Genomic DNA, 72,089 nt, shown 5'->3' with positions numbered 1-72,089 from the left:
AAAGTAAGCCAGGGGTCGAAGAGATAGTACAGTGGATAAGGTCCTTGCCTTTCATGTTCCCAACTGGGTTCAAGTCCCAGCATCACATATAGTCCCCTGAAAATTGCCAGGAGTAATTTCTGAGTGGAGAACCAGGAATAAAGCCTGAGCATCACCAGGTGTGACTCAAAACCAAAACCAAACAGAAACAAGCAAAATAAATTACATGTATCGTGATTATGTATGTCTTTCAAATATATTTTGCTGTAAAGAATTTATGACAAGCAATAGAAAATAAATTATGTAGGGCCTACTATTGGGGCAGGTGTGGGTGGTGGTGGGAAAATTCGAAATAACGGTGGTAGAGAGGTGTAACGGTGGCGGGATTGGTGTTGGAATACCAATCACGATCACGATCACGACCATCCTGTTATTCGTCGATTGCCTCGAGCAGGCCCCAGTAACGTCTCCTTCATCCTAGCCCTGAGATTTTTTAGAAGGTGCAATATTCAAGGCTCTTTCAGGGTTAGGAGAATGAGACCCATCATTGTCATCATTGTTACTGGCATTTGGCATATTGGGTACGCCACGGGGAGTTTGCCAGACTCTGCCGTGTGGGCAGGTTACATTCGGTAGCCTGCCAGTTTGTCCAAAGTAGGAATTATTGTGAGCAATTTTGTAAAATTTTAAATAAAAAATATAATAAAATAAAAAATAAATTAGGCAGGAAAAGAAAAATTGCCCAGTACTGAAGTTGCCCCAGGCATGAACGTCACATCCTTTTGAAATGCAAATTCTGAGCTCTGTGGGGATGGAGACACCAAAAATGGGGAAGTGGAGGGGGCAGGCCTAAGGGAGCCACTGCCAGAGAATATAAAGGTCCGATAAGAACAGGAAAGACCATCGAGAGCAAAGCTTTCCCGGGAGGACACCGGGATGGACGTACAGATTGAAAACTCCAGGCCGAGATCATTTGGAGAAAGTGTGTATAAGCTTCTCTCAAATAACATGCGTTTCTCTCTTCATCTCCTCTCACACTTCAGGGGTTCGCCTGACATTTGGCTGGCATTTGGTCTCCTGCGTCATGCCAGCCTGTCGCTGTCCTACTACATCGTAACAGGAATGCAAAATGAAGCAGCCACCTCGGAAAAAAATGTTTGCCCATTTTGTCTGCCCATCTCTGCATGCCATGACTTAGAAACCCTCTTGGTATTTACTCAAAAGAAATTACCCATAAATTCCCACAAAAGTCTGTAACACAAACGTAACTGAATGGTCTGGGGCCGGGGCTGCAGAAAGAAAGAAACACAAGAGGAGAATTAGGCTGACATGGGTTTTTTTTTTGAAACACCCTCAAGAGAGGCTAATGAAGAATGCATGCCTGTGTTTTAGGGTGGATTTATGTTGAAGGACGGGAGGCCTGGCTGGAGCGATGATAGCAAAGCGGGTAGGGCGCTTACCTTGCATGCAGCCAACCCGGGTTTGATTCCTCCGTCGCTCTCGGAGAGCCTGGCAAGCTACCAAGAGTATCCTGCCCGCACAGCTGAGCCTGGCAAGCTCCCTGTGGTGTATTCAATATTCCAAAAACAGTAATAACAAGTCTCACAATGGAGATGTTACTGGTGCCCGCTTGAGTAAATCGATGAGCAATGGGAGGACAGTGCTACAGGTGGCCTGAGGTGAAAGTTGGTGAGCACCAGGTCAGGCAGGTAGCCTTGTGTTTTGGGTTCCAGGGATTCTGGAGATGGGAAATCCCCGGGGGCAGGGTGATGGCTTCAGGAGCTGAACTTGCTGGTTGGTCTGAAAGACAGAGATGTCTTTCTCTGGGCTGACCCAACAGTAACCAACAGTTTAATGTGTAATTGCGACCAACTTCAATATCCATCAACATAAATAAGGGTAAATCAGGAAGCCTAAATATCCATCAACATATCAAAGAGTAATCACAAGTCATATAATTGGCAAATCTAATGCAATATTGATGTAGGCAGGTAGATAGGGAAAGGCCCTGGACAATGAAACAGGTCAGCAAAACTTCTGGGAGGAAAATTCCAAGGCCCATCCACTTTGTGGATGCGGATAAGACCCTGAGCAGTGGACTCTGAAGAGTTTGGACCTCCTCCCCATGAAGAACATTCCTCAAATTCACTCGGACCTCTCCCTCAATCTGATTAAATTTAGCGATTCGGCCCAAAGAAGACCATCACCATTCCCAACCTCCCTGGTAACCTTAGCAATGGACTTTTACCTGTGAAGAAGCCCCACATGGGGGCAGGTTGGAGAAATCCTATAAAAGCCACCTTGAACAAAGGAAGGGCACACACATACTGCCTGAGCCCATGTGCTTTTTGCGCCCACATGGCCGAGCACATGGTGCCTGAGCATATGTGTCACCTGCATCTCCCCTCTTGAGATGTGTACTTTCATTCTTTCGTGTCTAATGCTAAGATGTATGTAGGGGCTCTCTCCGCCTTTGGAGACGCTTATGTTCTCTCTTGAGTGCATTACTCTCTCTCTCTCTCTCTCTCTCTCTCTCTCTCTCTCTCTCTCTCTCTCTCTCTTCCCCTCCACACCTTCTAAAACCATCCAAATAAAATCTATTTATTTCACTGCTGGGCTGGAGCAATGATAGCACAGTGGTAGGACGTTTGCCTTGCACGCAGCCAGCCCTGCTGAGCTGGGTTCGATTCTTCCGCCCCTCTCAGAGAGCCCAGCAAGCTACCGAGAGTATCTCACCCACACGGCAAAGCCTGGCAAGCTATCCATGACGTATTCAATATGCCAAACACAGTAACAACAAGTCTCGAAATGGAGACGTTACTGGGCCCACTCGAGCAAATCGATGAACAACGGGAGGACATTGTTTTTGTTTGTATTTCACTGCTTGTCTACTCCTGAAATTCTTTTCTGCAAAACAAGACAAGAACCCAGTAACCCAGGGTCCCAGGTGGCAGAAGTGGATGGGGAGAAAGTGATCGTCTTTGTCTTCCCCGCTTCACATAAGTCAACCATGGGGCCCACCAACATCAATATTACTGAGCAATATAGGGAATGAACCATTTGTGGAACCATCTAGACTTCATGCTGAGAGAAAGCACCCAATTGAGTGGTACATAGCCTATGGCTCTACTTACAGAAGATGCAAGCTAACCTAAGTGAAGAAAAACCAATCGGTGGTTCTCTGAAGCAAGGGTTTCAGGGAAGGACAAGCTGTAAGGGTATACAAGAAACCTTTTCCACAAAAAGCAGTATTAAGTGTCTTGATTGTAGAAGTTATTTCGCAAATGAATCAAGCTATCCAATGCATCATATTGTATACTTGCAATCAGTGTTTGCATATATGTGCTCTAAACTATTTCTCATTAATTTTATAACAAGAAGACATTTCTAATATAGGCTGCTGTCCTATGGTGATCTTTTTCCTTAAAAATAAAACAGGAGGAAAAAATAAGATAGAAAGCTATCTGCATGATCACCTCCATGATCAATTGCTTTATTAGCGTGCCTTCCCAGCTAGCAAAGTTTCTTTCTCCATTCTTTTTGCTTCACCAGCCCCCTTGAAGGCGCATAAGACAGGAGTTTGAAAGCTTTAACCCCTTCATCTGTGAATAGAGCTTCTGTTGCTATGGCCAGAATTTGTTGCTCAGGACACCACACTGTTCATTAGTGTGAGGTGAACCTATTAAATCCTGCATGTTTACATCCACAACTATGTGTTGTACCTTTATATCTAGATGCCACTGGCTCCATCTCTGGGCTCAGCACAGGTAAATTATTATGCCTTGGGAGATTCCCCCCCAAACCACCCAGAACTGCAGGTCTGGTCGAGGCAGGAAAACATGTCAACCTGGAATGCTGCCAGCACTTCGTATTCACAAACTTAAGAGACTCCAGGTGAGTTAGAGATACCCGGTCCAAACCCTGGCTTTCATTCTTCCTGGTCCTTCTTTTTCTCGTCCAGCTTCCATTTGAAATACTCCAGCTGTGAGGAGCTCAAGGTCACCTTCGTTGTCCTCTTGAAGGTTATTCAAATCTCTGGCGCCGAGCCAGAGCAACAGTACAGTGGGTGGGACACTAGCCTTGCACCCGGCCAACCGGAGCTGGGACCCCAGCATCCCTATGGTCCTTCAAGCATCACCAGGAATTATCCCGAAACGCAGAGCCAGGTGTAACCCCTGAGCATCAACGGGTGTGGCCCCCAAAACAATGTTTAAAAGCCAATCAAATCTCTCTTCTTCGCCCCCAGCCCCAGCCCTTCCTTGGAGTGTCAGGACATCCCACCCCTCAGGGTCCATCCCACCTGCAATTCCAGAATATTGCCACAAGAGGGAGCGCCACGCTCGGCTCGGATTTGCTTCTGCTGGCTCTGTCCTGCTGTTTTGGAGTTTTGTTTGTTTGTTTGTTTTGTTTTTGTCTTTTGGGATCAAACCCGGTGTTGTGCAGGATTTATTTTTCCTTTTTGGGTCACACCCTGCGATGCACAGGGGTTACTCCTGGCTCTGCACTCAGGAATTATGTAACCCTGGCGGTGCTCAGGGGACCATATAGGATGCTGGGAATCGAACCCGGGTCGGTCACGTGCAAGGCAAACGCCCTACCCACTGTGTTATCGCTCCAGATTTAACTCCTGGCTCTGCACCCAGGAATTAACTCCTGGCGGTTCTTGGGGGATCATATGGGATGCCCAGGATTGAACCCACTGTCCTATCGCCCCAGGCTCGTCCTGCTGTCTCTTCACCCCGTCTCCCACCTCCCAGGACACAATACCGCCCAGATACATGTACTCATTTTTTGTCACTTGGCGTCCAGCCAGGCAGAAAGCAAGAAGATGCCTAGGAGCGGAATTGCCGGCACTTGGGGTAACCCCGCGTTTTACATTTTCAGGAACTGACAACCTGCCCGGTTCCTGTTCCCAGGGCAGCCCCAGAGCGTTCCTGTTCCCTGCGCCCTTCTCAGACCCTGGTGGGCAGGTTGGGCTTTAGAACTGGCCTGTCCGAGGGGTGAAACGTCTATTTCATATTTGTTTGAAGAAAATGTCTAGTAGACATCTCTTTGTTTCAGAAACGTCTGAGTCCTTTATCCTCCTTTGTTCATTTTTAGTTGGGTGATTTGAGTTTTATATATATAATCTATATAATATATATATATATATGGCTGGAGCAATACATAGCGGGTAGGGCGTTTGCCTTGCACACAGCCAACCAGGGTTCGATTCCTCAGTCCCTCTGGGAGAGCCAGGCAAGCTACAGAGAATATCCTGCCCGAATGGCAGAGCCTGGCAAGCTCCCAGTGGCGTATTCGATATGCCAAAACCAGTAACAAGTCTCACAATGGAGACGTTACTGGTGCCTGCTCGAGCAAATCGATGAACAATGGGAGGACAGTGCTATGTGTGTGTGTGTGTGTGTGTGTGTGTGTGTATCACAATCACAACCATCCTGTTGTTCGTCGATTGCCTCGAGCAGGCCCCACTAACGTCTCCTTCGTCCTAGCCCTGAGATTTTTAAAAAAAGTGCCATATTCAAGACTCTTTCAAGGTTAGGAGAATGAGACCCATCATTGTTACTGGTATTTGGCATATTGGGTAGGCCACGGGGAGTTTGCCAGACTCTGCCCTGTGGGCAGGTTACATTCGGTAGCCTGCCAGTTTGTCCAAAGTAGGAATATATATATATATATATATATATATATATATATATATAATGGGATTGGGCCATAATCCTGGTAGTGCTCTGGGTTTACTTCTGGTTCTGGCTCTGTGAGTGGGGTTGCGGGGAAATTGGGAACAGATCAAGAGGCACAAACTTTTAATTATAAAATAATTATAATTATTATCTGAGGTGGTCGATAACACAGTAATTTAATTGCATAGTTGAAAGTGGCTGAGATCTTGAAAATCCTCACTGTAGCACTGTCCTCCCATTGTTCATCGATTTACTCAAGCAGGCACCAGTAACGTCTCCATTGTGAGACTTGTTGTTACTGTTTTTGGCATATTAAATACCATGGGGAGTTTGCCAGGTTCTGCCACGTGAGCAGGATACTCTCAGTAGCTTGCTGGGCTCTCCGAGAGGGATAGAGGAATCAAAGTCGACTCGGCCGAGTGCAAGACAAATGCCCTACCCACTGTGATAATCTCTCCAGTCCAGTGAAGATGAGGGGGACTAATTCAAAAAAAACAACAAAAAAAACCCTTTCCGTTACTCTGAGAGTTGAGGTATTAGGAGCCAAGGGGATGGCTGAAAGAGCCAGAGCCCCAGGTCTGATCAAGGAACTACATGATCCCTCAGACTCCACAGGGAGTGACCCAAGGACCAAGCTTGGAATAGCTGTACTCATTAAAAGTAAAAAGTCTCATTACAAGAAAAAAAGAAACGTAGCTGTGTGGTGATTTTTATGGTGATAATATTATGATACACAAGGTTACAGATTTACTGCATGTATGAAATTAATATAATGTGTATGCCAAGTATGGTAATACGAGCATCTTCTCCAATATCAGTCAGAAACCATTCTTCCATGAAAGTTTCTGTGGCAACATCACACAGCTGAAGCATTGTTCTTCGTTTAACCAAAATTAATAGTATCTTTGTTGCACTTTTTTTTTATTTTGAGAAATGAGAAATGCAAACGTATACTTATGGATAAACACATATTCAGACCTTGGTTACATTCACTCTACCTCCACGTTCTAACCGCAAACAGAGAAACTTGGGTTGAAAACACTTGATCTCTTGATCACTTGACTTCCCGTTAATCATTGATTTGCTCGAGCTGGTGCCAGTAAAGTCTCCATTTGTCCCTGTCGCATGTTAGTGTAGCCCAATGGCATCTCTTCATTCTAGGAACATGAAGAGCCTCAAACCGATCGTTCATGATCTTGATGAAGAAGTCTGACCATCCGGTAGGTGGGTGGCCACGCGGTCTTTTGACATCCCGTGGAATCCAGTCGGTAACTGCTCTAGTCCAGAGGTCGTCTCTAAATCTCATTACATGACCAGCCCATCTGATTTTTGATGCCTTGGCAAATGAAATAGCGTCCCTGATTCTTGATCATCGACAGATGTCAGAACTCCGGATTCTTTCTTTCATTTGAGTGAAACGTGATACTCCAAGGATAGCTCTTTCAATTCCTCTTTGGGAGAACTGAATAAGATTCTCATCCTGTTTCCATAGGACCCAGGTCTCTGAGGCGTACGTTAATGCAGGAAGAACAGTGGAATCAAAGAGATGTGCCTGGAGCCGGAGGTTCTTCATCCTCTTAGCTATTTCTTCAACGCTCTTGAAGGCGTTCCAAGCCGCTCTCTTCTTCCTGCGCAGCTCGGGTGCCAGGTCATTTGTCATGTTGACTTCTCGATCTAGGTACACATAATTGTTGCATTCGGAGAAGTTCGTTCCTTTGAGAGTGAATGGAGCGTCAGGAATGAGGCTGTTTCTCATAAATATTGTCTTCATAAGATTAAGCTGTAGTCCGACCTTTCCACACTCATGGTCGAAGTTGGCCAGCATTTGTGCCGCTTGGCTAATGTTTGGTGTTATTAAAACAATGTCATCAGCAAAGCGGAGGTGGTGTAGTTGCCGATCATCTATCTTCACTCCCATTCCTTCCCATTCCAGTCGTCGCATGATGTTCTCAAGGGTGGCACTGAAGAGTATCGGTGAAATGGTATCACCCTGCCGCACCCCTCACTTGACATCAACGATCACTTCTTTGTAGAATGGTGAGATCCTGGTAATGAATCCTTAATAGAGCTCACGGAGGATCCTGATGTATTGAGTTTGAATGCACTGGTTGGCTAGGACTTCAATGACCTTCCGTCTCAACAGAATCAAAGGCCTTCTTTAAATTAATGAACGTTAGACAGAGCACCATCTTGAACTCCTGAGAAACCTCAATGAGCTTGGTTATCATGTGGATATGGTCGATGGTGCTGAATTCTTTGCGGAATCCGGCTTGCTCTCATGGTTGTCCTTCATCTAGTGTTTTTCCAATCCTATTCAGGATGACTCAAGTGAACAACTTTAGATGACAGACAATAGGCAGATCAGGTGATAATATCGTGGATGTCTCCCTTCTTGAACAGTAGTACAGTCCTGCTGGTTTTCCATTGGGACAGAACCTTGCATTCAGACAGGTAGTGTGCGAAGAGCCAAGCCAGCGTATTGATGAGTACTGATGGCAGGTTCTTCAGGTGCTCAGGTCTGACCTTGTCTGAGCCGGGTGTTGTTCGTTTCTTTACCGACAACTTGGCATGTTGGATTTCGGGAGGGAGAACATTGGGAACGACATATCCATCCTGTGGAATTTGGTATGTCGGCAGGTGGACATGGTTATCAAAGAGATCTGAGTAGAAGTCATGGATAATCTTCTCCATTGCCTTTCTGGAAGATGTGATAGATCCATCAGGACATCGGAAGGCAGTAATCTTGGTCTTGTAGTTGGCGAAGGACAGGTAGGCATTACGAATACTTTTCCCAGCTTCTGCCGCATCTACCAGCACTTCTGCTCTTCTCTCTTTGAGGTCTTCCTTTATCACATCTCTGCACTGCTTTGCAAGCTTGAACATTCCCTTGCGGTTGCCAGAGGTGTGCGCCAAACCATGTTGGTGAATAAGCTTAAGAGTTTCGAAGACAAGTGTTCTTTTGTGGCAAACTCTCTCTTGGCGTTCCTCGCACAATCATGGAGGTGCTGAACGAGTCGATCATATTCCCTGTCAATGTTGTCAACAGTGGCATCTTCCCATGTTGCAGCAAAAGTGCCAAAGAGCTCCCAGTTGGTGGTTGTTCTGGGAGTTCTCTTTTTAAACTTTGCCGCCCTTTCTCCCCGCTCTGTGAAGTAGAATTTTTCACGAAGGAGACAGTGGTCCGATCCCATTTGGAATTTTGGGACAACAGCGACATAGGTCAGGCAAAACCATCGATTGAATATGATGTCTTTACGACATCATATCGTTGTGTATTCGATATGCCAAAACCAGTAACTACAACTGGTCTCATTCACCTGACCTTAAGGCTTCACCGACATGGCAGCACTGAGAAGAATGAGAAAGGAGAGACCGACAAAATCTCAAGGCCGAACAAGGCTGCCACAATGAAGGAAGACAAAAATGATCGTCTGTACTTTCAATGCACGTACGCTAGCATCAGATGCATCCATCGAGGACCTGATGGTACAAGCACGAATGATCAAGTACGATATCATTGGTCTGACCGAGACAAGAAGGCACGAATCTCACCATGCCGTTTTCGACACTGGAGAAGAATTGTTCCTCGGAACATGTGATAAAAGAGGTGTCGTAGGCGTTGGTGTCCTTGTCAACACAAACTTGGCCATGAGCATTGATTCATTTGAATGCCTAACAACCCGAATCGGACGTTTACATTTGAATAGATGTGGCTCACTGCCTGCAGTTTCTATCTTCATTGTCTACGCACCAACATCTCATTACGATGAAAGAGAAATCGAGAAGTTCTAAGGGAGCTGGAGAAGTTCTATAAAGAAGACCACACCTTCTACAAGATCATTGTGGGTGATTTTAATGCCAAGATAGGACCGAGAAGATCAGCTGAAGAACTTCACATCAGGACCCATGGCCTAGAATGGAACGAACAGGGTGAGAGACTGTCTGAGTTCATCATGTCGACCAAGACCATCCATGGTAACTCACAGTTCCAGAAGGCAGAATCTAAACGTTGGACATGGGAGTCTCCTGGTGGATGATTCCACAACGAAATAGACCACATCATATTCAATCGACGGTTTTGCCTGACCGATGTCGCTGTTGTCCCAAAATTTCGAACAGGATCAGACCACCGTCTCCTTTGTGCAAAATTCTACTTCACATAGCGGAGAGAAAGGGCTGCAAAGTTCAAAAGGAGAACTCCCAGAACGACCACAACTGGGAACTCTTTGGCACTATTGCGGCAACATGGGAAGATGCCATTGTTGACAACATTGACGAGGAATACGATCGACTGGTTCAGCACCTCCATGATTGTGCGAGGAACGCCAAGAGAGAGACAGTCACAAAAAAACGCCTGTCTTCGAAAACTCTTGAGCTAATTCACCAGCGTGGTTTGGCGCATGCCTCAGGCAACCGCAAGCTAACGTCCGAGCTTGCAAAGCAGTGCAGAGATGCGATCAAGGAAGACCTCAAAGAGAGAAGAGCAGAAGTACTGGTAGATGCGGCAGAAGCCGGGAAAAGTATTCGTAACGCCCGCCTGTCCTTCGCCAACTACAAGACCAAGATGACTGCCCTCCGACGTCCTGATGGATCCATCACATCCTCCAAAATGGCAATGGAGAAGATTATCCATGACTTCTACTCAAATCTCTTCGATAGCCATGTCCACTTGCCGACATACCAAATTCCACAGGATGGATATGTCGTTCCCAACATTCTCCCTTCCGAAATCCGACACGCCATTTCGTCGGTAAAGAAAGGAACAGCACCCGGCCCAGACAAGGTTAGACCTGAACACCTGAAGAACCTGACGTCAGTACTCATCAATACACTGGCTCGGCTCTTCACTCGCTACCTGTCTGAATGCAAGGTTCCATCCCAATGGAAAACCAGCAGGACCGTACTACTGTTCAAGAAGGGAGACATCCATGACATTGGCAACTATCACCCGATCTGCCTATTGTCTGTCATCTACAAGTTGTTCACTCGAGTCATCCTAAATAGGATTGGCAGAACACTAGATGAAGGACAACCATGCGAGCAAGCCGGGTTCTGCAAAGGATTCAGCACCATCAACCTTATCCACACGATAACCAAGCTCATTGAGGTTTCTCGGGAGTTCAAGATGCTGCTCTGTTTAATGTTCATTGATTTAAAGAAGGCCTTTGATTCTGTTGAGACGGAAGCGGTCATTGAAGCTCTAGCCAATCAGGGCATTCAAGCCCAATACATCAAGATCCTCCGTGAGCTATATTGCGGATTCACTACCAGGATCTCACCATTCTACAAAGAAGTGATCATTGATGTCAAGAGAGGGGTTCGGCAGGGTGATACCATTTCACCGAAACTCTTCAGTGCCACCCTTGAGAACATCATGCGAGGACTGGAATGGGAAGGAATGGGAGTGAAGATAGATGGTCGGCAACTACACCACCTCCGCTTTGCTGATGACATTGTTTTAATAACACCAAACATCAGCCAAGCGGCACAAATGCTGGCCGACTTTGACCGTGAGTGTGGAAAGGTAGGACTACAGCTGAATCTTACGAAGACAATGTTCATGAGAAACAGCCTCGTTCCTGATGCCCCATTCGCTCTCAAAGGAACGACCATCTCCGAATGCAACAGCTATGTGTACCTTGGTCGAGAAGTCAACATGACAAATGACCTGGCACCCGAGCTGCGCAGGAGGAAGAGAGCTGCTTGGAACGCCTTCAAGAACGTTGAAGAAATAGCTAAGAGGACGAAGAACCTCTGGCTGGGCACATCTCTTTGATTCCACTGTTCTTCCTGTATTAACATATGCCTCAGAGACCTGGGCCCTACGCAAACAGGATGAGAACACTATTCAGATCTCCCAAAGAAGAATAGAAAGAGCTATGCTTGGAATGTCACATTTCACTCAAATGAGAGAAAGAATCCGGAGTTCCGACATCCATCGACGATCAAGAAGCAGGGACGCTGTCTCATTTGCCAAGGTGTCAAAAATCAGATGGGCTGGTCACGTAATGAGATTTAAAGACGACCGCTGGACTAGAGCTGTTACCAGCTGGATTCCACGGGATGTCAAAAGACTGCGTGGCCGCCCACCTACCAAATGGTCAGACTTCTTCCTCAAGATCATGAACGATCGGTTTGAGGCTCTTTATATTCCCAGAGTGAACAGATGCCATTGGGCTACACTAGCACGTGACAGGGACAAATGGAGACGTTACTGGCACCCGCTCGAGCAAATCAATGACTAACGGGAAGTTAAGTGATTAAGTGAATATGATGTGGTCTATTTCGTTGTGGAACCATCCATCGGGAGACTTCCATGTCCAACGTTTAGATTCTGCCTTCTGGAACCTTGAGTTACTATGAATGGTCTTGGTCGACATGATGAACTCAGTCTCTCACCCTGTTCATTCCATTCTAGGCCATGGGTTCTGATGTGGAGTTCTTCGGCTGATCTTCTCGGTCCTATCTTGGCATTAAAATCACCCACAATGATCTTGTAGGAGGTGTGGTCTTCTTTTTAGAACTTCTCCAGCTCCATGTAAAACTTCCGTTTTTCTCCTTTGTCATAATTGAATGTTGGTGCATAGACAACGAAGATAGAAACTGCTAGCAGTGAACCACATCTATTCAAATGTAAATGTTCGATTCTGCTTGCTAAGCTTTCGAATGAATCAATGCTCATAGCCAAGTTCGTGTTGACAAGGAACACGGACGCCTCCGATGCCTCTTTTATTGCATGTTCCGAGGAACAATTCTTCTCCAGTGTTGAAAATGGCGTGATGCGATTGGTGCCTTCTTGTCTCGGTCAGACCAATGATGTCGTACTTGATTATTCACGCTTGTACCATCAAGTCCTCAATGGATGCATCTGATGCTAGCGTATGTGCATTGAAAGTACAGACGATCATTTCTGTCTTCCTTTATTGTGGCAGTCTAGTTCGACCATGAGATTTTTTTTTTTATAACGAGAGGTGTTTGGGTTTTTTTTTGTTTTTTTTTTAGTGAAACACCACGAGGTACAGTTGTAGATTTACAATTTTTTGTGCTTGGGTTTCGATTATACAATGATCAGATACCCATCCCTCCACCAGTGCCCATTTTCCACCACCATGATAATATCCCCCCACCCCTATCCCCCCCATCCCACCCTGCCTCTGTGGCAGGGCAATCCCCTGTGTTCTCTCTCTCCTTTTTGGTGTTGTGGTCTGCAAAAGAGGCATTGAGTGGCAAACATGTTCAGTCCATAGTCTACTTTCGACATGCATCTCCCCTCCTGGGAGGATCCTCCAAACACCCTTTATTTGGTGCTCCCTTCTCTATCTGAACTGCCCTTTCCTCTAGGATACCCGGCTGGCCTCTAAGTTATGGAGAAATCCTCCTGGTGCTGATCTCAGCTATTCTTGGGTATTAATCTCATATTTTGTTACTTTATATCCCCCAGATGAATGCAATCTTTCTATGTCTATCCCTCTCTTTCTGACTCATTTCGCTTAGCATGATACTTTCCATATTGTACCACTTGTATGTAAATTTCATGACTTCATCTTTTCTAACAGCTACATAGTACTCCATTGTGTATATGTACCAAAGTTTCTTTAACCAGTCATCTGTTCTTGGGCATTCAGGTTTCTTCCAGTTTCTGGCTATTGTAAAGAGTGCTGCAATGAACAAACAAGTGCAGATGTCACTTCGACTACACATTTTTGCCTCTCTGGGATATATTCCCAGGAGTGGTATTGCTGGGTCAAATGGGAGCTCAATTTCTAATTTTTTGAGAATCGTCCATACTGTTTTCCAGAAGGGCTGAACCAGTCGACATTCTCACCAACAGTGAAGGAGTGTCGCTTTCTCGCCACATCCACGCCAGCATCGGTTGCTTTTGTTCTTTTGGATGTGGGCAAGTCTCTGAGGTGTGAGATGGTATCTCATTGTGGTTTTGATCTGCATCTCCCTGATGATTAATGATGTAGAGCATTTTCTCATGTGCTTTTTTGCCATTCGGATTTCTTCTTTGAGAAAGTTTCTGTTCATTTCATTGCCCCATTTTTGGATGGGGTTGGATGTTTTCTTCTTGTGGAGTTTAACCAGTATTTTGTATATCCTGGATATCAACCCCTTGTCAGATGTGTATTCGGCGAATATCCTTTCCCATTCTGTAGACTGTCTTTGTATTTTGGTCACTCTTTCTTTGGAGGTGCAGAAGCTTCTTAGTTTAAGATAGTCCCATTTATCTATCTCTGTTTTCACTTGCTCGGCCAGTGGCGTGGCATCTTTGAAGATACCATTAGCTTCAATGTCATGGAGGGTTTTGTCAACTTTGTCTTCAATGTACCTTATGGTTTCTGGTCTGATGTTGAGGTCTTTAATCCATTTTGATCTTACTTTTGTACATGGTGTTAGGCAGAGTTCTGGGCCTATTTTTTTGCATGTAGCCGTCCAGTGATGCCAACACAATTTATTAAAGAGGCTTTCCTTACTCCACTTCACATTACTTGCACCTTTATCAAAGATTAGATGATCATATGATTGAGGGGAGATGTCAGTGTATTCAACCCTGTTCCATTGGTCTGCAGTTCTGCCTTTGTTCCAGTACCATGCTTTTTTAATTATTACTGCTTTGTAGTACAGTTTGAAGTTCGGGAGGTTGATTCCTCCCATTTTCTTTTTCCCAAGAATTGCTTTAGCTATTCGTGGGGGCTTATTGTTCCATATAAATTTCAGGAGTGTTTGCTCCATTTCTTTGAAGAATGTCATGGGTATCCTTATAGGGATTGCATTGAATTTATACAATGCTTTCGGTAGTATTGCCATTTTGACAATGTTAAGTCTCCCGACCCATGAGCAGGGGATATCTTTCCATTTCCTCATGTCCTCTTTTATTTCCTGAAGTAGCATTTTGTAGTTTTCTTTGTACAGGTCCTTTACTTCCTTAGTTAAGCTGATTCCTATGTACTTGATTTTCTGGGGCACAATTGTGAACGGGATTGTTTTTTTCATGTTGCTTTCTTCTCTCTCACTGTTTGCGTATAGGAAAGCCACGGACTTTTGGGTATTGATTTTATAACCTGCAACTTTACTATACGAGTCTATTGTTTCTAGGAGTTTTTTGGTGGAGGTTATTGGGTTCTCTAAGTAGAGTATCATATCATCTGCGAATAGTGAGAGCTTGATTTCTTCCTTTCCTACCTGAATGCCCTTAATAACTTTTTCTTGCCAAATCGTTATTGCAAGTACTTCCAGTACTATATTGAACAGCAGTGGAGATAGTGGGCATCCCTGTCTCGTCCCTGATCTTAGAGGGAAGGCTCTCAGTTTTTCCCCATTGAGGATGATGCTTGCTGTAGGCTTGTGGTAGATGGCTTTAATTATGTTGAGGAAGGTCCCTTCTATACCCATTTTGGCTAGGGTTTTCATTATAAAGGGGTGCTGGATCTTGTCAAATGCTTTCTCTGCATCTATTGATATAATCATATGCTTTTTATCTTTTCTTTTGTTGATATGATGGATTATGTTGATTGATTTTCGAATGTTAAACCATCCTTGCATCCCTGGGATGAATCCTACTTGATCATGGTGTATGATCTTTTTGATGAGTAGTTGGATTCTATTTGCTAGTAGTTTGTTGAGGATCTTTGCATCTGTGTTCATCAGGGATATAGGTCTGTAATTCTCTTTCTTTGTGGTATCTCTGTCTGCTTTTGGTATCAGTGTGATATTTGCTTCGTAGAAACTGTTCGGAAGTGTTTTTGATATTTCAATTTCGTGGAAAAGCTTAAAGAGCATTGGGAGTAAGTCCTCTTTAAAGATTTGGAAGAATTCCCTAGTGAATCCATTCAGACGGCCTTGAGATTTTATTGGCCTCTCCTTTCTCATCCTTCACAATGCTGCCATATTGGTGACGCCTTCGGGGTCAGGGGAATGACACCCATTGTAATTCACTTAATCACTTAATCACTTAATTTCCCATTAGTTAGTCCTCGATTTGCTCCAGCGGGCGCCAGTAACGTCTCCATTTGTCCCTGTCACGTGCTAGTGTAGCCCAATGGCATCTGTTCGCTCCGGGAACATGAAGGGCCTCAAACCGATCGTTCATGATCTTGACGAAGAAGTCTGACCATCTGGAAGGTGGGCAGCCACGCGGTCTTTTGACATCCCGTGGAATCCAGTCGGTAACAGCTCTAGTCCAGCGGTCGTCTTTAAATCTCATTACGTGATTTTCGACACCTTGGCATATGAGACAGCGTCCCTGATTCTTGATCATCGACGGATGTCAGAACTCTGGATTCTCTCTCTCATTTGAGTGAAACGTGATATTCCAAGCATAGCTCTTTCTATTCTTCTTTGGGAGACCTGAATAGCATTCTCATCTTGTTTGCGTAGGGCCCAGGTCTCTGAGCCATATGTTAATGCAGGAAAAACAGTGGAATCAAAGAGATGTGCCCGGAGCCGGAGGTTCTTCGTCCTCTTAGCTATTTCTTTGACGTTCTTGAAGGCTTTCCAAACTGCTCTCTTCCTCCTGCGCAGCTCGGGTGCCAGGTCATTTGTCATGTTGACCTCTCGACCTAGGTACACATAGCTGTTGCATTCGGAGATGGTCGTTCCATTGAGAGTGAATGGGGCGTCAGGAACGAGGCTGTTTCTCATAAATATTGTCTTCGTAAGATTCAGCTGTAGTCCTACCTTTCCACACTCACGGTCAAAGTCGGCCAGCATTTGTGCCGCTTGGCTAATGTTTGGTGTTATTAAAACAATGTCATCAGCAAAGCGGAGGTGGTGTAGTTGCAGACCATCTATCTTCACTCCCATTCCTTCCCATTCCAGTCCTCTCATGATGTTCTCGAGGGTGGCACTGAAGAGTTTTGGTGAAATGGTATCACCCTGCCGTAACCCTCTCTTGACATTAACGATCACTTCTTTGTAGAATGGTGAGATCCTGGTAGTGAATCCACAATACAGCTCAGGGAGGATCCTGATGTATTGGGCTTGAATGCCCTGATTAGCTAGGGCTTCAATGACCGCTTCCGTCTCAACAGAATCAAAGGCCTTCTTTAAATCAATGAACGTTAAGCAGAGCGGCATCTTGAACTCCCGAGAAACCTCAATGAGCTTGGTTATCGTGTGGATATGGTCGATGGTGCTGAATGTTTTGCGGAACCCGGCTTGCTCGCATGGATGTTCTTCATCTAGTGTTCTGCCAATCCTATTTAGGATGACTCGAGTGAACAACTTGTAGATGACAGACAATAGGCAGATCGGGCGATAGTTGCCAATGTCATGGATGTCTCCCTTCTTGAACAGTAGTACGGTCCTGCTGGTTTTCCATTGGGACGGAACCTTGCATTCAGACAGGTAGCGAGTGAAGAGCCGAGCCAGTGTATTGATGAGTACTGACGTCGGGTTCTTCAGGTGTTCAGGTCTAACCTTGTCTGGGCCGGGTGCTGTTCCTTTCTTTACCGACGAAATGGCGTGTCGGATTTCGGAAGGGAGAATGTTGGGAACGACATATCCATCCTGTGGAATTTGGTATGTCGGCAAGTGGACATGGCTATCGAAGAGATTTGAGTAGAAGTCATGGATAATCTTCTCCATTGCCATTTTGGAGGATGTGATGGATCCATCAGGACGTCGGAGGGCAGTCATCTTGGTCTTGTAGTTGGCGAAGGACAGGCGGGCGTTACGAATACTTTTCCCGGCTTCTGCCGCATCTACCAGTACTTCTGCTCTTCTCTCTTTGAGGTCTTCCTTGATCGCATCTCTGCACTGCTTTGCAAGCTCGGACGTTAGCTTGCGGTTGCCTGAGGCATGCGCCAAACCACGCTGGTGAATTAGCTCAAGAGTTTTCGAAGACAGGCGTTTTTTTGTGACTGTCTCTCTCTTGGCGTTCCTCGCACAATCATGGAGGTGCTGAACCAGTCGATCGTATTCCTCGTCAATGTTGTCAACAATGGCATCTTCCCATGTTGCCGCAATAGTACCAAAGAGTTCCCAGTTGGTGGTCATTCTGGGAGTTCTCTTTTTGAACTTTGCAGCCCTTTCTCCCCGCTATGTGAAGTAGAATTTTGCACGAAGGAGACGGTGGTCTGATCCCGTTTGAAATTTTGGGACAACAGCGACATCAGTCAGGCAAAACCGTCGATTGAATATGATTTGGTCTATTTCGTTGTGGAATCATCCACCGGGAGACTCCCATGTCCATCGTTTAGATTCTGCCTTCTGAAACTGTGAGTTATCGTGAATGGTCTTGGTCGATATGATGAAGTCAGACAGTCTCTCACCCTGTTCGTTCCATTCTAGGCCATGGGTCCCGATGTGAAGTTCTTCAGCTGATCTTCTCGGTCCTATCTTGGCATTAAAATCACCCACAATGATCTTGGAGAAGGTGTGGTCTTCTTTATAGAACTTCTCTAGCTCCATGTAGAACTTCTCCATTGTAATTACTGGTTGAAAACAAAAACCTGTAAATAATTCAGTCACCAAAGGAAGTCAAGGTGGGAGGGAATTAATTCTGCACTCCAATTAAATTAAGATCCTCAATCACATTATTTGTCCTGCTGTTTTGGAGTTTCATTTCTTTTTTTTAAATTTTTATTAGTGAAAAACTATGAGATACAGTAGTAGATGTACAAATTTTTATGCTTGATTTTCAGTTATAAATCCCATCCCTCAATCAGTGCCCATTCTCCACCTCCAATGCTCCCAGTATTCCTCCCACCCCTCCATCCCCCTATCTGACCCCAACCCTGTGGCCGGACATTCCCTTTTGTTCTCTCTCTTTTTTTGGGTGCTGTGGTTTGCAAAAGAGGCATTGAGTGGCAATCATGTTCAGTCTATAGTCTACTTTCAGAATGCTTCTCCCATCCTTGGAGGATCCTCCCAACACTCTTTATTTGGTGTTCCCTTCTCTATCTGAGCTGCCTTTCCCCCCCAGCATGTGGAGCTGACCTCCAAGCCACGGAGTGAACCTCCTGGTACTTATCTCGGCTATTCTTGGATATTAGTCTCCTATTTTGTTACTTTATATACCCCAAATGAATGCACTCTTTCTATGTCTGTCCCTCTGTTTCTGACTCATTTGGCTTAGCATGCTACTTTTCATGTAGTACCACTTGTATGTAAATTTCATAACTTCATCGTTTCTAACAGCTGCATAGTAGTCCATTGTGTAGATGTACCAAAGTTTCTTTAACCAATCATCTGTTCTCAGGCACTCGGGTTTTTTCCAGATTTTGGCTATTGTGAATAGTGCAGCAATGAACATAGAAGTGCAAATGTCATTTCGACTGTACTTTTTTGCCTCTCCAGGATATATTCCCAGGAGTGGTATTGCTGGGTCAAATGGGAGCTCAATTTCTAATTTTTTGAGAATCGTCCATATTGTTTTCCAAAAGGGCTGAACCAGTCAGCATTCCCACTAGCAGTAAAGGAGGGTCCCTTTCTTGCCACATCCACGCCAACACCGGTTGCTTTTGTTCTTTTGGATGTGGGCCAGTCTCTGTGGTGTGAGATGATATCTCATTGTGGTTTTGATCTGCATCTCCCTGATGATTAATGATGTAGAGCATTTTCTTATGTGCCTTTTCTCCATTCAGATTTCTTCTTTGGGAAAGTTTCTGTTCAGTTCATCACCCCAGTTTTTGATGGGGTTGGATGTTTTCTTCTTGTTGAGTTCAACTAGTGCTTTGTATATCCTTGATATCAACCCCTTAACAGATAGGTATTGGGTAAATATCTTTTCCCATTAGTAGATTGTCTTTGTATTCTTGTCACTGTATCTTTTGAAGTGCAGAAGCTTCTTAATTTTAGATAGTCTCATTTGTTTATCTCTGTTTCCGCTTGGTTGGTCAGTGGAGTGTTGTCTTTGAAGATAGAGTTAGCTTCAATATGGTGGAGGGTTTTGCCGACCTTGTCTTCAATGTACCTTATGGATTTTGACCTGATGTTGATATCTTTAACCTTTGTTGATCTGACTTTTGTACATGGTGTTAGGTCGAGGTCTAAGGTTTAAGCCCATTTTTTGCATGTGGTTGTCCAGTTATGCCAGCACCATTTGTTGAAAAGGCTTTCCTTGTTCCACTTCACATTTCTTGCTTCCTTATAAAAGAGTAGATGTTCATACATTTGGGGTTGTGTGTACAGATATTCCACCCTGTTCCATTGGTCTGCAGCCCTGCCTTTGTTCCAGTACCATGCTGTTTTAATTATTACCGCTTTGTAGTAGAGTTTGAGGTTGGGGAGGGCAATGCCTCCCCAAGTCTTTTTTCCAAGAATTTCTTTAGCTATTTATGGGCATTTGTTGTTTCATATGAATTTCAGGAGTGCTTGATCTATTTCTTTGAAGAATTTCATGGGTATCCTTATGGGGATTGCGTTGAATCTGTATAATGTTTTTGGGAGTATTGCCATTTTGATTATTTTAATTTTTCCTACTCATGAGCAGGGGATATGTTTCCATTTCCTCGTGTCCTCTTTTATTTCATGGAGTATCGTTTTGTAGTTTTCATTGTAAAGGTCCTTTACCTCTTTAGTAAGTCTGATTCCGAGGTATTTGATTCTCTGGGGCACCATTATGAACGAGATTTTTTTTTCATGTCACTTTCCTCTCTCTCATTATTTGCATATAGAAAGGCCATGGATTTTGGGGCATTGATTGCCTGCGACTTTACTGTACAAGTCTATTGTTTCTAGGAGTTTCTTGGTAGAGGATTTAGGATTCTCGAGATATAGTATCATATCATCTGCAAATAGTGAGAGCTTGATTTCTTCCTTTCCTATCTGGATGCCTTTAATGTCTTTTTCTTGCCTAATAGCTATTGCAAGTACCTCCAGTACTATGTTAAACAGAAGTGGTGATAGTGGGCATCCTTGTCTTTTCCCTGATCTTAGAGGAAAGGCCCTTAGTTTTTCCCCATTGAGGATAATGATTTCCATGGGTTTGTTGTACATGGCTTTGACTGTCTTGAGGAAAGTTCCTTCAAAGCCCAGTTTGGTGAGAGACTTCATCATAAACGGATGCTGAATCTTGTCAAAGGCTTTCTCTGCATCTGTAGATATGATCATATGGTTTTTGTCTTTACATTTGTTGATATGATGGATTATTTTGATTGATTTCCGAATGTTAAACCATCCTTGCATGCCCAGGATGAATCCCACTTGGTTGTGGTGTATGATCTCTTTGATGAGTTGTTGGATTCTATTTGCTAATATTTTGTTTAGGATCTTAGCATCCGAGTTCATCAAGGATATTGGCCTATAGTTTTCTTTGTTGGTGGTGTCTTTGTTTGCTTTTGGTATTATGGAGATATGTGCCTCATAGAAGCTGTTAGGGAGAGTTCTTATTTTTTTCAACGTCCTGAAAATGCTTGAGGAGAAGTGGGAAAAGGTCTTCTTTAAATGTTTGGAAGAATTCACTATTGAATCTGTCTGGGCTGGGCTTTTGTTTTTGGGAAGACTTTTGATTACTGCTTCAATTTCCTTGATATGAATGGGTCTATTCGGGTATCCCAAGTCTTCCTGGTTCAATCTTGGGAGATTATAGGAATATAGGAATTTATCCATTTCTTCGAGGTTCTCTTGTTTCATGGCATACAGACTCTCAAAGTAGACTCTGATGATCTTTTGAATTTCATTAGTTTCTGTTGTGATGTCCCCTTTTCTATTTCTGATTCGGTTTATTGGTGTTCTCTCTCTCTCTTTCTTTGTGAATCTTGCTAGTGGTTTATCAATCTTATTTATTTTCTCAAAGAACCAGTTCTTGGTTTCGTTGACCTTTTGGATTGTTTTTGGGATACCATCTCGTTAATTTCTGCTCTAAGTTTTATTATTTCTTTCCTTCGGCCAGGCTTGGATTCCTTTTGTTGGTCTTTTTCTAAGATCTTGAGCTGTGTGGTTAGGTTATCTATGTAGGCCCTTTCTTCTTTCCTTAGGAATGTTTGCAAGGCTATAAATTTTCCTCTTAGAGTGGCTTTAGCAGCGTCCCATAGGTTCTCGTAGCTCATGTCTTCATTCTCATTTTTTTCCAAGAATCTTTCGATTTCATCTTTGACTTCCTTCCTGACCCACTCATTGTTCAACACTGAGTTGTTTGATTTCCAGGTGTTTGATTTGTTTCTCGATGTCTTTGTGTGATTCGCTTCTATCTTCAGAGCATTGTGGTCTGAAAAGATTGTTGATACTACTTCTATCTTCCTGATTATATTGAGGTATGTTTTGTGGCCTAGCATGTGGTCTATTTTGGAAAATGAAGAATGTGTATTCTTTCTTTTTGGGGTGTAAATCCCTGTATAGGTCTATTAGCCCTCTCTCTTCTATTACTTCGTTCAAAGCGAATGTTTCCTTGTTGAGTTTTTTTCTTGTTTATATATCCAGGGGTTAAGAAGGCGATGTTGGAGTCTCTAACTACTATTGTGTTGCTAGTAATGTCCTTAAAATCTGTTAGCAGTTGTTTTAAGTATTTAGCTGGTCCCTCATTAGGTGCATATACATTTAAGAGTGTGATTTTTTTCCTGTTGTACATATTCCTTGATAAATAGAAAATGGCCTTCGCTGTCCCTTCTAATCTTTTTCAACCTGAAATTTATGTTGTCAGATACTAGTATGGCCACCCCAGTTTTTTTGAGGGAGCTATTTGCTTGCAGGATTGTTTTCCATCCTTTAACTTTGAGTCTGTGTTTGCTCTGATTGTTCAGGTGAGTTTCTTGTAGACAGCAGAATGTTGGTTTCAGTTTCTGGATCCATTTTGCCACTTGTGTCTTTTGATTGGTGCATTTAGACCATTGACATTAAGAGAGATTATTGTCATGGGGTTTTATGCCATCTTTCTGTAGAGGTTGGTTGTGTTTATGTGTTTTCTTTCTTATCTTACAGGAGCCCCTTTAATCCTTCTTTTAGATTTGGTTTTGAGTTTATGAAGTTCCTGAGATGTTGTTTATCTACAAAATGGTGTATAGTTCCATCGAGTTTGAGTGAGAATTTAGCTAGATAAATTCTTGGTGAGGCGTTAAGTTCATTGAGTTTTTTCATTATTTCCCACCATTGTCTTCGGGCTTGGAGGGTTTCCTCTGATAGGTCTGATGTAAATCTAAGGGGTGCTCCTTTGTATGTGATTTCCTTCTTTGACCTTGCTGCTTGCAGTGTTGTGTCTCTATCTGGGGAATCCATCATTCTGGCTAAGATATGCCTTGGGGTGTTTTTATTAGAGTCTTTTTTAGCTGGCACCCTTCTGGCTCCTTGGATCTGTATGTCTGCATTCTTTAACTCTGGGAACTTTTCAGCAATGATTTCTTTGACTGTGGCTTTTTCATTGGGGTTGCCTCCCTGTCCTTCTGGTACTCTAATGATTCTAATGTTGCCCCTCTTGGTGTCATCCCCTAGGTCTCTAATTCTCCTTAGAGCTATTTTGAGGTCTTTTCCCATTGTTTGTTTTTCCCTATTCGATTTCTGTTGCTCATCTTTAAGCTCACTGATCCTGTCTTCATCTGTATTCATCCTACTGCTAAGGACACCTACTGAGTTTTGTTTTTTATTTATTTTTTTTATTGAATCACTGTGGAAAAGTTACAAAGCTTTCAGGTTTAAGTCTCAGTCATGCAATCATCAAACATATTTCCCTTCACCAGTACTTATTTTTCACCACCAAGAACCCCAATATACCCCCTCCCAACGCCCCCAATGCCTGTGAGGCAGATGAATTGTAGTTAACACTCTATCTACTTTAATTAGATTCATTGTTTCGACAAAAGATGCTCATCATTATTTAGAGTTTACACCCCCAAATCAGACCTGCTGAAAAGGCATTGTGAAATAATTTGTTTTCTACAGCTGGTTACAAGAACCAAATGATGTCACGCGGCTGCTATTGCAGCCGCACAATTTTGGATTTCTAATATTTTACTTATTAAGCCTGGAAGTATTTCTGCTGAGAGTCAGATAATTATGAGATTGGTTTCTGTAGCTCTAGAGCCATGGCCGTGCTAGAGAGCCACTCGTAGGGGGTAACTCGTGACCTCAGTAGGGCGTGAAGGATGAGCCAGAAACGCCCCCTTCCCGTGAGGTTTCAGTTTCCCGGTCATGACCGGCTCATACCTGGCTTTCCAAAAAGCTCTGAGGTGGCCGCCATCTTGCTGTCCAGAGGGAAAAAGGCGAAAAGGACCCTACTGAGTTTTTAATTTCGTCTACTGAATCCTTTATTTGTGATACTTCTTTTTGTAGCTTTTTTATTTCTGCTCTCATTTCTTCCTGTATTTTCTCGACTATCTGTTCTACTGGTCTCGAGACCAGTGCAGTCAGTCTCCTGCCCCTGCGCCTGGCTGTTCCTCACCGGGGTCCCTTGGAGGGGAGCGGGTTGAGCTTTCCTCCCCACCCCAACCAGGGCTCTGGCAGCTGAAGACCTCCAGGACCAGCCACCACCATGCTGAGACCACTCTCCGCACACATGAAGGTACTGGCAGAGGGACAAAGCCACGCAGGTTCCGGGGCCGAGATCTCCAAGCCTACTCGAATTAGAGTCGAGCATCCTCCACCCAGATCCTCCAAATTCCAGTAGGCGGGGGTCACACCCACCACCTGGCCCCCTGGCGCCGTGTAATCCCATCAGCGGCCAAGACTCAGAGACTACAAAATGCAGCTCCCAGACGAGACCAGTGCAGTCAGTCTCCTGCCCCTGCGCCTGGCTGTTCCTCACCGGGGTCCCTTGGAGGGGAGCGGGTTGAGCTTTCCTCCCCACCCCGACCAGGGCTCCGGCAGCCGAAGACCTCCAGGACCAGCCACCACCATGCTGAGACCACTCTCCGCACACATGAAGGTACTGGCAGAGGGACAAAGCCACGCAGGTTCCGGGGCCGAGATCTCCAAGCCTACTCGAATTAGAGTCGAGCATCCTCCACCCAGATCCTCCAAATTCCAGTAGGCGGGGGTCACACCCACCACCTGGCCCCCTGGCGCCGTGTAATCCCATCAGCGGCCAAGACTCAGAGACTACAAAATGCAGCTCCCGGAACATCAGAACATCTGGACAAACTTGCAGGCTATCGAATATAGCCTGCCCACAGGGCAGAGTCTGGCAAACTCCCCGTGGCGCACCAAATATGCCAAATACCAGTAACAATGATGGGTCTCATTCTCCTAAAAAGCCTTGACTATAATCTCAGGGCTAGGATGAAAGAGACGTTACTGGGGCCTGCTCGAGGCAATCGACGATTAACAGGATGATGAATGAATGAATGAATGAATGAATGAATCTGTTCTACTGTTTCTTTCATTTCTTCCTTTAATTTTCTGAATATCTCCTCTATTGATTCTTTGAGTAGTTCCTTGACCAACCTCTGCATTTTGTCTCGGAATTCTTTATCAGAGAGAGTATATTTGTGGATAATCCGAGTAGAGGGCTGGAGCGATAGCACAGCGGTAGGGCGTTTGCCTTGCATGCAGCCAACATGGCCAACCCGAGTTCGATTCCTCCGCCCCTCTCGGAGAGCCCGGCAAGCTACCGAGAGTATCTTGCCCGCACGGCAGAACCTGGCAAGCTCCCCGTGATGTATTGGATATGCCAAACACAGTAACAACAAAGTCTCCAATGGAGACGTTACTGGGCCCGCTCGAGCAAATCGACAAACAACGGGAGGGCCTTTACCTTACCTTTACCTTTACCCAGTAGAGGATTCAGGACTCTTTTCTTTCTTTTTTTTTTATGTAGGAGTACTGCTATTTATTCAGCCACTGATTAGCTGATTGAATTGTGCATGAACTCCACCTTAATTTCTTTTTCATTTTTTTATAATTTTATTTATTGAATCACCGTGAGAGCAGTTACAAAGCTTTCGGGTCTAAGTCTCGATCATACGATGAAACACCCGTACCTTCACCAGTGACCATTCTCCACCCTCAACAACCCCAGTATGCCCCCATCCCGCACCCTCCTCCTACCTGTGGGGCAGATGATTTCCACATTATTCTCTCTCTACTTTAATCATATTCAATATTTTGACACCAGACCTACCATTATTATTTGAGATTTTACCCCAACACTCAGATCTCCTGAAAAGGCAACAGTAGACAATTTGTTTTCTATTGCTGGTTATGAATAACATATGATGTCACGTGACTGCAGTAGTGGCCTTGCAATTTTAAAATTCCAAAATTTTAACACTTAAATCTGGAAGGATTTCTGCCAAAACCTGCTGGGTTCTGAGATTTACTCCTGAGTCTCTGGGATCATGGGCGTTAAGCAGCTTGATCAGGAGCCAAAAAGGCCGTTCGTGGGTGATGACTTGAGGTCTCATTGGGGTGGGGAGGACAGAATCAGCTCCACCCCCATTTTGTAAGGCCCAAAATGTCTTGTCACTGCGGGTCCAAGCCTGACTGTCCAATGGCCTCTGGAGGATCGTGGCCACTGAGTCACCAAGGGGGAGCAGGTGGAAGGACAGTCCCCTTTCCCCCCTGGGGTGGCCCGGCAACAGTAACCTACTGCGGGGTCCGGACACATTTCTGCAAAAAGCCACTGGGTTTCGAGATTTGTTTCTGAGTTTCTGGGATCATGGTAGTTAAGCAGCTTGATCAGGAGCCAGAGAGGCTATTCGTGGACAATGATTTGGGGTCTCGTTGGGACAGGGAGGACAGGACCAGCTCCACCCCCATTCCATGAGGCCCAACAAGTTTCATCACTGTGGGCCCAAGCCTGACTGTCCAGTGGCCTCTGGAGGATGACGGCCATCGAGCCTTCAAGGGGGAGCAGGCAGAGTGACAAACATCCTTTCCCCCCTGGTGTGGCCAGGTGACAATAACATACTGTGGGGTCCGGACGCATTTCTGCCAGAAGCCACTGGGTTTCAAGATTTGTTTCTGAGTCTCTGGGATCATGGTCATTAAGCAGCTTGATCAGAAGCCAGAGAGACCATTTGTGAGAGATGATTTGGGGTCTTATTGGGGTGGGGGGGACAGGACCAGATCCACCCCCATCCCTGAGGCCCAATGTGTCTCATCAATGCGGGCCCAAACTTGACTGTCCAGTGGCCTCTGGAGGATGGCGGCCACCGAGCCATCAGGGGGAACAGGCCAAGGCACAAAACCTATTCCCACCTGGATTGGCCCAGCACCAGTAACCTACTGCAGGGACTGGACGCATTTCTGCCAAAAACCGCTGGGTTTCAAGATTTGTTTCTGAGTCTCTGGGATCATGACCATTAAGCAGTTCAATCAGAAACCAGATGAGGCCATGCCTCTAATTATATAACTGAGCCGGAGGTGGTTTGTGGGTGTGTTTCCCACATACCTAACTTTTGTCCGTTTACTTTCTTGGTAAACTTTGCCCCAAGTTTTTGGGGTCTGGCCAAATGCACAGCAGCAATTTTGGGGTTTCTGGAAGTCTGAAGGCGCCATCAGGCTGCTGATGCACTCGCCTCACAGGAGCAGATTGACCTGCTGGCAGCACCATACCCTCTGGGGACTCTTTTCTTCGACTTCTACTTGTAGTGGAGATTTGTTGCTGTTTCTTCATGTTGTTTTGGTTGTTTAGTGGTAAAACCCTGGATTTCACTAGGACTGTTCCCTCTTATCATGGGAAAGGATTCTGGATAAAGTTGGTCAATGGTGGTCAACCTTCTTCCTTTCTAGGGTTTGACCTTCCTCTCAGGCATTATTCTTTGGCTTGTGAAGGGCATCTAGTGAAGCTTTGGAGGAGGGGCTCTTTAATATTAGGCTTATACAGCTTTTGTGTACTGGTCTTTTCTTAGAATTGGAGTAGGCCAGTGGATTATTGTTATATTGTAGTTGAGGTGGCCAGGAATTTTCCCACAGAATTAGGTGATGAAGGCTGGGATGAAAGTCAAGAGTGCTGGGAGTAGGAAATGTGACTGCGGCCTCGTGAGTGGTGGCACCCCTCGGGGAAGGCCACGCCCACTTTAGGGAGGCCACACCCTCTTTGAGGAGGCCACGCCCACTTTTAAGGAGGCCACGCCCCTACAGTGGTGGTTACCCCCCCAGCCAGTCCAGATGCTAGTCCTCAGAGCTGTTGGGGAGGGGCGCCGACTGGTTGGGCTGGCGCTAGAAGCAGAAGTGGAGGCAGGTGCCCCAGGCCGGGTCCGTTGGCGGCTGGCTTTTGGGGTCCTGAGTTTGGTTGGGGAGGGGGCGCCAAGCGGGTTCACAGACCTGTTGGGGAGAGGCAGCGACTAGTTGGGCTGGCACTCGCTGCGGAAGTCTGGAGTTTTATTTCATTCTTCAGAAATGACAATAGGTTGCGTTTCTTCAAAAAGAATATATAAAGTTTCCAGGGGACCAAAGCAGTAATACAGAGGGTAGAGTTCGTTTTGCATACAGCTAACCTGGGCTCCATCCTTGGCACCCCACATGGTCCCCCGAGCCCTCCAGAAGTGATTCCCTAAGCCCAGAACCAGGTACAAGCCCTGAGCACCACCAGGACACCCCAAAAACAGAAAGAAAAATTGAAAAATGTTTTCATATGTGTGAGTTGCCCTATTGAAACTTGTTAGCCACAATAAAAATTCTGGAGAGCGCCCTCTACTGTCAAATGTGTGCATTACTCATTTGTGGAATATAAAATAACATAACATGAGACTGACACCCAAGAACAGTATAGACAAAAGGGCCAGGAAGATTGCTCCATCGTTGGAAGCTTGCCTCATGATCTGGGGGAGAAAGCAGCTGGAATAGAGAAGGTATCACTAAGTCAATGATGGTTGGAGGGATTGGTCAGGATAGGAGATGTGTGCTGAAATTAGATAAAGGACAAAACATGATAATCTTTCAGTATCTGTATTGCAAACCACAATGCCCAGAAGTAGAGATAGAGTATGGGGGAAATTATCTGCCAGGGAGGCAGGGGGAGGGTGGTAAAGGGGGAGTATACTGGGGAGACTGGTGGGGGGGGGGGATGTGCACTGGTGGAAGGATGGGTGTTTGAACATTGTATGATTGTAACTCAAACATGAAAACTTGTAACTGTATCTCACAGTGATTCGATAAAAAAAAGAAAGCAAACAGACACACAAAAAAAGTGTGCATTTACTGAAAAGCCTCTAGATCCTCGATTGCGATTATTGGGCAATCATGGAGTTTATATATTACATTTCACGAGCTGGCCTGGAGTATTGCAATTAGTGGGATTAGGAGAGTCCATTTTCAATGTCCTGAAAATGACAGCAGTGTTATTTTACAGAGCCCACACTACTCCTTCAGGTTTATTTTACGGATTATGACCCTTTCCAATCCTGCGGATACCCCAAACACTAGGTGTTGGAATACAAGGAGCTTAGGTTTATCAGGTTGCACCCATCACAGTGCTCCCGGGTCACTCCCACTCTTTTGTTTGTCTGTAACCACTTCCCTATGCTCTCTTCCCCAACCAGTTAATCAGCTTTTCCCCATCAGAATCTGTTAATTTGTAAGGTCAGATCCTTCTAGGACACTGAAATTGTATTGTAAGTTAATATTGCCTTTCTCCTCTCCTTCTGTCTTTTGAATAGTTTACTTTAATGCAATGTTATTTTTGTACAGATACAGGAAGACAATTAATATTATGCTTTGTACCTTGGGATTTAATTGGCTTTGGATATTATTCACTCCCGGGCATCTACTTTCTCAACTTAAGCCTCAGTTGCTCTCACTTCCTAGCACCCCAAGGGCAGGGTCCCGACAAGGGACTGGATGGAACCAGGGCAAGCCGGTAAGTTATGTGCTACCCTGGCATCGAGATGGACCAGGCCAAGGTGCCACGATTCTTAACTATAGGTTAAGAGTTTGATCATAGACAAATGCTGTCATGATCCAAAAGCAATGACAAGACCAGGATTGTGCTAGGGATAGGAAAGACTATCTGGCATGAGCACTGTAGTCTGAGATCGAGATGGCTCTAAGAGAGCAATTCTATAAGCTTAAGGACACCTGTTGCGAGGAATCTAGCCTGAGCACTTTTTTCTGCACCTTTATTGCACCTGCTGGGAGTTCTAAACTCTGATGGAGAAACTCTACAATCTCAATTTTTTCGTGCTGAAACTCTACAATCTCAAGTTTTTGTGCTGAAAAGCACAAAAACATTAAGGAGTCCTTAACTCTAAGTTGGAAAACAGGAGAAAGAAGAAAGGAGAGGAAAGGAGCCAGTCCTGAAAAGGGGGTGGGGACTGTCCAACTCAAAACCACAAGTCTTTCAATTCCAGCAAAATCACACAGCACCCATGTTTTAAAGAGGCATTTAATGGACAGCGTAAGCATTTCATGATTTTCTGTAATTCTTCCAAGTTTTTCCAAGGAGCAATGAGTTGCACTCAGTGCAATCCAGAACAAGTTGTGTTCATTTACTCTAAGTTCTTGTGCAGTATCTTCAATGCTCATGCAACCCAAGCCACTGGGGAGAAACAGTTGGGATCATTCAACAATCAGTGCCTGGCTCCCTCCCCAGACAGAGCTCAATGTCTTAGAAGCACCTAGACTTGCCCCTTCAACTAGATTGCAAATGCCAATGAGTTTCTGCTAATCAGTATCAGCTGGGGACCCCAGTTCTTCAACTTCTTTCAGGAAGTTAACATAAAGAAATATCACTTTTATGTTGAGAAGAAGAGGAGGAGGAGAGAAGAGAAGGATAAGAGAAGGTGGAGAGGGAAAGAAAGAGGAAGAACAGGAAGAGGAAGAAGAGGAAGAGGAGAACGAGGAAGAGGAGGAAAAAGAGGAAGAGGAAGAAGAGGAAAGGGAAGGGAAGGGAAAAGGAAGGGGGAGGAGAAGGAGGAGAAGGAGGAGGAGGAGAAGGAGAAGGAGAAGGAGGAGGAGGAGGAGGAGGAGGAGGAGGAGAAGGAGAAGAAGAAGAAGAAGAAGAAGAAGAAGAAGAAGAAGAAGAAGAAGAAGAAGAAGAAGAAGAAGAAGAAGAAGAAGAAGAAGAAGAAGAAGAAGAGAATGAGTTGTGAAATGTCTAAGCCCAATATGCAGATTTGCTTCCATTTCTGCTCTGGGACATCGGAGGATGTTTCCCTGCAGAGACTCCCTCTATATCCAATCCTGAAAACTGATGAAGAAACTCAGAGAACAGGAGCCAATGCCTTCTGTACATTTCCATCAGGATGAGCAGCCCGTGGACTCAGTCATTTGTTCCACTTAATACTGTCTTGTCAGTGCCTGTATTCCCACCACTTCCAAGAAGGCGACTATGTGCAGAGTCCATCATGTAAGATTTGCTCACTCTATGGCTCTCCAGAATCGTGTTCTTCCGATTTGAAGTTATTAAAACTCGGGTTTCCACCTGCCTGCCCTGGAGCCAGAGAATCGACAGGAAGAGGAGGACCCAAGCACACGGATTTGACGTGGATCCAGATGCAGTTCTGCCGCGGGGAGAGCAGCTTGTCCACCCACATCTTCCATAATCACCATCTTCACTTGAGAGTGTGTTTGCTCTGGCATACAAGGACTCTGAATTTAAATCTTTGCTTGTTTGCATCGCTGTAAAATGCAGAACTTCTACAAAGCTGATGCGCATCCCCACCCTCTACCACCAAAACACAAACAAACCCTTTCTTTTTTTTTTTTTTTTTTTTTTTTTTCTTTTTTTTTTTTCCCCTTTATTTTATTTTATTTTTTTAAAGTTGTAGATTTACAATTTTTTGTGCTTTGGTTTCAATTATACAATGATCAGATACCCATCCCTCCACCAGTGCCCGTTTTCCACCACCATGGATAATATCCCTCCCACCCCCATCCCCCCATCCCCCCGTCTCTGTGGCAGGGCAATCCCCTGTGTTCTCTCTCTCCTTTTGGGTGTTGTGGTCTGCAAAAGAGGCATTGAGTGGCAAACATGTTCAGTCCATAGTCTACTTTCGACATGCATCTCCCCTCCTGGGAGGATCCTCCAAACATCCTTTATTTGGTGCTCCCTTCTCTATCTGAATAGCCCTTTCCTCTAGGATACCCGGCTGGCCTCTAAGTTATGGAGTAATCCTCCTGGTGCTGATCTCAGCTATTCTTGGGTATTAATCTCATACTTTGTTACTTTATATCCCCCAGATGAATGCAATCTTTCTATGTCTATCCCTCTCTTTCTGACTCATTTCGCTTAGCATGATACTTTCCATATTGTACCACTTGTATGTAAAGTTCATGACTTCATCTTTTCTAAGAGCTACATAGTACTCCATTGTGTAGATGTACCAAAGTCAAACCCTTTCTTAACTACAGAGCTATCTTTCATGAATTGGCTGGATCAAATATTGAGAGAAGGATTGCCCCCGTGGAAAAACTTAAAATGCAGAGAGATATGTTTTGCGCTGTCTAGGAAGGAGAGTTCAGGGGCAAACTCCTCTGTGTGCAGTGGAGCTTTGCAGAGGCTCGGTTGGAAATCAGGGTAGCAAGTGCCTGATGGCAGGAGCTGTAGACACAGAGGCAACCGTCAGCTTCTTCCCGCTGTTAGAGCGCCAAGAAACCGGTCTGTAGTGTGTCCATCCGCGGGTGAGGGAGCCTTGGAAGTTATGAGGTCAGCAGCTTGGTGGTGGTGCAAGCTCTGTTGGTCTTTTATTTGAGCTCCTTAAAAGATGAATGGAATGAGGGCTTTTCGAGATTTGGGATAGTCCTTGAACATCCTGATATAGAACCTGAAAACAGGAAAAGAATTCATCTGAGTATAACCATTATAAACCAAAAGCCATGGTTTGCTGCCTAAAACCAGGTCACGAACCCCCCTCCCCCACAGGAACTCAGGCTTACCGGCCTCATCCACCCCCCACCCCCACCCCCAATCCGGCTCTTGTAAATGGAGAAACTTCTGAAAATTAAAAAAACAAATGAAAGGCAACCCCAGAGAACATGGAAGCTGCACCCATTACGAGCTCAACTAGTGCTACTGAGTAGACAAAACAGTCATTTGTTGCATATTTTAAAAATGTAATGGATAAAATTGACCATGGGTAATTACAGTGGTTAAAATGGTCAGTTTGTGCTTTTTTTTTTGGTTGGGGGGGTCACACCTGGCGATGCACAGGGGTTACTCCTGGCTCTGCACTCAGGAATTACTCTTGGCGGTGCTCAGGGGATCATATATGGGATGCTGAGAATCGAACCTGGGTTGGCCGCGTGTAAGGCAAACGCCCTACCTGCTGTGCTATCATTCCAGCCCTGGTTTGTGCATTTTTAAATGTGATGTGAGAAAAACAACAATTTGAAAATGTAATCAACAAAAATCACTAGATGGTTTCAACCATGAGATCCAGCATATCAAAGGACATGGGGCAGGTTAACCCTAGAGAACTGGGGATTCTTTCAGAAAACTACCCCTTCAGGAGGACTGGAAATGTCACTTTGTATTATAGGTTGATTTGTGTTCCTCCAAAAGTCCCTGCTGAAGTCGGAATTCCCAGGATGGAGAATATGGAAATACGGTAATTATAGATGCAATTTACAAAGGTGGGGTCAAAAACAAGTGTTGGTGCTAAGCCAGGACTTAGGGATGAGCCTCTGGATGCTGCTGTCCTGCAAGCAGGAAGGAGAACCGAGGCCCCATTTCTCACTAAGTGGGCAAGCTGAAAACTTGTGTGTCCAATGACCTGGAGGATACAGCATGCTCTCATACACCCACCTAGTCATACGTTGTCTTGGCAGTACAAGGCAGCAGTTTCCCCCTCTCCTACATTTTCTTAATCTGGATTGACCTTCAAGTATCAGTATGAGCCTTCTCTTTGCCCTCTGTGTAACCAACCACAAGAATGTGAGGGACGGAATCTGTAGAACCTATGTGTCCAATTCCCTATCTTCCTCTGACGTTTTAACATAGCTTTGACAACATAGCTTTGACAAGACAATGTCTACTCTGATGTTCCTTTGACAAATGCTCATCCTATAACTGTTTGTACTGGCCTTAATGAGTCTTTCTCTGTGATGAAGTTATTAGGATGTCACTGTCCACTGTCACTGTCCTCCCGTTGTTCATCGATTTGCTCAAGCGGGCCCAGTAACATCTCCATTGGAGACTTTGTTGTTACTGTGTTTAGCATATCGAATACGTCACGGGGAGCTCGCCAGGTTTTACCGTGCGGGCGAGATACTCTCGGTAGCTTGCCGGGCTCTCCGAGAGGGGTGGAGGAATCAAACTCGGGTCGGCCATGTTGGCTGCGTGCAAGGCAAATGCCCTACCGCTGTGCTATCACTCCAGCCCATTAGGATGTAACTGGTACTGCCTCGAGCCAGAATGAGCCTTGTCCCTCCGTGCTCTTTACATTCCTCTTGCGTGTCTTATCTCCATGCCTCCGACCGAAAGAATATTCACGCAACACACAAGTTTCAACCCACCTTTTCTTAGGAGAAGGAGGGAGGGGCAGGTTGACTGGAAAGGTAGACAGCCGGGTGGGGTGACTGGAAGCCACAGAGCACCCCAGTTACTGGTCACCCCAGATTGTTTCCATCGAAGGCTTTCTTATTTACCAGAATAGAGGAATTGGAAACTCAGCAGTTATAATTGTCTGACTCCAAAATTCAATCACAGCCTTCACTTCTTCCAGTCAGTCTCAAAGTCACATTATACCTGCTTAGAGTGCAATGCAAGTTTACACTGTGATTCTTTCCCTCCAGGGTACTTCAGTTGACTCCTTAGACCCCACAACCCCATTCCAAAGGAACATAAGAGAGGTTAAGGCCAGGAAAGCTTTTGGCTAGACCAATAGGAAAGGTTCCCTGCAGTTTCAGGCATTCCCCTGTTGGAGGGAAATCCTGAAACTGCCCCCCACTAATCCCACTTTCCTAGGAAGTCAGCTATGAGTGTGGGGTTGGGGGAAGCAGAGAAAACCCAAATCAGCCCTGGTGTTACACAGATTCAGAACTATCCTCCTAGGATCCTAGGGCGCCCTGATCACCTGAATGTCCAGAATTAGTAGTGGAACAGAGCAGACTCTAGGGGCCAGGGCTAGTGCTGTCCCTAGTGGCTGAGTATCCTGCTTGTCCCTCAGTTTTGACAGGGAAGCTTTCAATAGCAACTGCCCAGGATGCCACCCAATGGACACACTTGGGAATGTAGGCAGGGACTAAACTGAAGCATAGAATGAATGCTGTTCTCCAACCCCTTTCCTCCTCCAGGCTACTCACGTCAGCCAGCAATCATTTCCTGGTGCCCTGTTGAGAGGCACAGAGCCTGGGCCCATTAACTCTTGTAGACACAGGTGCTTCAGGTGGAGAAGTCTTCTTCAAGAAAGTGGCAGGGAGCTCCCTACCTCATCTGGGGCACTCTGTCTACGTGAGTTTATTTTTGTTTGGAGAGTGGGGAGTGGGGGGTTGTGACTCCAGCTATTTTCCATTGTCCAGCTAAATTCCAACTCCAGTGCAAGCCCAGTAACTTAGAATTTGCACATCTGGGTGTCTATATCAACCTGATTTGACAAAAAGAGAGGTCTTAGGTTTCTAACTCCAACCCTCAGCGCTAAAAATATGTTTGGAGCAGAAATAATGCCGATACTCCACCTTGACTTGAACATTTACCTATGGTGGTGAAAAGCTCTCATCCCGAGGAAACAAAGGGAGAAAAATGCAAAGGCAAATGCTGGGGGCGACCAGCTGGCCAGGGCGAAGCCAATCCATTCCACAATCTCACCAAGGAAATTGGCTCCGGAAATGTATGTGAACAGGCCTCCTGCGTGCAGAAGAATCAGAAAGTCAATCCTCTGGCTGGATCACTGTGACAGCCAAACCCTCCCTCCACCGAATTCCAGAATGGGAAAGGGCAGCTCCACGGAATGTGGATCTGGAGCTGGAGCATCCAGGGCCGTTGGAGGAATGGTCTTCAGGAGTGGGGGAAACAGAGCCACGGGGGAAACGGAGCCACAGGGGAAACGGAGCCAAAGCAACCTGTTTCCGTATGAACGTGCTGGGGGGAGGAGGAGGGATCGCAACCAGGTGTGTCGGGCTCCTGCCCCATCCCTCAGGTTAACTGGACCAATTGCTCTGGACAGGACGGGGTGAATGCAGGGCTAACGTTTTATTCTCTCAAAGTGGCTCTCATCACCTCCCGCCCCTTCTCTGGACAACACCACTTCTGGGAAACTCATTCCCTTTTCCCAACAAAGAAAAAAAAAAAAAGCACTGCACAAGCCTCAGCTGATGTGAAAGCAAATCCGATTCTCCTCTAGCATTTGCCCCCTGACCTCTGCAACGTGATCCCCTCAGCTCATATTTAAACTCAGGAATCTGCAGAGTCTGTACCCCGCAGGAGGCTCTTGGGGTCAAGCTCTGTTGATTTTTAAGGTTTAGTCAACCAAACACATGCTTCTGAAATAATATCAGAATTCTATCAAGAGGTAAATCCCTTTCTAATAATAGTAAAATAGAGATACACTGAAAATTCTGGGCCCTACATGAAATTGAGAAAGTTTCACCCAAAATCATTTTTCTTTTCATAGTTATATAAGGATTGTTTTTGTCTTTAGATCATTCTAACGACTCTTAATAGTTGGAAACTAGCTTTGTTGGCCTAGCTTTTGAGAGTTTTCTTCACTCTCCTTTGACTAGTTTCTAGTAGAAACAAAAAAAATAAAATTCCTTGAAAATTATATTCCTTGAAAATGACATGGCTTTAGTGGTTCATGATTGGTGATTCCCCAGACACAGAGAGAAACCACTGGCCTATTTATTACAAAGGGCCTATGAATTATCTATGAAAGTAACAAGATGTCACTCAACCTATGATGCATTTTTTCTTCTTTGATGTAGCTAATGCTAGGATGCTAGTAACATTCTGTATTCTAGAATTCATATCCCTGTAGGACTGTCCTCCTGTTGTTCATCGATTTGCTCAAGCGGGCACCAGTAATGTCTCCATTGTGAGACTTGTGGTTACTGTTTTTGGCATATCAAATATGCCTCAGGGAACTTTCCAGGCCCTGCTGTGTGGGTGGGATACTCTCTGTAGCTTGCAGGGCTTTCTGAGAGGGACTGAGGAATCGAATCCAGGTCAGCCGCATGCAAGGCAAATGCCCTACCTCTTGTGCTATCGCTCCAGCCCTCATAGTAGCTTTTATTATTTTCTTAGTCAATGAATATTAATCTTCACTAACACCAAATCATTATGTAAGAACTTTGCGTGTCATTTACATGGGTTCTACTTACTTGAAGAGGAGGAGAGCTTAAGCAAGCAGTCAACAAAAAAATACTGAAGAGTTATTTGGACATACTTACTCCTGCCTGCCTTTATTTGTGATCCCCACATTCCGGTTTCTTATGAAACAATAGATTTCAGATTTTCTGTGTTTTATCTCTTAAAAATGCACTTATGTTTGTATGATCTCTATCCTAATTTCTGATTGAAGTCTGTGATTATCTCACTTCCTAGAACTAAGTGGCAGCCTATGTCCACCCTAAACCTCACTACTTTTGCTTTGGGAGTTTAGATCTTGAGCTTGTACACCTCTCCTAGATCTCTGGAATCTGATTCCAGAGAGAAAAATGAGTTGAAACTGGGATCGGATGTAGAGTAGAGGTCAAGGGAAAATTGGGAGAATTGTATCATTTGGATCCCACTCCACCTTCTTGTGTTGTTCAATGGGATTCACAACACTGGATCCCAAGGAGGAACAGAACCCTTTGGGAAGAAGAGACATTACCTTGCGGGATCTGATAGGTGATTTCTCCAGGCTTCCTGAGCTGCCGCAGTATAAGGTCACTATGAATATTGATTCCCATTCCCAAAAAAAATAAGAAGACACCTTGGAAAAGAAGAGGAAAGGGGGGAGAATTAAAACATGTAACTAATGTTGGTGCTTTTCATCAAGGTAAGCAAGGTAAGTTTTTTTTTCTTTCTAAAAATGAAGGGAAGGGCATTTAACTTCTTAGGAATGGTACTGAGTAATAGCATTAAAGTGGCAGTGGAGGCAGACAATTAGGTACGAAGCCAAGTTTCGGTGGAGGGACTGGACTGTTTCATTGACCAAAAGGCTAAAAGTACATGAGTCAGTGATGGGGGTTGAAGATGAGTGAGTGGTGAAATGGGGGGGGGGGGGGGTAGAGGGAGGAGGCATTACTGTCCAGTAGTTAAGTAAATAAGTGGATGGGTGGATGGATGAACGGTGGATGGATGGGGCAAGCTTCTGACTCATTCACAAACACTCAAGCTGTGGTTGACAAACTCAATGGCCAGCCACAATTCCAACCCTCTTTCCCTTCTCCTTTCAAGCTGAAAGGTGTCCAGGTGACTCAGTTCTGCCAAGTGGATGTGCAGGAAAGTCCTCCAGGTATATTTGCACAATCTCTTTTCTTTTCTGAAGGGACAGGCAGCAATGCCTCCCCTTCCTCATTCCTTTTTCATCACCAGAGATAACGCCTTGAGCTAACAGTCACTGCCTCGCAACCATGAAGTGACTCTCCCAGGAGCTAGAGGCGAGCTCACAAAGAAAAAAGGAGAAGGAAAAGAGAAAGAACGTGGATCGGAGTGGCACTGACCAACAACTAAAGGAACACGAAGCTGCCCACCGTCCCTTCGACATCCTTGTTACTCAGTAAATTGACATTCTCAGTAAAGTGGTGACTGGGTTTTCGTAACTGCCTGCAGGTCTCATGCCTTACTGATATGCCTTTCTCGTGATGGTGCCAGCAGAAGACAGGAGAATTTGATACTTGGGGAGCTGGTTTCTGTCTCTTCCAGTTCACACAAACATCCTCCCTCTCACTGATTCAGAAGAGACCCTGCTCTGAAAAGAGAAATCACATTAGGAAGGCAACATCCTGCCTCTCCATGGGAGTTACCACAGCCCAAGGATATTGTTCCATAAGGATATCCAACAGCATGGCAGCACTGAGAAGGATGAGAAAGGAGAGGCCGATAAAATCTCAAGGCCGAACTAAGCTGCCACAACGAAGGAAGACAAAAATGATCATCTGTACTTTCAATGCACATACGCTAGCATCAGATGCATCCATCGAGGACCTGATGGTACAAGCGCGAAAGATCAAGTATGACATCATTGGTCTGACCAAGACAAGAAGGCACCAATCTCATCATGCTGTTTTCGACACTGTAGAAGAATTGATCCTCAGAACATGCGATAAAGCAGGTGTCGGAGGCGTCGGTGTCCTTGTCAACACAAACTTGGCCACGAACATTGATTCATTCGAATGCCAAACAACCTGAATCGGATGTTTACATTTGAATAGATGTGGCTCAGTGCCAGCAGTTTCTATCTTCATTGTCTACGCACCAACATCTAGTTATGATGAAGGAGAAATTGAGAAGTTCTACATGGAGCTGGAGAAGTTCTATAAAGAAGACCACACCTTCTACAAGATCATTGTGGGTGATTTTAATGCCAAGATAGGACCGAGAAGATCAGCTGAAGAACTTCACATCAGGACCCATGGCCTAGAATGGAATGAACAGGGTGAGAGACTGTCTGAGTTCATCATGTCGATCAAGACCATCCATGGTAACTCACAGTTCCAGAAAGCTGAATCTAAACATTGGACATGGGAGTCTCCTGGTGGACGATTCCACAACCAAATAGACCACATCATATTCAATCGACGGTTTTGCCTGACCGATGTCGCTGTTGTCCCAAAATTCCAAAGGGGATAGGACCACCATCTCCTCCATGCAAAATTCTACTTCACAGAGCGGGGAGAAAGGGCTGCAAAGTTCAAAAAGAGAACTCCCAGAACAACCACCAACTGGGAACTCTTTGGCACTATTGCGGCAACATGGGAAGATGCCATTGTTGACAACATTGACGAGGAATACGATCGACTGGTTCAGCACCTCCATGATTGTGCGAGGAATGCCAAGAGAGAGATAACCACAAAAAAAAACACCTGTCTTCAAAAACTCCCGAGCTTATTCGCCAACGTAGTTTGGCGCAAGCCTCAGGCAACCGCAAGCAAACATCCAAGCTCTCAAAGCAGTGCAGAGATGCGATCAAGGAAGACCTCAAAGAAAGAAGAGCAGAAATGCTGGTAGATGCGACAGAAGCCAGGAAAAGTATTCATAACGCTCGCCTGTCCTTCGCCAACTACAAGACCAAGATGACTGCCCTCCGACGTTCTGATGGATCTATCACATACTCCAGAATGGCAATGGAGAAGATTATTCATGACTTCTACTCAAATCTCTTCGATAGCTATGTCCACTTGCCAACATACCAATTTCCACAGGATGGATATGTCGTTCCCAATGTTCTCCCTTCCGAAATCCGACACACCATTTCATCAGTAAAGAAACGAACAGCACCCGGCCCAGACAATACATCACCTGAACACCTGAAGAACCTGCCGTCAGTACTTATCAATACACTGGCTCAGCAATTCACATGCTACCTGTCTGAATGCAAGCTTCTGTCCCAATGGAAAACCAGCAGGACTGTACTACTGTTCAAGAAGGGCAACATCCATGACATTAGCAACTATCGCCCGATCTGCCTATTGTCTGTCATCTACAAGTTGTTCACTCGAGTCATCCTGAATAGGATTGTCAGAACACTAGATGAAGGACAACCATGTGAGCAAGCTGGGTTCTGCAAAGGATTCAGTACCATCGACCACATCCACACGATAACCAAGCTCATTTAGGTTTCTCAGGAGTTCAAGATGCCGCTCTGTCTAACGTTCATTGATTTAAAGAAGGCCTTTGATTCTGTTGAGACGGAAGCAGTCATTGAAGCCCTAGCCATCAGGGCATTCAAGCTCAATACATCAAGATCCTCTGTGAGCTGTATTTCGGATTCACTACCAGGATCTCACCATTCTACAAAGAAGTAATCATCGATGTCAAGAGAGTGGTTCAGCAGGGTGATACCATTTCACCGAAACTCTTCAGTGCCACCCTCGAGAACATCATGAAACGACTGGAATGGGAAGGAATGAGAGTGAAGATAGATGGTCGGCAACTACACCACTTCAGCTTTGCTGATGACATTGTTTTAATAACACCAAACATCAGCCAAGCAGCACAAATGCTGGCCAACTTTGACTGTGAGTGTGGAAAGGTCGGTCTACAGCTGAATCTTACGAAGACAATGTTTATGAGAAACAGCCTCGTTCCTGACGCCCTATTTGCTCTCAACGGAACGACCATCTCCGAATGCAACAGCTATGTGTACCTAGGTCGAGAAGTCAACATGATGAATGACCTGGCACCCAAGCTGTGCAGGAGGAAGAGAGCGGCTTGGAACGCCTTCAAAAGCGTCGAAGAAATAGCTAAGAGGACGAAGAACCTCCGGCTCCGGGCACATCTCTTTGATTCCACTGTTCTTCCTGCATTAACATATGCCTCAGAGACCTGGGCCCTACGCAAACAGGATGAGAATGCTATTTGGGTCTCTCAAAGAGGAATTGAAAGAGCTATGCTTGGAAGATCACGTTTCACTCAAATGAGAGAAAGAATCCGGAGTTCTGACCTCCGTCGACGATCAAGAATCAGGGACGCTGTCTCGTTTGCCAGGGCGTCAAAAATCAGATGGGCTGGTCATGTAATGAGATTTAAAGACGACCACTGGACTAGAGCTGTTATGGACTAGATTCCACGGGAGGTCAAAAGACTGCGTGGCCGCCCACCAACCAGATGGTCAGACTTCTTCATCAAGATCATGAATGATCGGTTTGAGGCTCCTCATGTTCCTAGAGCTAACAGACGCCATTGGGCTACACTAGCACGGGACAGGGACAAATGGAGACGTTACTGGGGCCTGCTCAAGCAAATCGATGATTAACGGGAACTCAAGTGATCAAGTGATCAAGGATACCCCACCTCAACTCTCAACCAAGTGCCTTTGCTCTGATCAAAACATGAGGCAAAAAACATGGAGCACGGAGATCTGAGAGACAGCTTGCCACCACCTTGCTCTCTCCATTAGGAACAGTGGTTGGCAATCTTGTCTAGTTGGAAGCTCAATGGCTTGGAAGAAGGGGTTCTAGAGGGAATATCTGTGGTAGTGGGCAGGGAAAGGAGACTGTAAAGCAGGTAAAGATGATGACAGGTGGACTGGACGTTAGCATGCCTGGGATGAGTCACCTCACCTTTCTCAGCCTCTATTCCTTCATTTGTAAGACTTCGATTCTAACAGCACTTATCTCACAAGGACAGTGTCAGACTCCAACCAACGAACGTTTACTGCGGGCATGCTCTGTATTCGGCACTGTCAGGGGCACCAACAGGGCAGTAGTGAGGACCAGTCCAGGGGCCACCCCCATGGAGCTTACATTTTAGTGTTGAACTCAGAAATGAATGAAAGAAGCAAAGTTTCTAAAGACACAGGTGATCATTTGGATCCAGAAAAGTCCAAGGAGGACAATGATCCACAGAGGCACTGGAGGAGGTTAGGGAAAGACTAGGTGGTTAGGGAAAGCTGTTGTGAAGATCTGATATTTGTCCTGTAATAGGAATCGAGAGGGTGCATAGGTCTGAGGGAGAGCCATCAAGTGGAGGGATTTGAAGGTAAGGGGGCCCTGACATCAGGATAACTTCCTCTTCTCTAAGAAGGGTGGGGTGTGGGAGGGGAGGCTGGTGCCACTAAGCTCTGATAAGTGGAAAAAGTCAGGGGATGAGGATAACAACATAGAAAAAATACATCTAGTATTAGGAACTTGAAGGTGCCATCTTATTTCAACTCTCTACCTTCCATTCTAATATACTGACTTCTTGGAAAGATCAAAGTGTCCCTTTAGAATGCCCTGCCACAGAGGTGGGGTGAGATGGGGGAGGGGAGGTGGGAGGGATGCTGGGAGCATTGGAAGTGGGGAATGGGCACCGGTGGAGGGATGGGTACTCAACCATTGTATAACTGAAACCCAAGCACGAAAATTTGTAAGGTCAACAACTTTACCACATAGAGTTTCACTAATAAAAAGTTTAAAAAAAATTATTCTAACCATGTTGACTGCGTGCAAGGCAGCGATAGCACAGCATCAGGGCATTTGCCTTGCATGCAGCCACCCCGGCCAAGCCGGGTTCGGTTCCTTCGCCCCTCTCGGAGAGCCTGGCAAGCTACCGAGAGTATCTCACTCGCACGGCAAAGCCTGGAAAGCTACCCGTGATGTATTCAATATGCCAAACACAATAACAAGTCTTACAATGGAGATGTTACTGGGCCTGATCGAGCAAATCTATGAACAACGGGAGAATAGTCTAACCATAAATTAACAGATGTAGGATTCATATCTCTATGGGGCCAGTTCTGGAAAGTAGATGCAAACAGAGCTGGTTGAAAAGTGAAAGATTAAACTTAATTTGTTTTATTTTAATTAAATTATGTTACATTGGATAATGGGGAAAAAAAACATTTATCCAGACTCTTATGCTCTGGCTTATTACTTGAGCAAATAAAAGTTATTAGACTGAAAAAACAAAAACAACAACAAAAAAGTGTCCCTTTAATGTCCTTTTCTAGACAAACTGCTTACTTCTAGTTGGTGGCATTTTGTATCTGTGAGTGCCTGGAGCAATAGGACAGTGTGTCAGGAGTTTGCCTTGTACAGCCAACCCAGGTTGATTCCTCCATCCCTCTCGGAGAGCTGGCAAGCTACCGAGAGTATCCCGCCCACACAGCAGAGCCTGGCAAGCTCCCCCTGGTGTATTCGATATGCCAAAAACAGTAACAAGTCTCAGAGGAGACGTTACTGGGCCTGCTCGAGCAAATGGATGAACAACGGGAAGACAGTACTACAGTGCTACAGTGCCTGTGTGTTTGCACATGTGTGCCCGTGTGTGTGCATGCATCTGCGTGTGTGTTTTGTGTGGCATGAGCTGTGAGCCAGCAGAGATCTTTCTTCAGTTTTTTTACTTCCAGTCTACAGGGAAATTTCTGCATATTTTGATTTTGATTTTGATTTTTTGATTTTGGGGTCACACCCAGCGATGCACAGGGGTTACTCCTGACTCTGCACTCAGAAATTACTCCTGGAAGTGCTCGGAGGAACCATATGGGATGCTGGGAATCGAACCCAGATCAGCTGCGTGCAAGGCAAATGCCCTACCCGCTGTGCTATCGCTCCAGCCCCAACTCTCTGCATATTTTTAAAACTCGATCCAATATCTCCTTTTCTAATAAAGAACACGCATTTTCTTCCTATCTGACTTTTACCAAAAATAGCATCTGAGTTGCACACAAGGTGCTGCCATCTACGTCATGCTAGGGCACTAGCATATGCCACATGAGCGTATCAAGGTCCTCTGTACGGTCTGTATGTTTTGTTTGTTATGATCCAGAATGCACATGTCATCCTTCACACGACAAGACAATGGTGGTCTGTGTTCTCAAATGTCTGTGCTGACTACAGGGTGAGAAGGAGCTACTGATTGCCAGGAGCCCAGGCCAGTAGTTGGTGTGACCATCACCGTGACATCAAGGGAGATGTGACTGTGGCTGAGGGCCATGCAGTGGGGGAGAAGGGAGTCCGGGCGGGTCTGCTGGGGAGCTTGGGGCTGTAATAGTAACTTAATGTGGAGTGTGATGTGTAAAAGAAAGAGGAGAGCTTAATATCATCCCTTGGATTATTTGTTTTAGCCCAAATGAAACACAACCGAACCTTTCTGTACTTGAATTCCTTCCACAGCCAAAGGAAAATTTCAATCATAGGCATTTTGGGCTATTTTGTTTGTTTAGTTGTTTGTTTGGGGTCACACCAGGAGATGCTTAAGGGTTACTCCTGGCTCTGCACTCAGGAATCACTCCTGACAGTGCTCTGAGGATCACATGGGATGCTCGGGCTCAAAGCCAGGTTGGCCACATGCAAGGCAAGTAACTTACTCACTGTACTATCACTCTGGCTATTTTTGGCTATTTCAGAGAGATAAGAAGGACAAGTCCTTCTGAGGAAGTGTGATTTTATAGTCCATGGCTGAGGGAGGGTTGCACTCTATGAGGGTATAGGAGGGACATGGGGACAGGGCAGCAGCGGGAGAAGAGATGGCAATGGTTGGGAATTCATTCAATTGGGTGACAGAAGGGAGGGAGACCTAGTCGTGGGGAAGGGCATCCGGACGAGAAGCGAGGGGGTGGGATGGACTTACCCAGGCTGAAGCGGATGTCTGTATACCACTCGGCTGAGTAGTCAACACAGTGCATCAGATAGTACCCTTGGAGAAGTCCGTTTCCCATGCAGAAAACAAAGCCCTTGAAAATGTACAGAACCGGATAAGGTCTTCCTCTAGTAAATAGAGAATAAATGAATGTCCTGGAATAACAGAGGGAGAAAGGTCAGGATGAATTGTTAACAACAACAACAACAACAAAAACCGAGGAAAAATTTCAAACAGACAGTCACATCAAAAGTATTCTTAGGGGCTGGACTAATAGTACAGTGGGTAGGGTGTTTGTCTTGCATGTGGCCGACCCGAGTTCGATTCCCAGCATCCCATATGGCCCCCCGAGCACCGCCAGGAGTAATTCCTGAGTACATGAGCCAGGAGTAACCCCTGTGCATCACCCGTGTGACTAAAAAGCCCCCCCAAAAGAAAAAGTTTCTTAAATTTAGGAACCATTGTCCAAATATAATGCTATTTTATTGCATTCTTAAATGTAGGAACCATTTTCCAAACAAATTTAGGGACAATGGTGTGTGTATACATACATATATATATACACACATATGTATACATACATATGTATGTACATATATAATTTAGAGAGAATCATGATGACTAAAATAAGTCAGAAGAAGAGGGACAGACAGTGGTTGCCAAATTTTGTGCAATAAAATACCATAATTATTTGGTCCTAGAGTCCTACTGTCTTCTTCCATTCAAATCCATAGTATCAATCTTCCTATCACACACTCCACATTAGTCATAACACTCAGTTTCCTTGCCCTTCTATTGTAAATTTTCATTCTTTAGTATTGTTTTATTTCAGAGACTAATACTCTACTGTAAAGTTCCCTCTCACTGCTAAGCAAATATTCATTCGTGAGGGAGTCTTATTGGAAAGTGTTAACTGAAATTGCAAATCCACATTAAACCAAAGAAGCCTCCTTTCAAATGATATAGTTTGCATGGAACATTCATATTTAACTAAGCTTTCTTTAAATATGAAACTATTGCTAAGATTACCAAGCCTAATGATGACTTTTTACTAGATGAAATTTCATACTTCATTGTCAATCAAAATAAATTTAAATTCTATCTCTAAATACAAGACTTCCAGGTATATAGTTACTTATTATATGTAGTAATAACTCCTTCCTCTACTTCATCTCCCTTTCATTTGCTATCCCAGTTTTCCATTTTTCTTTGTTATAAAATTTCTCCAAGCGTTATATATGTTTGTTATTATCTCTATGCCTTCTCCTCCAATCTTTCCTCCTACCCAGCTATATAAACTTATTTTGGCCATGTCACCAAAGACTTCCACATTTTCAAATCTAAGAAAAAAACTTTAGTACTGTTTTTATTTGACAAGTCAATAAGTTCACTTTTGGGGATCACTTTCTCTAACTTGTCTCTAGCACATGACGTTCCCTTATTTCTTTTCTCCTTCTTGACTAATTTATCATTTTCCTTTGCTGCTTTCTCTTCATCCTCTTGACCTCTAAATATTGGTGTGCCCCAGATATCTTTTCCTCTTTGTTTAGAGCCTCTATCTCTGTGCTGACAGCCAATCAATCTCCAGATATCATCTGTAGAATAACAACTTCCAATTTTTTGTCTTCAGACAAATACCTGGAGACCTTGGCCTCAGACTCAGACAGCCAACTCCCTACTCAACATCTAGCTTAAAGGATTCCAGCCTTAATGTATCCAAAGACAAATCCATGATGCCCTATGCTTCCAAAAACCTGAGTCTGGTCCAGGTTGGAGACATGGGACTTGAAGGAAAAGGCAGTAACTTCTCTGGGTTCCATTGGCCTCATCTTTCTAGTATGTAGAGGACAAAGAACTAGCAAACACTCAGTGTCCACAAGCAAAGACCAAAAGCTCCAAGAGAAACTTACTCCCACTAGCCACACTGCCAGAAAAAGAAGAAAACTCGCAAGAAAAAACACGAAGAAAATAGCTTCCCTACTGCATCCCCACCAGAAAAACAGGAGGCCCTTGCCCCATATCACCAACAACTACACTCCTAGAACTCCTAGACTCCAAGAGGCACTGCAATCCTCTGCCTGGATTCTGTCCAGGAAAGGAGAAGAAAGTCAGTTCTCACATCCTCCGGACAAACAAGTTTGCTCTTTCCCCAGACCCACAGAGACTCCTTCGTCCCTGCTCTCTCCTCATTGGGGTGGCATCCAGGGGACTATAGTGGACAACTGACACTGCCCCCGTTTCTGGAGGAGGGAAAGATCTAACATTTTTGGAACATGACCCACTTTGGAAAAGCTGATTTATATTAAAAACAAAAGCAAGATCTTGAAGTTTTTTGTAGTATAAATAAACAATGTTGTTAGAACTCATCTTCAGAATGAAGGGATGATGTGGAGGAGAGGGACATGGGGACAATTGGCGGAGTTAAGCAGACACTCTGGTGGAGGGTGTGGGATTGAACATTTTTTTCATTAAATTCTACCAGTAACATTGTAAATTTTGGTGCCTAAAATTATATATAGATATATATATATAGATACATATAAAACCCAATATTAAGAAAAATCTGAGTGCCCAAGAATAGACAACTGGATAAAGAAAATATGGTACATCTACACAATGGAATACTACGCAGCTGTTAGGAAAGATGAAGTCATGAAATTTGCTTATAAATGAATGAACATGAAGAATATCATACTAAGTAAAATAAGTTAGAAGAAGAGAGACAGACATGGAATGATTGCACTAATTTGTGGGATATTTTTTAAAAAATTATGATATCAATATCCCAAGACAGTAGAAATAAGGGCCAAGAGAACTGGTCCATTGTTGGAAGCTTGCCACAAGTAGATGGGGGCGATTAGGGTAGAGAAGGGACCGCCATGACAATGATAGTTGGAAATGACCACTCTGGACAAAAATTGATTGCTGAGAGTAGGTAGAGGTACCATGGTATAGGTACCATGATAACCTGTTGGTACCTGTACTGCAAACCATTATGACCAGAAGGAGAGAGTGGGGAGGGAGGGATGGAGAGAAGGAAAAAGAGAGAGTCAATAAAAGTGTCTTCCATAGAGGCAGTCTGTGGCATAGTGGGAGATAGTGGTGGTGGCAGGAGGGAAACTGGGGTCATTGGTGGTGGGAAATATACACTGGGATACTGGGGACATCAGTGGTGGAAAATGCGCACTGGTGGAGTGATGGGTGTTGGATCATTGTATGACTGAAACTCAAACATGAAAGTTTTGTAACTGTGGCTCGTGGTGAGTCAATAAAAAATATATGTTTTGTTTGTTTGTTTTTTGGGGTCAGACCCGGTGATGCACAGGGATTACCCCTGTCTCTGCACTCAGGAATCACTCCTGGCGGTGCTCAGGGAAGGCTAGGAATAGAACCCAGGTCGGCTGCGTGCACGGCAAATGCCCTGCTGTGCTCCAGCCCCAGTTTTTTTTTTAATGTGCTTTTACTTTTCTAGGAAAAACAGTTAGCAATTTTTTTTCATTTCATTTCATCATCCTGTTATTCGTCAATTGCCTTGAGAGGCCCCAGTAATGTCTCTTTCATCCTAGCCCTGAGATTATATTCAAGGCTCTTTAGGAGAATGAGACCCATCATTGTTACTGGTATTTGGCATATTTGGTACGCCACGGGGAGTTTGCCAGACTCTGCCCTGTGGGCAGGCTACATTCGATAGCCTGCAAGTTTGTCCAAAGTAGGAATGAGATAATAAGATGTCATAAAAAGATGTCCTGATAAGATGTCGCGCAGCCACAAATGCGTCCGTGTGGTTCCGGGAACTGGATTTTATAGTCATAAAGTGGATTCGGGTTAATGTTTAACTTTTTGAAGGGCTACCAAAAACATTTTTAGATTGATTTCCATTGTACGTTTCCATCAACAAGGTATAAGAGTTCTAGTTCCCTACAAGCATTACAACATTTGGTGTAGTCAGGTGTTTTTCACTTTAGCAATTCTAGTGGATGCTATTAATATCTCACTGTGGTTTAACTTGCGTTTTCCGAATAACCAATGATGTTGAGCACCTTTTCATGGTCTTATTTACCATTCATGTTTTTTTCTAGTCAAATATCTGCTCATATGAGAAGTACAGGACTATTCATCATAGAAATAAAAATATTTTTCAACAACTGATACTGGCTTACAAATAACATTAAAAATTATTTGATTCATAGTATGACTTCTAATCTTATAAAACTCAATGCAAAATATATCATAAACATAAAACCCGAAATTACGAATGTTTCACAAAGACACATAAAATTCTTGCAATCTTCAGTTAGGCAAAAGTTTCTTTGATATGACAACAAAAATACAAAAACAGGAAAGGTAGACTTCATCAAAAATGTCTGTTTTTCAAAAGGCACCATTAATAAAATGATATAGACAAGCCACATCAACTACAGAAAAATAGATGCAAAGCATATATCTGGTAAAGGATTTATATTCAAACTACATAAAGAATTTTCAATCTCAGTAAGAGAGCAAAGAGCCAAACACTACATTTCTTTTCATTTAGGTGCCATGATTTACAAAATATACTGAATTTTAAAATTTACCATGCATATAACTTTTGACCAACAAAGAGCATCACTATTACACTGAAGAGCATTATTGCTGCTTTTAGGGGACAGATAGAGGCAGAATGAAGCAAGGAACAGAGGATGAACACAGAAAAGATTTTTTTTAATTTAATTTTTATTAGTGAAACACCATGAGGTACAGTTGTAGACTTACAAACTTTCGTGCTTGGGTTTCAGTTATACAACAATATCCATCCCTCCACCAGTGCCCATTCTCCACCACCAATGATCTCAGTAACCCTCCCACCCCCCACTCCATCCCCCCACCACCCCACCTCTGTGGCAGGGCATTACCTTTTGCTCTCTCTTTCCTTTAGGGTGTTGTGGTTTGCAATAGAGGTATTGAGTGGCCATCATGTTCGGTCTATAGTCTACTTTTAGCAGCATCTCCCATCCTGAGCATGCTGTTCCCTTTACTTGGTGTTCCCTTCTCTATCTAAGCTGCCTTTTCCCTCAGCATCCGCTGCCAGTTTCCAAGCCATGGAGCAAACCTCCTAGTACTTATCTCAACTATCCTTGGGTGTTCGTCTCCCATTCTGTTACTTTATATTCCACAGATGTGTGCAATCTTTCTATGTCTGTCCCTCTCTTCACAGAGAAGAATTCTGGGAATATTTCATGGTCAGATTAAAAAAAATGCCAAAAGCCTCTTTTTTTCATGGTGACTTTTAAGTCAACCTTGACATTTCATTTCATTTCATTTCATTTCATCATCCTGTTATTCGTCGATTGCCTCGAGCAGGCCCCAGTAACGTCTCTTTCATCCTAGCCCTGAGATTATATTCAAGGCTCTTTAGGAGAATGAGACCCATCATTGTTACTGGTATTTGGCATATTTGGTACGCCACGGGGAGTTTGCCAGACTCTGCCCTGTGGGCAGGCTACATTCAATAGCCTGCAAGTTTGTCCAAAGTAGGAATGAGACAATAAGATGTCATTAAAAAAAAGTTCTGATAAGATGCCGCGCGGCCGCAAATGCGGCCTCGCGGTTCTGGATCTGGATTTTATAGTCTCTGAGTCTTGGCCACTGATGGGATTACACGGCGCCAGGGGGCCAGGTGGTGGGTGTGACCCTCGCCTACTGGAATTTGGAGGATCTGGGTGGAAGATGCTCGACTCCAATCCGAGTAGGCTTGGAGGTCTCAGCCCCGGAACCCGCATGGCTTTGTCCCTCTGCCAGTACCCCTGGCGCCGTGTAATCCCATCAGCGGCCAAGACTCAGAGACTATAAAATCCAGATCCCGGACGAGAACAGTGCAGTCTTCTGCCCCCGCGCCTGGGTGTTCCTCGCCAGGGCCCCTTGGAGGGGAGCGGGTTGAGCTTTCCTCCCCGCCCCGACCAGGGCTCCGGCAGCCGAAGACCTCCAGGACCAGCCACCACCATGCTGAGACCACTCTCCGCACAACCTTGACAACATGGAACAAATATAATGGAAGAATTTTCAAAATCACCTTGGTCTGATTTAACATTTATAGATTGGGTTCAGGAGCTGAAGCGATAGCACAGCGTTAGGTCCTTGCACGCAGCCAACATGGCCCAACCCGAGTTTGATTCCTCCGCCCCTCTCGGAGAGCCTGGCAAGCTACCGAGAGTATCTCGCCCGCACGGCAAAGCCTGGCAAGCTACCTGTGATATATTCGATATGCCAAACACAGTAACAACAAAGTCTCACAACGGAGATGTTACTGGGCCCGCTCGAGCAAATCGTTGAACAACGGGAGGACAGTGAGGACAGTGAGATTGGTTTCAGATATTAAGGCATAAAATCAAAAGATATTTGGAATTTAGAAGAGTGAGGTCCTTGAAGATGGAGTATATGGAGTAGAGAACAATTTTAAGTCAGCACCAACTAAAAAGACCCATTTCCTGACTGATCACCACATTCTCACCAACACATCTGGGAAGAGATCATCCTTTGCAGACAGGTGCTTACCCATCATCACTCCACTCATCCCCAGAAATAACTGCATCGTATAAAGTGCAGCCAGTTGGGAAGCAATATAAACGATCGTCTCAATAACAAACAAGAGAACCGATGTAAAACACATCATCTAATTCCTAGAACACCAGGTCCTCAATGTTCATTGCCTTCACTTTTCCCTTTCTCCCCTTCCACAGCCCAATGTAAGGCAAATTGCATTGTTGGCTCGAGTTCAGAGAGTTTAAAATTTGAGAGCTCCTATCGCGAGCTGAGTCGTGTTAAGGGATCCTGGGCTGAGCATAAAAACATATTCCACAACTTGACTTCAGGCTTTAATGTCCCCATTGCTACGCGTGGCAAGAAATCAAAAAGCAGAATGGAAAGTACCCCAGGTTCCGGAACCAAATACTAGGCTCTGAAAGAAATCAATATGTGACTTTTATATCCTACCTAGTCACCAAAACCACTTAAGCTCCCACTCCTGTTTGGTGAATGCCCTTCCATAGAACTTGGGCGGGGAAGCATTGTGACATTTATTGGACTCCCTCAAACACACCCATTAACTTCTCTCGGTCCTGCACACCCAAACAGACACCAGAACCTCCAGCAGGGTTTAGAGGCATCACTGTGGCCCCCGTAAGTGCACTAAGTGCACTAAGGCCCTGTTTATACTGTCCCGCCTATTCGGAGTCTAACTTTGGCATCACTGTGGCACATTATTGTGACACTAGAAGAGTAATAAGCACACAGTGACAGTTCTTTCCTGCCTTTCTGCCTGGATATCAAACACCTGGTGTGGAACATCTTTTATGTCCCCGGTGTAAGCTGGCATAGTTATGAGCAAATGGAGTTCTGATAAAGTATAAGGTATAAAGTACAAAGTCTGGAGAGACGATAGTGTAAGTACGATGCCAGCCTTGCATGCAGCAGCTGATCCGAAGTTCAATCCTTGGCACAACATACGGTCCCCCACTGCCAGAAATTTTTTTTTGAGCACAAAACCAGCAGTAAGCCCTGAGCACTGCTGGGATAGTTCACTTCCCACCCCCGCCCCCCACCCCAAAAAATAAAAGAAAAACCAGGAGGTCTCACTCTGCTCCTTCCTCATCACAAAAACTGCATCCATGATACCTTACTAATTTGAATCATTATTTCCTTATCTTGTTCATTCTTTTTAAATGACTGTAAGTTAGACATAAAACAAGAAATAAGCTGTTTATTCTTCAATTCAATAGGAGTCAATATCTATAAAGTTTGTCTAGATTTGGCAAGCATCATTCTATAGCTCTCATATGTCCTTACAATATCATCCAATCTTGAGAATAATTTCCAAGACTCTTCCAATTTCTTACAATGGTTCAGATTTGAAAAAAGTTAGAACACAGAAACTCCCAGAAAATATTCAGCACCAAATTTCTACTTAAAGGTATAGTAAATTTTTTGGCATATGATCACTGATTACTCCACAATAAAATTTTATTGTAGAATTACCAGGTCACCTTGTGTAAAACTAACTAAGCACATACACATTTCTTAAGGAAAGGCTGCCCAAAGGCAGTTCCCTGGCTAATCTTATCAATAACTTTATTAAGCCACAACAATTTTCATCTGTGTACATTTATCTATGGCCACTTTTATGCTACATCTACAGAGGTGAGTAACTTTAGCAAAACCTATATGACAGCAAAACCTAAAAAATTTGTTCAAAATTTTTACAGAAAAAGTTTTCTGACACCCCCCATCTAAATAATGCTTTAGTTCTTCTTAATTGGTTCCAATTATGCCTCATAAATGTGCTGAATGCCTGGTTAAATGACCACAAAAATGAGATTTATTGGTTTGGCCTTTCTTCTCAGTCTGTAAGAGAAGATATTTGGTTTCATTGATTTCAACAGAGGGTATTAATCATCTTTATAATCTCAGCCAAAGAACAGGTTTTTTAGGATATTCGATTAATTTTAATCATTTGAGGCATCTGTACCTCTTGGGAACAGGAAGAGCATCAACAGGGCGTAATGGGAGACTGGAGTTGTGCTTCTCCTTTTGCCCCTAATTTATTCAAATTTCTGGTGTTTTGTTTCTGTAAATTGAGGACGTTGGACAAATAAGAATGAATCCTAAAACCAGATAATTGTCTGACCCATTGTGTGAGGCAATTATGGCTGCTATGGAAAGTTCTAGAGATGGCATCATGGCATCATGCCTGGATTTACCAGGAAGGATCTCAGAAAAAGCTTCTTATAAGAAAGTATGCTACCCTGAGTCTTAAGGACATGGAAAAATTCAAGCTGTTTTGGAATAAACTGGTCAATAAAATAAAATGACAACTTCCAGGAACCATCTTTGCACATGGCTCACTAGGAAATCTGGTTCCTTTAGTCAAATATTCCCTGGAAAAGTTATCTCTAAGTCAAACAGATGCTATTACTTGTATTGATCTTTGTTTCTGGACACTTATGGAAGAGAACACAGCTCATCCACATTTTACAATACAGACAGCTTTTTCTGAGATTTCCTTTCTCATCCAAATGCCAAGGTCACATTCAAGACTTCAGAAAGACATTGCTCAACATCCTGATGGTGTCTTCAGGTTTCCTGGTACTCAAATATTTCAGCTGTGCCTCTGGTTGAACCCCAACAACTCAGAACTAAGTTTCCTGAGAAACTAAATGGCCAAAAGTTAGGTGAGAGCCACGCCCACCTCCAGTTCAGCTATACAAGTTCATGTATCAGTCCTGCTTTGGAGATGCACAAATAAACCTCCATCGCAAGACGGACCTCACCAAGATGTTAAAAATTCAGCTATGCATGTTTTGTGACTGAAATCTCTAGGCTTCCTCAGCTACCTCCCCGAATTCCCTACACTCCTGGAAGCTCTGGCCCCACAAACCAACACCATCGCCACCATGTAAGTTCTTCAACCTCCCTGCTTCAGAGACCCATAAATGAATCTCGAAAGATATCTAAAGTTGCAGTTAATCTCAGACCCCTGCAAGGATGAACAGACTGCAATAAATTGGAAGAGGGAGGGTCAGCCTGGTGCCTGCCCAAGCAGAGCCCCCAGCAGCCACTTGCTTCCACAATGCAAAATCCCCTCCACCTTCTCATGATGGACCTCACCGAGATATAATCTGTTAAAAATTCAGGTATACAAGTTTTGTGACTGAAATCTCTGACTTTCTTGCAGTCAGGATAGGCTACCTCCCCCCTTCTCCCTGTATTTCCAGAAACCTCAACAGTCACGTCCATACCCCAAAGCTGCCACCCAATTAGAAAAGCTACTCCAGTCTTATCTTCTCAATAAAAATACTGAACAAACCATGAACAAACACGATGACTTTTTAGTACCTCTATGTGTAAACTCAAAAAAGACAGCAGCGGCGGCGGTCTACCTCTCCCACCGCCTGCGTTTGGAAGTCTCACGCCACTTCCCCCACCCTGGGGAGGTTGATGGCGATGGGCAGGTGAAGGAAGGAACGAGGGCCAGGCTGGTTGGTCTTAGTTGCAGTTTATTCCAATCCTCTCTCCATTCATTCCTGTCTCTCTCCTCTGCCTCTTCTTGTGCTTCTTCCTCCCCCATGCTACTTCATTCTCCTTTTCGATCCCCCTTCATCCTCCTTCTAGCTCTGGAATCTGGATCCTCTCTCTCCTTCTCCTTCTGAAGTTTGTATTCTGATCCCAATTCTCCAGCCCACTCTTACAGTCTAGTTAAGTCCCAAAACATGAGGGGTTGGGGTAATAATTACACATAGGTGTGGTCACAATCAATAGGGGTAAAATTCTTTCCCTCGGGGAAAGCTGCTTCTAAGACAGAGACTCTCTCAGCAGGACAACCCACCCTAGAGCAGAATCCTCTGGGCGTGTTTCTCCTCTCCTTGTCCAACAAACGTATAAGCATTCATAACATAAATCATTTTGTATGGATACAGTAAGAAATACCTTAAACTTATAGAATTGCTCTCCTAGGGCCATCTTGATCTCAGACTACAGTGCTCAGGCCAGATAGTCTTTCCTATCCCTTGCAGGGTCCTAGTCCCGTTGTTACTTTTGGATCATGACAGCATTTATCTATGATCAAGTTCTTAACTTATAGTTAAGAATCGTGGCACTTTGGCCTGGCCCATTTCGATGCCAGGGTAGCTCACCACTTGCCCTGGGTCCATTCGGTCCCTCATCGGGACCCTGCTTTGGGGGTGTTAGGAACCAAGGGCAACTGAGGCTTAAGTCAAGAAAGCAGATGCCCGGGAGTGAATAATATTCAAAGCAAATTAAATCCTAAGTTACAAAGCATAATATTAACTGTCTTCCTGTATCTATACAAAAAAAGACATTGCTTTAAAGTAAACTATTCAAAAGACATAAGGAGAGGAGAAAGGCAATATTAACTTACAATACAATTTCAGTGTCCTAGAAGGATCTGACCTTACAAATTAACAGATTCTGATTAGGAGAAAAAGCTGATTATCTGGTTGGGGAAGAGAGTATAGAGAAGTGGTTACAGGTAAACAAAGGAATGGGAGTGACTTGGGAGCACTGTGATGGGTGTAACCTGATAAACCTAAGTTCCTTGTGGAGAAAGGGAGAAAAGACAAAGCAATGTTATCCTTCACCTCTACTGCATATCATAATGCACAAAAGGAGAAAGAATACAGAAAAGGGCCTGCCATAAAGGCAGGCTGGGGCGAGGGGTTTTCAGGGATGGTGGGAAGAAAACGGGGGATATCACTCCTGGGAATATATATATACTTTTGAAAGGCAAAAAGTATAGTCGAAGTGACTTCTGCACTTGTTTGTTCATTGCAGCACTCTTTACAATAGCCAGAATCTGGGAAGAAAAAAAAAACCCGAGTGCCCGAGAACAGATGACTGGTTAAAGAAACTTTGGTACATCTACACAATGGAGTACTATGCAGCTGTTAGAAAAGATGAAGTCGTGAAATTGACATACAAGTGGTACTACATGGAAAGTCTCATGCTAAGTGAAATGAGTCAGAAAGACAGGGACAGACATAGAAATATTGCATTCATCTGGGGAACATAAGGTAACAAAATAGGAGACTAACACCCAAGAATAGCCGAGATAAGTACCAGGAGGCTCACTCCATGGTTTGGAGGCCAGCCGCACATGCTGAGGGAGAAGGTAGATCAGACAGAGAGGGGAGCACCAAATAAAGGGTGTTGGGAGGATCCTCTCAGGATGGGAGATGCATGCTGAAAGTAGAGTATAGACCGAACATGATTGCCACTCAATGCCTCTTTGCAAACCACAGCACCCAAAAGGAGAGAGAGAGAGAGAGAGAGAGAGAGAGAGAGAGAGAGAGAACAAAAGGGAATGCCCTGCCACAGAGGCAGGGGGGGTGGGGGGATGGGGAAGTGGGAGGGATACTGGGATCAGTGGTGGTAAAAAATGGGCACTGGTGGAGGGATGGGTACTTGATCATTGTACAGTTGAAACCCAAGCACAAAAATTTGTATGTCTACAACTGTACCTCAGGGTGTTTCGCTAATAAGAATTTAAAAAAAAAAGAATATACTCATGAAATATCCTGAAAAAATAAAAAAAGAAAACGGGGGCTATCAGTGGTGGGAAATGCACACTGGTGGAGGGATGAGTGTTGGTGATTGAAACCCAATCATGAACAGCTTTGTAATGATCTATCATGAATACTCAATTGTTTTAAAAACATTGCTGCTTTTAGCACAGATGGTGTGATGACCACTGCACAGGACAAGTCCTCTCAGCAAAATGAAGAGTAATCAGAGAGAGTGGGCAAAAGGTCATTCTTGAGCTATCATCAAAGTCAATGAGAAGAGAAAGAACTGATTCCAAAGACTCGCAACAGGACTAGGCATCATGTTTGCACAGCAATCATTTCTATGTGGCTACCCCGTCCCAAGGTCTACAACTATTGATTCTGAAATCGGCAGAATGATCCAATTGAAATGGCCATGCAAACTTGAGCTACTCTCCCACAGTCCTAACCGCCTATGCGGATGTCAGAATCAGTGTTCATTCACTCATTTGACTAATTTCAATGTGTACCAGCTATGGACAGCACATTTCTGTATATTGGGGGCACAGTTCTGAGAAATGAAACAATAATTCTTAAGTCACTTTTGTATATATCGGAAGTACAAAGAGTTTTTTGTTCATAGGACATGTTGCTATTCTGAGCAGTCCTCAAGAGATCATTTTCAAGAATTTGAGTCACACTTAAACTAGGCTTTCTCTTAAGTCTATGTCTTTGTACCCCCTTCTTAGTCTTTATGTTATAGATCAATAGAACAGGGGAAAATCAAGACAAATTTATGCTTTTTCCTTAGTGTGCCCTCATTCCAACCAAATAACTCCAAAACCTTAATACTGTAAAAAAGAATACTCACTGCCTATGTACTGCCCCGGGAGTCTTGTCTAAGAAAATAGCCTTATCTTCTAAAAATAGTTTAGATGAAAAACTGTATGTCATGATTTTCTTTACTCTCCACAAACAAACTATTGTTTGTGCACGGGATGGAGTAAGAAGTTATTAGATATTTATAAAAATACTTACCAAAATGACAATGTGGAATAATACTTATAAAATATAGATAGGTAAAAGGAAAAAACAAATATGACAAATATGAACTTCTACTAAGAAAAGTAAGTCTTGACAGAAATGCTCCAGAACATACCTAAGTGCTGAAATTAGCTGAAATTTTCAACTACTTGAATTTTCTCTTTTTCTTTTAGTGAGGATTCATTTATTTCGAAGTATCATTGGGCTGGAGCGATAGCACAGCGGGTAGGGCATTTGCCTTGCACGCGGCAGATCCGGGTTCAGCCATATGGTCCCCTGAGCACTGCCAGAAGTAATTCTTGAGTGCAGAGCCAGGAGTAACCCCTGAGCATCACCAGGTGTGCCCCCCAAAGAAAAGAAAAAAAGAAAGAAAACCTTTTCTTTCTCCAGTTTCTCACTCACCTTCAAGGTGGACGTGAAACTGGTGTCCACCCAGGAGAGGTGGCATGAGCAACAGCAGAGAGTGACTCAGAGCGCCCCTGGGAGGAGGGTGGGTCTCTGATCTTCCTGCCTCTGAAGCGATCTCAGTAGACACTTTCTCTAAGTCAGAACCAAGCTCCAAACCCTTTCCTAAAACAGTACGTTTTCCACTGAAGAAGACAAGATGGACAGTGTGGCCACACTCCCTTTATAGGTAATTATCTTCTTGGTTTGTGAAAGTGCTATCATAATTGTGCAGAGTGCCTCTTGGTTTTAAAAACAAGTCTAAATTTTTTGTTACTAGGACTGTCAGAAAGCACAAATCACCCGGACAAAATGACCTCATAAAAGGACTGTGGTGCCCACAGACAGTAGTTAACTTGAAGATGAAAAGATTAGAGTCGCATTCAGTCAAGTGTCTGTTCCAAACACCCTGAGATCAAAAGCTGATCCGTTCTCCTGTGCACCCGGCAACTTTCTGTGCAAACGAAACCCAAATCTGGAAGAAAATTAAGTGTTTGCAAGGTTGCTCTTCCTGGGTTTGTTATAAATTTTTGCAGAAAAGAGCACCCATTTGTGAAATCAAATCTTCTTGTAAATGGAGGTTTTTGGGTTTTTTTTTTTTTTGGTCATACCCTGCAGTGCTCAGGACTTACTCCTGGCTTAGTGCTCAGGGATGCCTTCTGGTGGTGCTTGGGTGGCTATTTGGAATGCAAGGGATCCAAACCAGCTTCCTTGCTTGCAAGGCAAGTGCCCACCTGCTCTACTATCTCCCGTCCCCTTCACCCCCCATGCTTATCCTTTTAAAGATGAGACTTCAGAGAAAATCAGTATGAAAATCTCAACAAGGAAACAAAACGATCCCAAGGCTTAGAGGAACTTAGGAAAAGGTGGGTGTCAACTTGTGTGTGTACACCTCCTACTTCTTAAAGGCACCCTCCCGCCATCCCCCACCCCCACCCTGTGGCCAGGTTTGTGCCTTTTTGCTACCCCCCCCCCGGGTATTTTTTTTCTTTTTGGATCACACCCAGAGATACTCAGGGGTTACTTCTGGCTCTGAACTCAGAAATTACTCCTGGCGATGCTTCGGGGACCATATGGGATGCCAGGGATTGAACCCAGATCAGCCGTGTACGAGGCAAATGCCCTCCCCACTGTACTATCGCTCTGGCACTTTGATGAATTTTTTTTTATATTTTGGGGGGTCACACCCGGGGATGCACAGGGGTTACTCCTGGCTCTGCACTCAGGAGTTACTCCTGGCGGTGCTCAGGGGACCATATGGGATGCTGGGGATCGAACCCGGGTCGGCCGCATGCAAGGCAAACGCCCTACCCGCTATGCTATCACTCCAGCCCCCCGAGGTATTTTTCTTTACACCTCGTTTCCAATCTAAGTTTCTTTTATGTTTTATCTGTAGAAATCCTTCACTCCAAAGCTACTCTACTTGGTTTGGCAACCTTTCTCCGTGGACAAAACGGTTCTCTCCTGGCATGAGGTGTCTGCCTGGAAGGGTCGCCTGGTGGGATGAGAACCGGGCTGGGCTCTGCCCGAATCTCTCGAAGTCACTTCCCTGGTGGGCTGCTGCCCTTCTCGGCGGCCAGCGCGCCCATGGTCACACCTGCGCAGGGGGCGCGGAGTCACCGCGCGCTGGTCCTTTCCTTTTTCCCTGGGAATTTGTTGGTTTGGTTTGGTTGGGGGCGAGGGACTGGGGCTTTAGCGGTGGGGCGGGCGGGAGTTAGGCGTCCGTTCTCCCACCGCTGGACTCCCGAGTTCCCTGTCTTTCCTGCTCCCATCAAGAGGCACCGCTTTTCTGAGCTCGGGGTCTTGCAGCTGGAACCCTTTGGGGTTCTCATCTAACTGGGGTCGCGTTCACCTTCCTCTTGGGGAGCACCGGCCCGTGCGCGCGGGTCCTCGGTGCGGGCGGGGTGGGGGGGTGCAGGCTCCAGGGGTCGCATCGCAAGTTCCTGCTCCTCCCGAGCTGGCCCCGCGCTGGCCAGAGCCCACTTTCCCTTCGAGGCGGACTGACTCTCGCACGCTCGCGGGGAGCCCACAGCAGCCCGCACCCCGCTCCCGGACCCCTGGTCTGCGATGGAAAATCGGGGGTCCGGTGGCCCTGCCCTGCGCACTTCCCCACCCGGACTGGCCAGCCCGGCTCAGGCGAGCGCAAAGAAAGAAATTAAAAATATAAACCTCTGGGCGCGCGCTGCCCGGGCGGGCGAGGGGTCTGCAGCACGCTCGTGGGGGCGTCCCGGGAGCCAGGGAGACCGGGGGCTGCGGGGGCGCGCGGCGCAGAGGGATGCCCGGGCCGCCCGGCACACGGTACCTGTGGAAGTAATGTGCGCAGAAGAGTCCCAGCAGCAGCGTGGCCGGCTGCCCGAGGAGAGCGCGGGGCTGCCGGGCCAGCATGCCCGCGGGCACGGCGAAGGAGGGCAGCTCCTGCAGGAACCAGGCGGCGCGCGCGGGCAGGAGCGGGACCGCCGACGCCGGGCTCGTCGTGTGCTTGCCGTAGACCTGGGGCGTCTTCTGGTACAGGAACAGGGCTCCCAGGATGACCAGCACGGCGCTGCCTGCCAGCACCGGACCCTGCTGGCAGCCGTCGGGCATGGTGCCGGGGATGCGCTGCCGCCCGTGGGCTCTGCGGGAGAGAGCGCGGCCCCCGCCGCCCCTTTATGAAGCGCCAGAAGCCAGCTGGGTCCGCCCCTTTGACTCAGGCTCCCGCCCCTCCTAGCTGCCTCCCACCGGGCTCGCCCAGACTGATGGGGGCGAAGGTTGGCTTAGGGACCACAACGTGTTTGGAGGGGGGCCGGGAGACGACTCTACGAACCCCTAGACGCACCCAGGTCGGTGCGCCCGCCTGCGCCCTGCAAGCGTCCTTGGACACCTTGAGAAGTGGGTTAGGACATCGGAGAAAAACCCGGGGGAGCGGTGAGCGGTTTAGGGTCGGGTCCTTTTTCATCCCAATCCACATCTCCTGGGCACTCCCGTGGCACCACCGCATTATACCCCTACTCACCTGCCCGAGTTGCTGGGGGAGGACACCCCACGCCCGACGGCCAAGGCGAAGACTGAGTCTGGGGCCAAGGCGAAGACTGAGTCTGGGGCAGTCGGAGAGGCGGAGAGGACAGGTTCTTTATGGACACAGGCTCAGTGTGTGTGTGTGTGTGTGTGTGTGTGTGTGTGTGTGTGTGTGTCCGTCTGGCTCCTGCTCCTCTTATCTAGCTCCCATCCCCTTGATTCGGGATCCTGATTTCCATGGTGCCCACAAGCTGCTTCTCAGGATCCCGCCCAGTTTCAGTATGGCCATATATATCCACTCTTGCCCTGTCTTGCAGGGCTGTTTCAATAAGAAGTACACAAGTCTACGTGCCACTTCAGCAAGGTTTCCTGGTTCGTGAGACCTGCGGACTGGAGTGATGGCAGAGGTATTGATGACCTTTCTGTTGGATTATGAATGAATAGAAACCCTGCTTTGGGTTTTCATTCATCACCATGGAGAGCTTACTCATGCTGCCTGATGTACTTTCCAAGGAGTAACCAGTTTGGGTCTCTCGGTTGCTCCTGGCTGTGTTTGCACTGGCTTTATGGAGCAGATCCAGTCCCCATGCTGTGGTTACCACCTGCAACGCACAACATCCAAATCTCAATCTCTAGCCCAGATTTTTTTTAATAATTTATTTATTTATCGAATCACTGTGGGAAAAGTTACAAACCTTTCAAGTTTAGGTCTCAGTCATGCAAATATCAAACACCTTTCCCTTTACCAATACTTATTTTTTACCACGAAGAACCCCAATAAAACCCCACCCCCCACCCCTCCCAATGCCTGCGAGGCAGATGAATTCTAGTTGACACTCTATCTGCTTTGATTAGATTCATTGTTTCAATAAAAGATGCACCACTATTATTTAGAGTTTACCCCCTCCCCCCACATCAGACATGCTGAGAAAGCATTGTGAAGTGATTTGCTTTCTACAGCTGGGTTCAAGAATTACATTGCAGCACTCTTTACAGTAGCCAGAAACTGGAAGAGACCTGAGTGCCCAAGAACAGCTGACTGGTTAAAGAAACTTTGGTACATCTACACAATGGAGTACTATGAGGCTCCTAGAAAAGATGAAGTCATGAACTTTACATACAAGTGGTACAATATGGAAAGTATCATGCTAAGCGAAATGAGTCAGAAAGAGAGGGATAGACATAGAAATATAGCATTCATCTGGGGGATATAAAATAATAAAATATGAGATTAATACCCAAGAATAGCTGAGAGCAACACCAGGAGAATTACTCCATAACTTAGAGGCCAGCTGGGTATTCTAGGGGAAAGGACAATTCAGATAGAAAGGGGAACACCAAGTGGAAGGTGTTTGGAGGATCCTCCCAGAAGGGGAGATGCAGGTTGAAAGTAGACTGGACTGAACATGTTCGCCACTCAATGCCTCTCTGGCTGATCATAGCGCCCAGGAGGAGAGAGAGAACAGGGGGGAATGCCCTGCCACAGTGGCAGGGGGGGGATGGGGGGATGGGAGGATGGGGGGGGAGGGATATTATCCTGGTGGTGGAAAATGGGCACTGGTGGAGGGATGGGTATTTGATCGGGGTATGACCGAGATCCAAGCACAAAAATTTGTAAATCTACAACTGTACCTCATGTCGTTTCACCAATAAAAAAGAAAAAAAAAAGAAAATAAAAACATAAAAAAAAAAAGAATTAAATGTTGGTTTTGGATTTCCACTATTTTGCTAATTAACCCTGGAAGTATTTCTACTGAGAATCAGATAATTAAGAGATTGGTTTCTGTGCTCTGGAGTCGTGGCCGTGCTGGAGAGCCACTCGTGGGGGGCAACTGGCAGCCTCGGTAGGGCGTGAAGGACGGACTGGAACGCCCCCCTTCCCATGAGGTTTTAGTCGCCCCCACACCCCCGGCTCACACCTGCTCTCCACAAGGCACCCATGTGGCCGCCATCTTCTTTCCAGAGAGGAGAGGGCGAATGGGGCAACACCCTTTCCCCTCCAGGCAGACATGATGGCCTGGATTAACGCATAGTCCGTTCACTTTTCTGCTCCAAGCTGTTGGGTTCTGCATTAAGTCTTTGTGCTTCTGGGGCTGTGGCCGTGCTGGAGAGCCGCTCATGGGGGGCAACTGGTGGCCTCGGTAGGGTCTAGCCCAGATTTAATCTTCTGCCATGCGCTTCCACCTTGCTGGACAGCTTGAATATCTTCAGAGACCTCAAAATCCACTCTTCCCACAAACAATCTGTTTAGCTCTCCCTCTTGCCCACCCTCATCCAGACCTTCCTTTGTCCTTCCACTTCTCTGCCCCAAATAGCCCTGATCTTCCTGGAGCTGACTTGTAAATTTAGGAAGTTGTAGACTTCTTGATACAGTATCAGGAGACTAATACTGATACTGAGACTAATACTGACTAGCCACACAGCAAATCCAAATCAATGTTTTAAATTCAATGAATTTTCTTCTGTCTCAGTTCCTTTCTTCTTTAAAAAAAAAAAACCTCAAAAAAAAACTGTACTTCCTGAGTAAACTAAATAGAAGCATGCATGCTTATTTATATTATGGAAATGGGAGGGGGAACCAACAGCAGTAAATGAAAAAGAAAAGAAAAAGCCCAATCTGTTCATTCAAGGCAACCATTATTAAAAATTTATCATATTCTGGTCAATTAAAAATCCTCAAGATTGGGGCTGGAGCGATAGCATAACAGGTAGGGCATTTGCCTTACATGCGGCTGACCCGGGTTTGATCCCCAGTATCCCACATGGCCCCCCGAGCAGCACCAGGAGTAATTCGTGAGTGCATGAACCAGGAGTAACCCCTTTGCATCACCAGGTGTGATCCCCCCAAAAAAGAGAAAAAATCCTCAAGATTTTCTGAAATCTCACTAGTGATACCTGTTGCCTACTTCTGTCTCAGTTCCTTCCTCATTTTCCTCCTAATTTAGCCCAATTGTCATAGTTATCTTTCTCTACTACTGTACCACTTGACTTTTGTTGCATAACAAGAAAGGTCAATGGTTTAATAAAATAAGTTGAGCTTGTTTATGAAGCTGTACAACACAGTGGGGGTCATTTGATTCATTTGACTTAGGCAGGATTTGTCAGCTCCTGACTATTTGCCCATGCTGTGGGATCACTTGAAGTTCTGTTTCCAGCTGGATTTTGATGAGAAACCCTCCCTTGGCTCTCTTGTAGGATAAAAGGTCAATAAAATCTCAGAATGTCTATAAAATCTCAATAACATAAGTCATAGTATTGAGATTTTTTAGTACAGCAGCTAAGACACTTGGGTCTTAGGCCTAAGTGCATAGGCCTGACCCAGGTTCAATTCCCATATGGTCCCCTGAGCCCCACCTGGAGTGATCACTGAGTGCTGAGCCAGGAATAAGCCCTGAGTACAGTCAAGGTGTGTTTCTGGCCCCACCCCACCCCCACACAAGGGAAAAAACATCTCAATAACAAATACACACGTACAAGAAATATATCTTGTCTCCTTAGATTTGGGCCAAGACATAGTATACTTTCACTTCCTGTTTATTTGATTGGTGAAATCAAGCCATGTAGAAAACTCCAGAGTTAGGGGGGAGAGTAATACAATTACATGAGTGACATTGGGTTACTCTTACTCCTCCCTTAGGAGTAAGGGAGCTTAGGTTTATTGAGTTACTCCCACAACAATTGAGACACACCCAATTTCATCAAGCACTAATAATTCTATATTGCTTTTCGTTTTCCTCTATGGCACTTGCATGCTTTAGCAATGACCTTTTTGTATAGACACAGGAAGACAGTTCATGCTATGCTTTTGTAACATGGGAGTTAATTAACTCCAAATAATATTTACTTCTGGACATCCATCTTATTTACTTGACTTAAGCCTCAGTTGCCCTTGCTTCCTAAAACCCCCAAAAGGAGGCCCCCGACGAAGGGACTGGATGTACCCAGGGCAAGCTGTAAGCTACCCTGGGATCAGAAAGGGACAAGCTAAGTGCCATAAGAAGTAGAATACGTAAAGAGCATGGTCATGGAGCAAACTCTGTTACGACCCCTAAAGAAGTAACTGAATAAGGACCCTGCTGGGGTTAGGAGAGACTGGCCTGGCCTGAGGACTATAGTCTGGGATGTCTAGCGAGATGTCCCCAGGAAGAGCCAACAAGGTATATTAAGAGCTTAATATACCTCTTACTGTATTCATACAAAATGACTAGAAATATTATAAGTAAATTTACTATGATTGCTTAAATAGATTACTAGCAATAGCACAGCGGTAGGGCATTTGCCTTGCACGCAGCCAGCCCGCCTGAGCCGGGTTCGATTCCTCTGCCCCTCTTGGAGAGCCCGGCAAGCTACTGAGAGTATCTTGCCCACGCAGCAAAGCCTGGCAAGCTCCCATGACGTATTGATATGCCAAACACAGTAACAACAAGTCTCAAAATGGAGAGGTTACTGGGCCTGCTCAAGCAAATTGATGAACAACGGGAGGACAGTGACAGTGACTAGCTGAGGAAAGGAGAAAGCAATGCACCCTAGATGGAATCCCGCCCTTAAGCAGATCTCCCAGTAATCTAGAGTACTTAACCCTTAGATGAGACCTTGTCCTTGAGTTAATCTCCTAGAACTTCTCCTGGAGTGGCTTTACATCTGTTTGTTGTTATTACAATGTTCAACCCCACCTATGTACACCCCCACCCTTCATGATTTCTATATAACTCTGCTGTAAGGGGAAAGAGGGTATTAGGTACTAGGACTAGATGAGGAAGATAAAAACTAGGACTATGATAAGGACTATAAGAACGAGGAATGGAACTAGGGTGACAGAAGGAACTACAATGATTGTAGTTGAATGTAGTTATGACAAAACTATGACTATTATTGTGTTGTACGGGGGAGATCAAACTATGCCACTGGAGAGGAGAGAGAAATAAACTGTCTACCAACCAGCCTGAGGCCCTATTTCTCCATTCCTCTGGTCCTTCGTCCATCCGTCGCCATGGGCCAGCCAGAGGAACGCTTCTCAGCCACCAAACACTCCGAGTCCCATGAACCCAAGCTTTTTCTTTGACACTCACAGAAAGGGACAGAGATTCGGAAGAGGCAGGAAATTCGATGGTGCAACCATTCTGGCTTACAGAGAGAAGGAGTCAAAATTGTAAATGTACTATATAATGGAGCTGCACTGTCTAGTGCTAATTAGATTGGCACTTTTGACCTCCATCCAGCGGTGGGAGGGGAGATTGGTTGTAGAGAATAAAACAAATATATAAGGAGACAAACATTGTCCAAGCTTTAGGGTCACATAGGCAGCCTTCAGTGGTCTCCACACTGGACAATTATTCAACACAACATCACTCTCTCACCTGAAATCCCAGCACTTGAGCTATTATTTAAATTGACGGTGACATTAAGGACAATATTGTAAGCATATCAGTATTCAGTAGGTGTATGAAGAGTAAAGGCTAGGGTATTTCCCATAACCAATCAGCAGGCACTCTTAAAATATAGTATAAAATCATGGTGGTTTCCTATTCTATTTTTACCCATATTTCCCTTTACAGCTAGCTACAAGACCCTAGCCTACTGTATTCTATGCATTTCTGGGTCCATGTATGCAACTGTTATATATTTGTCATTCGTTCTATTCTTTCCTGCTCTTCTATTGTTTTCTGGGTGCATGTTTGATACCCTGTTTGCAAGTAATTATATTTTAGGACCTAAACTGTTTTACACAGGGGAATATCCCAACCTTGGTTTTGAGTTAGGGGGGTGATTTTTACACTGCACACACCAAACACACCCTTGTAACCCATACCTAGGTCAAGAAACAGATTTTAGAGAGAAAGAACGAAAGGGAATGCCCTGCCACAGAGGCAGAATGGGATGAGGGTATGGCAGGGGTGGGAGGGTTACTGGACCATTGGTGGTGGAGAATGGGCACTGGTGGAGGGATGGGTACTCGATCATAGCATGACCAAAACCCAAGTACAAAACTTGTAAGGTCAACAACTGTACCACATGGGGTTTCACTAATAAAATAAAATAAAATAAAAAACCAAAAAAAAATTTTAAAAAGAAACAGATTTTATTAGTGTATGAGAAGCTCCCACATGCCCCCAAATATTGCTTTCCAGAGTAATGTTTATCTTAATTCTAACACCTTATTAGTTATCCCTGTGTTTGAACTTTATGTAGACATAATAATATAGTATTTTTAAAACACCTTGTGTGCATGTTTTAAAAGCACCTGATATTTATTTTAATCAGCTACAACAAGATGCATACACAGGAATGACTGTCTTGTAGGAAGTTTATACTCATAGATTCCATGAAGATAGAAGCAAAGCAAACAGAAATAATGAGATCAGTCTGGAGACAGAAGCATGAGGAAATGTAGATGAGCTTTTATGGTGTCTTTATAGGAAAAAACATGAGACAGATAAGAAGATTTAGGATTGATTAGTTTTAATTCCACTGGACTTGGGTGCATGGGTTATCTCAGATATCTTATCTCAGATTTAGATCAGTGAAGAATAGTATAGTGTGTAAGAGTGCAGTGAAACAAGGCAGAGTGCACTTATGTGTGTGTGAGCAAAAGAGAGAGAGAGAGAGAGAATAGTGACAGAGAGAGACAAGACAGAGACAGGGAAGAAAAAGAGGAGTTGCAGAAGATGCCTTAATGATAGAAATACTATATTATTTTTGGTTTACCTTAATAACAAACACTGTGTTAACTAAGACTCCCAAAGGGATCAAGATAATTCACCAAAACTTATTAAATCCTGTCCTCTTTAAAGGAGAACTGTTAGATTTAGACAAATAACAATGCAGCCTTCACCATATCAAATATCCCCTATTCTACCAGGCAGATTGCACTAATTTCTGACACCAATTACTGGAGACAAGTCAAATTTTATAGACCTGGGAGATGCAAATAAAAACAATTAGATATCATTTCACACCACAGAGACTGACACACATTCAAAAGAACAAAAGCAACCAGTGCTGGCGTGGATGTGGGTGAAAAGGGACACTCTTTCACTGCTGGTGGGAATGCCCATTAGTCCAGCCTTTCCGGAAAACAATATGGACAGTCTTTCAAAAACTAGAAATTGAGCTTCCATATGACCCCGCAATACCACTTCTGGGAATATATCCCAAGGATGCAAAAAAGCACAGTATAAATGATATCTGTACCTATATGTTCATTGCAGCACTGTTCACAATAGCCAAAATCTGGAAACAACCCAAGTGCCCTAGAACAGATGACTGGTTAAAGAAACTTTGGTACATCTACACAGTGGAATACTATGCAGCTGTCAGGAGAGGTGAAGTCATGAACTTGGCTTATAAATGTATAGACATGGAGAGTATCATGCTGAGTGAAATGAGTCAGAAAGAGAGCGACAGACATAAAAGGACTGCACTCATTTGTGGAGTATAAAACAACATAACATGAGGTTGACACCTAAGGACAGTAGATACACGGGATAGATAGATTGCTCCATAGCTGGAAGGCTGCCTCATGAGCAAAGGGGAGAAGGCAGCTGGAATAGAGAAGGGATCACTAAGAAAAAGATGACTGGAGGAATTGGTCAGGATAGGAGATGTGTGCTGAAAGTAGATAAAGGACCAAACATGATAACCTCTCAGTGTCTGTATTGCAAACCATAATGCCCCAAAGTAGAGAGAGATTATGTGGAATCATGTCTGCTATGGAGACAGGGGTAGGGTGGGAAAGGGGGGGTATACTGGGAATATTGATAGTGAAGAATGTGCACTGCTGGAGGGATTGTTGTTTGATCATTGTGTGACTGTAACCCAAACATGGAAGCTTGTAACTATCTCATGGTGATTTAATAAAATTAATTTAAAAAAGAAGAAAAATGTATCTTAAGAAAAATAATTTTATAGACTTGGGACACTTACACAAAACTTTCTTCTCTCCAGACAACAAATCTAGAGATCTCCTGACTATATACACTTATTTTTTTAAACTTTTTTATTGAATCACTGTGAGATAGACCATTACAAAACCATTCATGGTTGAATTTCAGTCCTACAGTATTCCAACACCCATCCCTCCACCAGTGTACATTTTCCAGCCCTAGGGTCCCCAGGTTCCCTCCCATCACCCCCAACCCTCACCCCCTGCCTGCTTCTATGACAGATGCTTTTCTTCTCTCAATCTTTCTCTCTCTCCCTTTCCTTACATACACATATGAACACTGATCACAAATTTGAGGGTCCCACTCACCCTCAAGGCACAAAACTCAGTTAAATACTAGAATTAAGTTTATCTCTTCAGTATAGCAAAAACTAAAGGCAAATAAAGCACTAAGTACTCTAACTAAGATTTGGAATCAACCAAAATGTCCAACAACATATCAGTGGCTCATGAAGATGCGGTATATAATACCACATCGGTGTGAGGAATGATGATAAGGAATGATGAAATCATGCTATTCGATACATCATGGATGGAACTGGAAGGTATCATGTTAAATAAAGTAAGCCAAAATAAGGACAAACGCAGGATGATAACACTTATATGTGGTATTTAGAGTAACTAGATGAGGAAACGCAATAATTTAAGGGGAGGAGGGTGCCTAGATCACCCTTGGATCCAGAGGATAGGGAGAAGGAAAGAAATAGAGTGAAGAAGAAGGGATAGAATAGGTAGGTGAGAAGCAGCTGGGGTAGTTGTGAAGGGGACCCAGGTACATTGGTGGTGTTAAGGAATGATAGAGCCAAATATCCAAACCACGAAGTCAACAACACTGAAATTGTGAGGCACAAACTTTAAGAACCAAATTTAAAAGATGAGCGACAGATGTGACGTGACTCAGGGGGAAGATTTTTCCTGGGGACCAGCAAGCTGGCGGCTGCCAGTTAATCTCCCCCACTGTATCCTATAAGATCCACAAATTGGCCTCATAAGGAACTCTCACCAAGGCAGCCTGATACCCCAATTACATTAGACAAATAGTCATTAGCCCCTACTCTAATCAACATTCCCCTCCAAAACCCACAAAAATAATGGTCAACACAAGAAACAATACAACCCTAATCAAAAAGTAACAGTAGAGCGTAAAGTGACACTGCCATAGCCATGCTGTCAGACCCCACGCCAGGTTGTTTCATTTGGGGCACCGCAGAGGGGGACAGGTGAGGCCCTTCCCACCTCAAGGGACCCAGCCCCGGCAGCCAAAAATCTCCACAACTCAATTGCTGCTATGCTCATGGCCACTCTTCACACGCTCGGACCTAACCTCACCCACTAATAAACCTATTCCTGGACCACGCAACATCTCATACCTCGGGGCTGGAGTGATAGCACAGCAGGTAGGGCATTTGCCTTGCACACGGCTGACCCAGGTTCGATTCCCAGCATCCCATATGGTTCCCTGAGCACCGCCAGGGATAATTCCTGAGTGCAGTGCCAGGAGTGACCCCGTGCATTGCCGGGTGTGACCCAAAGAGAAAAACAAAAACAAAAACATCTCATACCTCACACCACTCATGCGCCAAGAGTAGTGCACACATTTGATGTGGTTTAAAGTAAAAGGCAACCAATCTTAGAGGGAAATATATTTCTCCATATATATGTGTGTATATATATATATATATATATATATATATATATATACAACAATCTTCACATACTCTGCTCTAAGGAAAATTGTTTGAAGTATTTACAGTGGTTTATTCATAACAAACAATACAAAACAAATAATTTTGGTTCTGCTTTGGGCAGAGGTTGGAGTCCAGGATGGAAACATCCAAAATATGGTGGTGGAAAGGTATAATGCTGGTGGAATTAGTGTTTGAATATTAAATGTCATCAAATATTGGGGCTGGAGCTATAGCACAGCACAGCACGCGGCTGACCTGGGTTCAATTCCCAGTATCCCATAGGGGCCCCCTGAGCACCGCCAGGAGTAATTCCTGAGTGTAGATCCAGGAGTAACCCCTGTGCATTGCCGGGTGTGACCCAAAATGAAAAAAAAAGTCATCAAATATTGTGAAGTACCTTAATCACTTAATCACTTAACTTCCCGTTAGTCGTCGATTTGCTCGAGTGGGCGCCAGTAACGTCTCCATTTGTCCCTGTCTCGTGCTAGTGTAGCCCAATGGCATCTGTTCGTTCCGGGAACATGAAGGGCCTCAAACCGATCGTTCATGATCTTGACGAAGAAGTCTGACCATCTGGTAGGTGGGCGGCCACGCAGTCTCTTGACATCCCCTGGAATCCAATCAGTAACAGCTCTAGTCCAACGGTCGCCTTTAAATCTCATTACGTGACCAGCCCATCTGATTTTCGACACCTTGGCAAATGAGACAGCGTCCCTGATTCTTGATCGTCGACGGATGTCAGAACTCCGGATTCGTTCTCTCATTTGAGTGAAACGTGATATTCCAAGCATAGCTCTTTCTATTCTTCTTTGGGAGACCTGAATGGCGTTCTCATCTTGTTTGCGTAGGGCCCAGGTCTCTGAGGCATATGTTAATGCAGGAAGAACAGTGGAATCAAAGAGATGTGCCCGGAGCCGGAGGTTCTTCGTCCTCTTAGCTATTTCTTCGACGTTCTTGAAGGCGTTCCAAGCCGCTCTCTTCCTCCTGCGCAGCTCGGGTGCCAGGTCATTTGTCATGTTGACCTCTCGACCTAGGTACACATAGCTGTTGCATTCGGAGATGGTCGTTCCATTGAGAGCGAATGGGGTGTCAGGAACAAGGCTGTTTCTCATAAACATTGTCTTCGTAAGATTCAGCTGTAGTCCTACCTTTCCACACTCACGGTCAAAGTCGGCCAGCATTTGTGCCGCTTGGCTGATGTTTGGTGTTATTAAAACAATGTCATCAGCAAAGCGGAGGTGGTGTAGTTGCCGACCGTCTATCTTCACTCCCATTCCTTCCCATTCCAGTCGTCGCATGATGTTCTCGAGGGTGGCACTG

The 72,089-nt window shown here is 44.8% G+C and overlaps 1 protein-coding gene across 1 annotated transcript; it reads right to left on the bottom strand.

Annotated features, from left to right (window-relative positions):
• Nucleotides 1–32,109: 32,109 nt before the first annotated feature.
• Nucleotides 32,110–60,728, bottom strand: SRD5A2 (steroid 5 alpha-reductase 2). The gene is made up of 5 exons (XM_056128574.1): nt 60,448–60,728; nt 44,617–44,780; nt 37,229–37,330; nt 35,112–35,262; nt 32,110–32,242 (listed from the first exon to the last, which is right to left on the bottom strand). The coding sequence occupies exons 1-5, from the start codon at nt 60,726–60,728 to the stop codon at nt 32,176–32,178; spliced, it is 765 nt and encodes a 254-aa protein (XP_055984549.1). The 3' UTR covers nt 32,110–32,175.
• Nucleotides 60,729–72,089: the final 11,361 nt, after the last annotated feature.

Source organism: Sorex fumeus, unplaced genomic scaffold, assembly GCF_029834395.1.
Source record: "Sorex fumeus unplaced genomic scaffold, SorFum_2.1 ptg000006l, whole genome shotgun sequence".
Lineage (NCBI taxonomy): Eukaryota > Metazoa > Chordata > Mammalia > Eulipotyphla > Soricidae > Sorex > Sorex fumeus.
The sequence above is the reverse complement of the archived record's forward strand: the minus strand, read 5'-3'. Positions and strand labels throughout refer to the sequence as shown.

Bases quoted from the DNA above. Each gene is read 5' to 3' on its own strand.
- SRD5A2 (XM_056128574.1), bottom strand. From the start codon at position 60,728: ATGCCCGACGGCTGCCAGCAGGGTCCGGTGCTGGCAGGCAGCGCCGTG. The intron at 35,263-37,228 runs GTAATGTCTCTT...TTCTGCACGCAG, and splicing joins CACCTATCAGATCCCGCAAG to GAGGCCTGTTCACATACATT. The intron at 32,243-35,111 runs GTAAATGTTCAA...TCCTGTTTTCAG, and splicing joins AGAGCTTTTCACCACCATAG to GTTCTATATCAGGATGTTCA.